This window comes from Ylistrum balloti, unplaced genomic scaffold (genome assembly GCF_031769215.1).
Source record: "Ylistrum balloti isolate Yb309-2 unplaced genomic scaffold, AGI_CSIRO_Ybal_v1 Utg370856, whole genome shotgun sequence".
In the NCBI taxonomy this organism is placed as follows: domain Eukaryota; kingdom Metazoa; phylum Mollusca; class Bivalvia; order Pectinida; family Pectinidae; genus Ylistrum; species Ylistrum balloti.
Window position 1 is genome coordinate 379,698 of NW_026782491.1, and position 72,089 is coordinate 451,786.

At 33.8% G+C, this 72,089-nt stretch overlaps 1 protein-coding gene and 2 pseudogenes across 1 annotated transcript; 1 reads left to right on the plus strand and 2 right to left on the minus strand.

Moving 5' to 3' along the window:
* Positions 1-20,225: 20,225 nt before the first annotated feature.
* LOC132559115 (organic cation transporter protein-like) lies at positions 20,226-36,303 on the plus strand. Its single transcript, XM_060223725.1, has 10 exons — positions 20,226-20,371; positions 21,054-21,279; positions 22,682-22,785; positions 23,652-23,806; positions 24,498-24,666; positions 29,717-29,926; positions 32,632-32,858; positions 33,622-33,803; positions 35,084-35,235; positions 36,083-36,303. The coding sequence occupies exons 1-10, from the start codon at positions 20,226-20,228 to the stop codon at positions 36,180-36,182; spliced, it is 1,671 nt and encodes a 556-aa protein (XP_060079708.1). The 3' UTR covers positions 36,183-36,303.
* An 8,522-nt stretch (positions 36,304-44,825) lies between these two features.
* On the minus strand, positions 44,826-57,398 carry LOC132559102 (uncharacterized; annotated as a pseudogene).
* Positions 57,399-60,975: 3,577 nt separating this feature from the next.
* Positions 60,976-72,089, minus strand: part of LOC132559116 (organic cation transporter protein-like) — a 15,518-nt pseudogene continuing 4,404 nt past the window's right edge.

Here is a 72,089-nt window from a genome sequence, read left to right on the forward strand (position 1 = left end):
TTTCTACAAGAATGATTCTGTTATCATGTTAATATTCATCTTGGATAATCCAACGAACAAAATATTTATTTTGAAGTATTACATTTATGTAAAGTATATGAACTTATTTCTTTTTTATTTGACGGTACTCTTTAATCCTTTGTTCTATAAAGACAGTGGGCATGGACACAAATGGTTTATTTTGCCATTTCTCAATTTGTTTATAGATGAAGAATGAAAATAATAAGCATACAAACTCATATTCTGGTTAATTGGAGTAAAATATTCTTATTTTTGTTTCCGAAAGATATAGAAAAAATAATAAAAGTACAATTGCTCTTTACAGCAGTTTTTCAACGTTTAACATTGAAGAAACATGTTATAATCATTACATTAGACGAAATTTCTACTTTCAGAAAACGAGTTCTGTCAAAGAAACGTTTTCTGTTCAATGGGAGTATCTTCATACTCCTCAGACTCGTCTGAGTAAGAAACGGCCTTCACAAGAACATTCGGGTCCTCCTTAGAGCTGTAAACAGATTACAACCACTATATAATGAAGCATTAACATAAATTAACTTTTTAATAACAAATTTATTTCATATTTGATACATTTACATACCTTTAATGATGATTTCGTGTAAATTTAATACCACCATGACATCATGACAAATTAAAAAAGCTTTTAATGTTGGAACTATAATCTTGGATTTGTCTATTTTTCAGACGTACATATGAGGATTCGTTCACATGATCATAAAAAATCCTATGTAGGCCCTACACGCATTTTCATGCTCAAATTTGCAACATCTAAGAATGTAAAGGCCGAAGATTTTGGAACATTTTCCATAATAGTCGACAGGGAAAACAACCTTTCAGACGGTTGGTTAAGGAAGCCATCTGGATACGCCGCAGCCGGCCAGTACTTAATAGGGACGAGGAGTTGGGGGAGGGGGTCACAGACTCTCGCACATCTATGACCCAGTGTTCAACAAAACGTAGCTGAATAGAGAATACATGGTCAGTATCGTACAATACAAGGTTTATTTTTGACGAGGGTTAGAAAAGACTGAGAAAGGCTCGCCATCTCAGTCTTTTCGTTCCGAGTCAAAAATAAACCTTGTATTGTACGATACTGACCATGTATTCTGTTTATCCTGCAACCATTTTTTTTACAATGTTTACATAAAACGAGTACAGCGCAATATTGTTTACCTTTGCTTGTACTGAAGCGGCGCCCTCACTTCGTCGCGTAAGAAGATTTCCATTCATAAAAATGCGCAATGAAATATAGTTCTGTTCGTTGTTATGACCTCAAATCATATTAAAACCCATTTGTGTATGAAAACATCACACAAATACAATTCATTTTCTGTAATTAACCGTTTAATACCATAACAGATATCATGAATCAATCAATAAAAAAGTTCAAATTTTTCAAAAATTACACACGTATGTAACAGTAAGATGTCACCGAAGACATGTGTAGCTTGACAGCCGTAGGAAATGTTAGATTCACGGGAACTGGATAATCGTCAGAGATTCTGAAATGTTTATTCACATTGGATTACTGTTGTTTGTGTAAATGTTCAATTGGTTTATGTGGAGAGTTGCACCGTAAAAGATGGAATTCAATTGCGAGTTTTCTTGTGTAACATTGTTACTGCACGTTAGTCAACTTGAAAATAGTCCGGTGAAAATCGGAACAACTTCACGTGAATCGTATTGACGGATAAAGCACTTTGTACTGACGGATAAAGGTACTGGTTTATCTGGCAGTAGTTATCGGCTGATACACGAAGCGGTTGCAGGATAAATTGACAGTGCATTGTCACTATCTGGTGTATTTTTTAGTCTATAATCTGTTTACCATCTCGTCACACTATTTTCGACCTTAGTGTACATAGGATTATAGTGCAGCCGAAAAATGGTCGATTCTGTACTATCTCGTACACTACGCATGTCAGTGCTAGTACGCTCGATAACATCTAAAATCTTACCGGCTTGTCTATTATAAAATAAATATAAGCCAGTGAAGCACGCGGGCCCTGCTAAGAATCGATATTTCTGATTGGTTATTGTGAAAACAGAAATCCATTGTTATTGTTGTTCCGCTTTCGCTTATATGTATTTTGATTTGTGCAAGAGATATCAGATACAGTTTTTAAAATACATACGTTCCAAATCTTGCCCCTTCATCTATTGTGTCTGGTAGTCGTTTGTTTACAGTCTCTGGTAGGAACAGTGTAAAAAAGGCCGGCTGTGACACTGATACAGCCAAAGATCACCAGAGGAAGTGCTTGACCGTAATGGCTGCCCACCAAAGTGCCCTGGGAGTGGAAGAAAAAACAGAACAAATAATCACATCTGTAGAATATAGGCTAAAGTATGTTAAATGGTTAACCGTCGCATTTCGCACATATCGTATGACGGAATATCGATATTTTCTGGAATAAATTGATATTATATCCATGAGGATACTATATGTTTCAATATTTATAATATTTTTTAGTAAAAAATTAGAAAAATTCTTTATTTGCCACCGTTAAAAGGAATATTTCAGTTCTTTTTATGTAGACGACATGTAAATACATTGGGGATCCATATTATTAAAACTGAAAGAATAATCTATTAAGCTCTTACCAGTGTGACATTTGTACATGGAAATCTTGCATGTTATCGACTACGATCTACGGGAGACAACTCCGTCGATCATGAGAAGGTCTTACGGATTTGCTACATACATATCTTTTCATGAAAAACATGACGAAAGGCAGTTTCCAGTTACCGGCTGGTATATAATTAATTGTCCTACTTTTTATTTGAGAAACATTTTTGCTATCTCTATTATCTCTAACTCTGTAAAATGTCTGACATTGTTAAATACTCATTAATCAATTTCTTCCTACTTACTAGCATATTAATCACTTCAAACAGACTGAATCAATGAGCACAAATAATATTCATATATACAGATGAAGCCATGCCCTTTCACTTTTAATTGAAGGAAAGAACCAATATCTGACTGGTGAAATCAAAATTCTCTTCTGTTTAATTTGAAGAGTTCTAATTAATTGTTAAACGAAAATAATCATTGTATGGTATATTTCATTGAATTTAATTGAATTGATGTGCATCAATTATGGCGTGAAAAATACTATTGCTATTGCTTTGACAAGCAATAGATATCATACGTCAAAAAACTTTTGTTTAATATTTAACCATCCTGTTTCTTTGGTTTGAAGGGGAACACAAGTAAACAAGAGGTGGGGGAGCAAGGGGAATCGGCAAAACTCATTCTCGGCCCACATCGGCTGTCAAGCTTATCACTATACCATGACACTGACAGAGTGAAAAGAAGGGAAGTAACTCTGGAAGATCAGAATGACAAAACCATTAATGCTTCAGACTAAATTGTGACAGAATCTTACCATTCCTACATTAGAATGATTTGAAGAATTTGTTATTTTCTATGTAATGGGTCCTCCCCGGAATGCCGACACAACACGTATCAGACATTACCAAAACCGAATAATTCCTACAGGAGGAGTAGTATTTTTTAAGGAATTGCACTATTTTCCCCATTGGGTCTTTTGGACCAGATGAGCTAACAAGGCTTAATTTGATTACGATCACATTACGGTTGTTACGCTATCAGTACGTTTTTATGCTTTGTGTTTGATAACTTACCAATTTCACAATATATGGTGCCGACATGCCACCGATACGTGCCACACACGAGCTAGCACCCATCCCGCCTGTGCGAACCACTGTCGGGAACAACTCATTAGAGAAAATGTATATAACTGCAAAGGCTCCCGTGGGTGCTAACTTCCCGATACAGTCTGCAGGTATATACACAGCATAGAAAAAATAGTGAATGGTTTAAAGTCTGCAGGTATATATACAGCATAGAGAAATGGTCAATGGTTTAAAGTCTGCAGTTATATATACAGCATAGAGAAATGGTCAATGATTCAAAGTCCTTAAGCAGATACAGCATAGAGCAACGATGAAGATATAGCATAGGACAATAGCTCGAAGACTACAGGCGTAAACAGCATCATGTATAACAGATGAATTTATATAGATCAGATAAGAAAAAATCCAGTGATTCTTCCTACAGGTGGCTTCGAGTTCTATCCCAGAGGTAATCTTCAGTGATTTTTTATTTTGTCCACAATGTATTGTATAGGATTTTTTTGTCGAGAGGTTCTATTTTAAGTATTTGCGAGGAGGAAATAAAATTGGGAAAAAATGTCAAAGGTACTGATCAATTCATGCCTTCTGTGAACATTTGATTAGCTTCTTTCAGTTTTCTGAAATGGATTCCTTCTCTAAGTAGCTTTTTATACACATAAGGTACTAAGTAAATATAGTTGTAATGAAAAAAGTCATTGTTGCACTTTGATGTTAAAGATTCAACTTGACCAATGTAAGAGATCCAGCCAGAACAAAATCCAACGTTCAAACACCATATATAATATCAAGATAGAAAATAAACCAAAATTTTAAAAAAAGAAAGAAAATAAGATATATTTAAAAACTGATTTTTCCCTTCTAATAGTACAGTGAATATGGTCAATAGGTTGGAAGCACCACTAAGTATCGTAAAGAAAGCATGCACATTTCTTCGTCCGAATTTCAATAGAAGTCCTATCGTTAATGCAATGGAGTAACTCGACAACCGCTAGTAGAAGAAATAACAGATAAAAGTTTCCTCCAAGGTTACTCATATGTATGGTCGTTCCAAAGAGTATCTGTGAGACTGAAAACCTGTGAAAATAAAGATAAATTTTATTAGCTAAAATTATTTTGAAACAAACTACATAAGAAAATGCCCCCCTTCCGGCAGAGGCAAAGAATTTATGCTTTAATGTTTTAGCTTTATTGTCAGTTGGTATGACATCGAATTCCCTTAGACATGTACCGTTTCTTGTCGTGTTCAATGTCCTTATCATAAAAAAACTATGAGTCATTACATCTACACATGATCCATCATTTTTCTGTACATTTTCATTGAAATTGATTCTCAACTTTAGGAAATGTCTAGACCAGATCCCTCTAAACAAAGGACTTATTTGGTTACCATGGAAACTAAGCGACATCTAATGTTTTGGAAGGTAGTACCATTATGATAACCATTCATATAATTATATATTGATTTTAGCAAATTCGAAGAGTATTTCTATTTCACTCAAAACCTTCATAAAAGACTTCATTATTTTTCCGTTAAAATGGTTCTGGAAACACAAATTATAGCCCGTGAGAAGTAAACATAATTTGACAAAGTTTCATTGAAATGATTCAATGACCGATGAGCTTTGTGCCATTACAAACAAAAAACCTGTGTATAGTGACCTGGTTACTTTGATGACAAGCTAAATCAAGTATTGTTTCATACAAAAATATATATACATGTGTGAAGGGTTTCGCTAATAGTCATAGTCATCTTCCCTACATGCTTGGAATGTGTCCTAACACCACTGGAGGTCCCAAAGTTGATGAGAGTTGGTGTGTACTACGATATTACTCCGGGAACCCTTCATACAAGATAACACAAACCATGTGCCTGTTTACACATATAGATAGGGACCATGCATTTGAATATGACATTCAAGAGTCATTAAGTAATTCTATGACTACATCGCAATGCTAACACACAAATTCTAACAAATTAATGAATAAGATTAGAGATCATACGAAGAAAAAAATAATCAGAATAGAACATAAAAACGTATAACGAAAGTTTAGCAGTACACTAATCTATCATTAGTATCATTTTAACCTTCCCCGTAGTCGTTTTTTAGTGTACGGTTAATTTTAATACAATTCGTTTGTTTGGAATTTTAAAAAAATGTGTGCATTGATATTCAATTAAGAAGTATTTGGCAGTATATTTTACGAGTTTGTGAAAATACTTTATCTTAACAGGCCTCTTAATTAAGTCCAACAACTTAAGATATGTCAGTTTATCGAGATCTATAGTAACGTTTCAGGTCCATGCTGGAACTTTTCTACGTTTCTGGTCCCAGGTGGAACTTTTCTATGTTTTCGATCCCTGAGAGAACTTTTCTACGTTTCGGGTACCCTTGCTCTGATACAGAATTTTATCAATAATTACATATATTTATATCTAAATAAGTATTGAAGCAAACTTTTCTATATAGTGTAGAATATAAAAAATAAGTGTAAACATAAACACAGATCTATACTTTTACATAATGTAAATTATTTGATGAGATCTTATTTCTGAACCTCATCAGTTGCTGGTATTACTGAAAGGACTTTGGACCTGTATCTGATGAGGTGAAGACATTTAACCTCAACATATATTTACAAATATATAGCCTAGTGATTAATGATATACATATGTAATTTTCATGTTTTTGAGTATAAATTTAGATTTAATCCAAGAAGTCCCTGAATCCAAGTGTTATCCTTAAAATAGTAACAAATTTAGGTAGGTAGGAGTTGCTTCCCTGGTATATAATTGCAGTATTATTATCTAATGATTATGTTGTATGTTAATGTTTTTGTCTTGTACCAATGTGATGTTAACAATATTTGTGGGAGAGAACTTACATAGGCTCTGTCCGATGTCCAATTCCTTTGTCAGATATGTATTTATATGTCAATAAAAAATCTGTGAAATTGAAATCAACGTTTACATCATATGTTAATACATTGATGAAACCCTTTCCCCTAAAGATAGTAAAATTTCATGTTGCTCATGCGTCTGATGTCTGACTTAGGAATCCATTCCAAGGAGGAATTAAGTTTGTTTGATACATTACGTCTTTCATGACATCCTGTAATGTTCCTTTTTGTCGGTCGGTAACTATAGAAGAGACAGAAAATTTCAGACTATTTGATTCTTGCTACTTGTTATTCGACAAAGAAAAAAAATTAGTTATTATCTTAAATTGAGCAGTTAATTTAGCAAACGGCAAAGAGCATATCAAGTGTTGATATAAGGTGGTCGCTGTGACAAAAATCGTTATGACCTTCAATATTCTATGAAAAACAAACACGAATATTCTACAAAGATTAAATTATTCAAAATGTAATACACTTTATTAGAAAATAGATAAGGAAGTATTGCTCTATCGTGCATTATGAATAAAGTACTGACGATAACAAGGAATATATGTGTTCCTTTTATGATATGAGGAAAAGAATTATTCATTTTATAGAGCCTCAATCGAGATTCATGAATACGTTCTATTCACTAGGAGATAGATTAAACTTTTTACAATATCATTGATATTTCTTATTGAAAGAGCAATACGGAAAAAAATCGGAAGAAAGGGGTCTGCATATGTTTTATTGCTGAAGATTTAAACGCCGATTATTTTTAAACATGTGTGTATGATCCACCTGGTAAAGTTTCTATCATTCGTAGGATAGAGAATCATAATCCCTATAAAACACTCCTCAGTGAAGTTAATAGCATACCGGTACGTTTATGGAGACACAAACACGAATAGCTACCAAAGGGAGACACTCTGTGGCATTGGTTTTAATAATGAATGAACAAATGTATGTGTAGTGCTCAAAATTTACAAATTTCTTCCAGACTATTGACTTATATATCCTGTCATGACTGACGGGTTAAGATTATCGTACGAGGCTAGATTGACAGAAGCGCTTATCAAAACAGGACAAAAGACTTCTCTTAGTCATTCAATTCCACTTTCAGATGTATCGATGCACTGTCTTTCAATAAAAGAACTTTATTGACCAAGTCTATCGTATAGTATCTAATGTTCGCAGGCTTCTCATCAAACTCAATGATAAGCGTTGGATTCGATTTTCTTATTTAGGATTTTCCTAAATAAAACTTTATATGTATCGCCAGTTGACAGACAAAATCACACCAGTATTCGAGAGAAGTAGGTTGATGAAGACTCGGAAAACCCTATGATTGTCACAATTGTCTCATTTGGAAAACATTTCCCAGTGAATTTGGATGTTTTCGATGCCTGTTAGTGGTTCCGTTGTTGTTAAACTTGTTTTCAATTTAGAGCGTGAAAATGTAATTACATGACGGATGTTGTGGATGAAGCAGAAACCCCTGGTCTTATACTTTTTAGTGCCCCCATGTGAATATTTGTCGTTAGTCCACATGGGTAATACAATCACAATCACATAGCTTTATAATATTAAAACTAGCCTATGAACGTGTTGTATAGAAACTCGTTGTTACTTTTAGGTAAAAGAATGGAATATCAATGTCAATGACCGAAAACTTCTAAATTTATTCCTGCTGAATTAGAAAAAAATGAAATGTTGTAACACTTAGCATAACACAAGTTCACCATTGTTCTATCGCCCTTTGAAGCAGTCCTTACTGAACCCTCTGCCTCGCCATTGTAAGCTCATGTTTCACACGTTTTTGCATCCTGATTAAAGATTTTCTTCTGTCTTTAAACCAATGTCTCTGAACACTCCTTCTCTATCCTTTGAGATACTGGTGATTTTTAAGCTGTCGATTTGTTTTCGGATTTATTTGATTCAGTATATTGATTTCACTGACATGTGTTGACATCATATCGTGTATTAATCCTGTGCTTTTTGATGGAGTGTTTGTACTACTGCTTTGAACAGTTTTCTATACAGCCAGATTTTTAAAAAGTTACGTATCACCTGTGAACATTTAAGATGTGCTTGTATACACATAAGCTGTAAAGCACAATGTACTTTAAGACTAGTTTGAAATTTATCAATGAATTACATGTTTTACTTCAACACCCTTTATTAACATTCCACATTGCCTTCATTCTATATTCATTTCAAACACGCTTACGTTCAACATTTTACGGAAGTCAGTAAGGGTCAAGGGGGAAATAATCAGTTGTTATAACGACATATCTTAATCATTATTGCGAGATATTAAGTCCTTAAAACAATATGATTTTTCTACTCGATGATCCTTGCCGGCTTCCGTACGTAACATTACTCGCTGTACATATGATATGACAAAAAGCAATATAAAGATGCCAGTTTTTTAAGGGTTGTGTTAAAGTCAGGACAATACTCGTGATTGACAAGGATACCTTGCCAAACTCAATCGTCGTCTATTCTCCTACTAATTGACATTTTTAAACAATATGATATCCAAAGACGGTAACCAATTTTCCATTTATGTTTAACATTTATCGATTCTTTCAGTCATTTTGTTGTTAATTTTCAGCTTGTAAATCACTAGTTCTTTTGGAATTTCCTTTGTTTTCATTTGCTTTGTTTTGATGGATTTTTTTCAGCGAGTTTTCAATAATTTTTTCTTAGCAAAATGTATGAAAAATCAATGATATTATGTAATGTACATCATTCATTCTGTTAATGTCTGACAAACAACTCCATACTAATGATTCGTCCATTCACTATACTGTTAAAAACAAAATCTAGACACATTATAATACTAGCAACTTATATACAAAAATACGACCACATGTATCTGTTGATTGACGGCGGTACTAGGAGTGCACGTAATACGACATCAGGTCACGCCAGTAATGGGTTTGTATATACTACTTGAGGATTTCATTCTATCTTCACTTTACGATATAACGATGTTTTATTTCCAGATGACAATTAGATATATCAGTTACATTATGATTCTAAACGATGAACAGCTGTGTTGTTATCCTTTTTTGCCTTTTGCGAGTTATAGAGAGAGACATGATATATAATGCTTAACCACAACAGGATGTAGTATTAAGCATTAGTAAAGTGCGGAACAATGGGAAGATGCATTTCTTGTGTAATGTCAATACAATGGATGCAATCTTTCAGCGTCAAAACACAGGATATATTTCTGTTCACTTCAACCATGCGTGATAGATTTTATGCATGACATGTGTTTCAGGAATGTTGTGATGTCTGATATAAGAAAATAACAAGATGTGTTTATAAAGCACTATACCCACGGTTGCAACTCAAAATTCTGAAGTGGGATATAAAAACTGCACTGTGAAATGCATGTTCTGATTGCATATACACTTTGTGAAACACTTATGTCTTTATTGTGATCTGAACTCACACTTATGCACAAAATGTGCATGTATACTTAGATAATGAACAAAACTTCAAATCGTTCAATGTGTGCATCCGTTGTATAGATAATGAACGAAAACTGTGAATTATTAGGAATTTTCTGAGTTCAAGGCACGTTCCTCTTATAGTGCAATAGTTATGGACAAGGTTCAAGGTTAAAACAGACAAAGAAGTATACAAACAGATAGCATAAAAATAATATACCCCCGACCTTTCGATCCGAAGGCATAAAAACATAGTGACTAATCTGTGCGCTGCATTGGTATTCTATCTGCATATTGAAGTTTTTCAGCAATTTAGGTATGCCGCAACATTTGCCTGCATGCCTGCTGATCAAATAAGATTAGAAAACATGGTACAACTTGTCACACTTTGAGTGATAAACATAAACAATGAATAATAATGAACACAAAGTAATGTGATTACACAAACACACTGCCATGTATACATACCCGCATTCACTTTCCTCACAACAACAGAGAGCAGGGATCATAAATCAGTAGATACCAGTGGTACAGAGCGTGCCGTTATCGTTATCTGTAGGCAAGTCACTATTTTGTGTTATAAATATGTCTTACTTGTTAATCAGCGGGTGATAATTTAAATTGCTACGATTTGCATGAATAAATGCTTAATATAAAATCATAGATCACACATATGTTTAGTAAATAAGATACTCATTTATTTTTCTTTCACTTAAAATGATTAAACTGATTAAAATAAAAGGATAGAAGACCCAAAATAGTTTGCAGAAAAGTGATTTTGTCTACAAATAAAAACTTTTTAGTTTAGACAGTGGATTAAATCGACTTCTTTGAAATTATACATTAGAGCTTACTACTTTTGAAAGACGTGTATTAAGAATACATTGTTATGTTATATCAGAAACATATGTAATGTAACTTGATGGTAATGTGTGTGGATTGTAGTACAAAATACTATATTTAACCTGTTCATTGTAGATACTAAGTATAATATAGGGACACTACTCAATATCAAATCTAGGTGAACGTTGTGGATTGTTGATTGTTTAAGTGTTTTGGATATAGAATGGAGTATGATACATTGTTATGCAATATATTCGTATAATTGTTTGAACTTCCAATTTCTTACATATCAAAATGCGTTCGCTAAATATCATCTGTCTAGTGTCAATCTTACTGATAATATTGATATATTGATTTGTGTATATATATCATGGAGTAAAACCTTGTTGGTAATTCGGTCTGCTGTGCTGTCTGACAGATAGAAGCAATACTGTAGCAAGGTGGTAGTGTTAAGGTAGGATTATATATCGATATAAATTTGTCATTTCAATATTTATAACATTATTATAATTATCGAAACCTAGGAGGACTAAACAACTGTATGATGCAATTAAGTTCATTGTTTGGCTTTAATATATTTTATCCAAATTTGTATCAAAACTGCACAGTAATGAAGAAGAAAAACTGTAAAATTAAGGTAATCTATAAACAACTACAACTAAACCCAGGTAGATAGATTAACTGGCAAAGATTTCCGAGTTAAATTTGCAATTATCTATCGATAACTAAACAAGACAGGAATTTGAGAATTTTTACATGACCGGTCACTTCAGTTCAATTGTAGTCACATTGGCATCCACCGATAACCACAGCAAAACGGTACATTTATAGTCAACTTAACACATGTACAGTGTGGCATATTTGCTTGAAAAAATGATATATACTACATCAAACCTTGATATACATCGTGGACAATATGTGAGGAGTGGCAGGGCAATATACTTAATTAAGCGTTAGTGTACAACTGGAGAAGGAAGACACGATGTTCTGCTAAGCCAATGTGTATATTGTAGATTACAAGTATAGAGAGGGAAGGCAACAAGCTACTTACATATTCAGTTGTATAGACTGTTTTTAATATAGATATACATTGTGGAAACGGTGTATTGAGAGGAAAGGCAACAAAGTACAGCAATACTAAGCGTAGATTGTGTTAATGGCACTACCTGTAACTCAGAACTACATTGTGAATAACCTATATTGAATATAAAAGTAAATTATACATTAGGTATATGACAAAAGAGATCACATTGTTATTGGGGAAGATAATACATAGTGTTGATCCGGTCTCTTTAGATGGAAGACGAAACATAACATTTCAATAAGATCAATTTGATGATTAAGTGTAGATGGAAAACAGGATGATACCAGCATTATAATTTTAGATAGTAAGGGCACATTGAAGTGTGGTGTGTTATATTAGGAAAATATAATTAATCGGTATTTCCGTTTATCAATTAATATGATCAGAACCTGTGCCTATCAGATATAAAATACAATACAATGGTCAATTGTAAGCCTAGATAGGGTATACGTACTAAGACACGAACTGGTCACAAAACAATTGCCTTTGTTATCTATATGGCCCAATTAAATGCGGAATGATTATACATTGAACATAGATCATAACGAATATTTAACGTAATGGCAATGCATGTAATCTACAGAGTCAACCAAGCATGTTGCAATATCATAATGGATAAAATGCGGGCAAACTATGAACAAAGCCAGCATATCAGTTTATAGTAGAAAACTGTTTAAACGCTTTCTAAATCGGCCTTCTGTACCTCCATTGTCCCCCAGTCTACTTGGACGTTAAACAGAGAAAAAATAAACCATGGCCTGACTTCAGTGGTGCATTAATACGTAGGGCTGTACGTTCAGGTTTTAGAACCAGACTAACGTCCACCGCTCAAACACTCACGTCAAAACGGTGTATTGGGAACTTATACCTCAATCTTCAAGGTAAGCACTATGTAATGTTATCCCGTTATCTGTTATCAGAACATCTTTTATACGATAATAGTATAAGTGGTAGGTGCTATTATTCTATGTAAATGCGGGAGTGGTTGGGTTTCTTTTTTTTTCTACACTTCTGTTCTTTGTTGTAGTATAGCAAAGGGGAAATATGTAGAAATGTTTCAAACAATTTTCTAAATAGAAAATTTAATTTCATTGATATAGCATACCATTTTGCGATCCTGTGATCGATGTTAAATATACATTTATATAACATTAGTCTCATATTATCTTGTATTATTGTATTATGTGCATTTTCTACTCGTTATTACTTATTTTTAAACAGAAAAATAATTTTAACGATATATATTTTTTAACGAAATAGCTTCTGAAAACGATTGTCTACTTAAAAATAAACATTCTAGAATACGGTATTATATTTCAAAAAGATGAGACGAAGTCAAGGATGCCGATTACGGGTTTGTAGTAAACTTTACAGGACCTAAAATTTAACTTACAAATAGTTAGCAGCTTCATGTTTCTATAAAAAGGCATAACGCTTTGTGTAAATAAGGTTCGAGAGTACGCGGGAAAACATACAAAGTCATAACTGGTTTTGTCGTATCCTTTTTTTCCCGCGGGTTCAACGCTCAGGTCACAGCTAGATAGGCACACCGCATGTCAATATGCTGGTCAATGAGATTTACAGGATGCCTTATGTGTCATGATATCATTACAAAATTCGAGTTTTTTTCATATATATATTAAAAGTATTGGTAACAGGTATGCTCAGTAGAGCTATTATTACGACTATAACGCCAGTACTAGAATTAAACGCAACAAAATATCGTATTGAAATTATGCATCACTGAATGGCAGTAAAATAGCACAATTAAAAAAATCGTGCAAACATAACGCTCATGCTGATTATATATTTTATATTAAGAGACACGTGTCTAATGCACATAAATGCCAGTATGACAGAAAAAAAGAAAGACAAATTAACAGGATGCATGCTGATATAGCATAATCTTATACAACAATGTTATTTCTATGATAGAGTATTTTAGAAATGGCAATATAAAAGTTTTACTAGCACAAAGAATAAACAAATAAAATAGACCGAAAAACAGCGGGAAAAACTAGAAATTGTTGGTCAACAATTTCACAGGCTTTTCATCCATACACAAGATCTTACATAAAGGTCAATCGTTTCCATAAACATCATAGCTAATCGATCAAGCAATTTCTATATTATATATCTAGATTGACAGCTTCATATTATTTGTTTGTGTTACCAGAAAGAGAACTTTGTACATGTGACCTCCTTCCTACAACCGGAAGTTGATATTTGACACAATATTTTCTTACTACTATCAATAGCTATCGAGCGCAATATGTAAATAACCAAACATCATCACCTTATACCTCTTAGCTACTATAAAGAAGCAAATTAAAGATTTTTAGATAATGACCCCTGTGACCTTAAGAGTGGGTCAATATCATTCATACTATCAAAGCTGATAACTAATAAGTGGGACATCTTACATGCAAAATATCAGGACTGTAGACCTTGTGGAACTTTAGAGGAAGTTTTTTTTAAAGTTTGTTACCCATAATAGGATTTTCCAGACCAGGTTTTATTTATATATTCAATAGCAATTGATGACAGTATGATACTGACACAATTTTATCATTATGTGCCTCCGAGTTATTAAGGAAATACCGTTAAAATATTTGACCTTATTGGATACTGTAACCTTGAAAGTCGATCAAGGTCATTTATATCATTGAACTTGATAAGCAATGACCACAGCCTCCTTAGTGTGAAATATCAAGGATCTAGACCTTCTGAAATTCGAGAAGTATTTGTTACACATAATATCGATTTTTAACTTTGACACCTATCGAAAACCAAAAATTGAATTTTCAGATACGATTTTATAAATACATTCAATAGCAGTTGATAACAGTAACCTACAAAATTTCATCATCGTGTCTCTGGGTTTTTGAGAAAATGCTATTGAAAGATTTTGAAATAATTGTATCCTGTAACCTTGAAAATAGGTCATGGTCATTAACATTAACACACTTGATAGCTAATGGCCAGATATTACAATGTATGAAACGTGATGCCATAGACCTTGTGGATCTTGAGAAGAATTTTTCAAACTTTGTAACCCAAAAAGAGTAATTTTCAACTTTGACCACTTTTTTAGACAAGGTTCTTATATAACATTCAATAACAATTGATCAAAGTACGCTCGAGACAAATTCCATTACCATGTTCCTCTATTATATTGAGAAAATGCTATTCAAAGATTTTGACAAAATTGACATCTGTGACCTAAAAATTGGTGATTTATATGATTAAACTTGAAAGGCAATATCCAGAGCATTTCATTTGCAAAATATCTTGCCTGTTGGTCTTGTATAATTTGGAGTTTTTAAAAGTCTGTTCCAGAAAATTTCAAATGTAAACTTTGACCCCTACCGTTCACCGGCAGTTAACATTTTATTTTTAAAAAAGTGTTTCTTGAGAAACATTATCTACAGATATTTTAACACGTTTACAGCCATACGTTTTAGGCATCTAACATGAAGGAAAAAACAATCTTTTTTCTTTTTAAAAGAATTGAGGAGTAGTAAAATCATTCTCTATAAATCTGGTTGCCCTTTGCTATAAATCTGGTTGCCCTTCTCTATAAATCTGGTTGTCCTTTCATATATCTTCTCTAGTTTTCCAGTATCGTATAATACAGCACCCTACTAAAGAGCTGTCGTATGTAGAGGAGTAGTTAAATCATTCTCTATAAATCTGGTTGTCCTTTCATATATCTTCGCTAGTTTTCCAGTATCGTATAATACAGCACCCTACTAGAGGGCTTTAGTATGTATTTAGAATTAGTGATTTTGTAGGTAACAGTCAGTTCGAAGGTTTTTTGCATGTGCTTTATATGTGTAAACAAAATTCAAATCAGAGTCGATGTCAACATCCAGAATTTTAATAGAACTTAAATTTCGTGAGTGGCAATGTTGAAGGAATAATTAGTTTTGTTTTCATGCAGAAACAGGTAGCCAATATATTATCGGGCTTCCGTTACAACTGATCCAATTTCCTGTGCTCTGACTCTCTTTTCCTGCTGTTGTTGACAGGCATACATGGTCATTACTGGTGAATGAGAGTGTACAGTCATTTGCATAATGGTACAGGTTATAAGTTTAATATAAATATCATAAGTTAAAATGTTAAAAATCAGTGGGACACCGATTGACCCGTGGTGTACCCCACTTTGTCAACAGATCCCAGTTCGCTTGAGCATGTCGCTAAATTCGCAGTGAAGTAGCCTGTATCAGAAATCTGATCACCTATCATGTATCACGTGTTTTCACACCGTTTAAATTTTCGTGACTTAAGAAATTGTATGATGATTATAATGATGCATTAACAGATTGAATAATACGGCTTCATTGTGTGTGGCCCAAGTTATCCACATTGATATTTCAAACTTTTTTCCGGCATGAACTGAGTTTTAGGATGTTGTATTGCGGAACGCACAAAATGTATCCCTTTCATCGACGGTAAAAGCAGCTGTTGCCTTTATCTAAATTTAAGTTACTTACACCATTCGACAAAAACATACAGAAAGTGCCAAAGACATTTTCACTTTATGGATATATTAGTAAAATGGGTTTTTTTATCACTCGAAATGAATTGATGTAGGTATTTGAATTGAATTATTAACATAAGCGTGTTTTATACCATTTTGTCAAGACCTGTCCCATTATGTCATATGTCGATCTGATGTCCAATGCAACAACTGAATATTAAGTCATTACTAGTCCACGTGGAGACCTTATCAGTTGCTTGGTTAAATGCAGTACACATGGCAGAATATGACCTACATGTAGTGCAATTGATAGTTATACACTTCAAACAACACCAGCATACAACAGCCTACCTACTTATCTACAGCTGACAGTTACTTCTAGCACTAGCTGAAGGCCATCCTCGCGATACATTGATGAAAACGTAGAAACTATAACACTATAGAAAATACCATACTATAGAAAGTGCGATACAAAAGGCAGAACTTTACTTTAGAAATATTCGATAATATACATAATGCAATACTATAGAAAGTACGATACAAAAGGCAGAACTTTACTATAGAAATATTCGATAATATACATAGTGCAATACTATAGAAAGTACGATACAAAAGGCAGAACTTTACTATAGAAATATTCGATAATATACATAGTGAAATACTATATAAAGTACTTAACTATAGAAACTATGATACTCCAGAAAGTACAATAGAATAGATAGTACGATACTATAGGATATGTGTAGTATGACAGACACTACAATTGGCCAAAAAACGACGATACCACATGACCACACAAAACCTACTGAAATAATAATACTAAATATTTTCCTCAAAACTCCAGGGATAAGGATCAATTTTATCACTGCACAGATCGTTAGTGATCGTAACCGATTGTGCTTGGAGGAGAAAGACACCACTACAAAATTACGAAAACAAACGACCACAAACATACAGACTCATGTTGTACCAAAGGAGCTAGTGTAACAAATATAACGCAAAGTACAGTATCACAGAAACCAATAATCCAATAAAACAAGACGTAGAAATCCTTAGATAACCTTTACCCAACAAAACCTTTCATAAAACTATAACTTTGTGATTATGATTATTAATTCTTCAATGAACGTATTTTAACTACTTATATATTCAATCTGCCCTGTGAGGTTAGCGAAGTGCTGTAGAAAAGGGCCAGTTTCGTAATATACCTGACACTTAATTATTTTGTTTTTGTCATATTAATGTCTCTGGAGTGATTTATTTCATGTCATTTATATCTTATATGTCACTTTTTGATCGTTTGATATCAGTTGAATGTCACATAAAATATATCTCATATGTAGATGAAGTGGTGAACTACTCACAACAAAATGGACAAACACATGATGACATTTATCTCTAAGATAAATATCTATTTACGTTTGTTTTATCTTCTGGCAAAATAAATCCGAAATATTATTTTATATCAACATTGCTAAGAAAAATATTACTTAATTTTTTAAACCTTAAACTGATTTATCCATTTATATATATATATACATATATATTTCTTCATCTTTAGCTGTTATAGATACATATTTATACTTATCAAATTATATCAATATGTACATGTTTAATATTTGAAGAGGCCGCCAGGGTTGATTAACCGTTTCGCACCGTTTTCCTCTCATGGGAAGGCTTGCATCATCAATTATCTACCATTCCATTTGCACAATTATGTATATAAATCACGATATAGATTGAAATATATGAATACACCAATCGATAGATAGATTTATGTTTAACCTAAACATACATAACATATAGCCTGACATGTTGCACACACAACCAGTATTACATGTTCTACTTGTGAGAGGAAGAGTGATTTCAGATGTAGGATCAAATTTTCATTGAAGTATTTGAGTTAAAAGATTCATTTCTTTGTTATACATGTGCCTGTTTTACAAACTGATATAAGAATTCTATACATTGTATTTAAAAGCAAAAGAAAAAAAAACCAACAAAAAATATATTGGTGTCGTTTTTATGTGGATAAAACATTTAAGTTTAAATTTGGCATTATATCTTTGTTTGCGTACACGAATAAGGTGTAACATTATCTGTTGTTTAGAACCTAGCACCCGAAATAAACAATACAATGTTTTCAAACCTGAGGCTTATTTTACATCGACAAAAATACATCTTAAAAACGTCTTCATGTTTGGTTACACATAATTAAGATAAGGACACTTAATATAGAAAAGGACTCAAAAATCGCACAAGGTATTTTTGGAAGTCCCTGTCAAACTCTGCATAGGGAACCAAAATAGTCAATTTATCTTTAAAATATCATTATGGTATACGAAGTGCAAGAATTATGAATATTCATAAAGTTTTCATTTGACAGTATCTGTCTTGGAATGGAAATCAACCACTCCTTGACGGAGAAGGAAAGTGAACATGTGTGGTTCACGTGAAGAACACGTGTCAAGGATGTGAACACTGTCGAGATATGTCGCTATTTAAAACATGAATTATCAATGGGAATGGCTAATTGTGACCTGGTTTACAAACACAGTAGTTTATGCCAACCTTCTGGTTGAAAAACGTTTTGTGTGTACTAAGCCATAAGACATTAGACCTAATCATGTTTTTATTATTTACAATATGCTCGCTTTTTCCAAATCTGTGTTACAATCATGTAAAGCCCGCGGTGTATCTTCTAAGACACAATTGACTTTCTTTTAATCTGTTGTCTGAACATCTTAAGTTGTTGAAGTTGAAAATCAAAAATGTTTTTTTTTTAAAAAAGTGTGAAATCTGAATAATTCCAAGTTTTTTCATACCATCGACATGTAAACGAGAGAATGCTGAGAGAATGTGAGCATACCAGATATACTAATATGATAAGCAAGTGGAAGGTTGTTACATTTTAAGGGCTAAATTAACGACCTGTACATTGACATGTTTTCTTTGTAATTTGATCAAATGAAGGTGGAAACCAAGTGTCCAGGTTTAACACAAAAGGTTTACAAATGGAAGAACCTATAAATGTTTACTGAGGAGTAGACCGAATGTAACAAAACCAGAAATGTTTATCTACTAAATTAGGTTCAAAGTAGCTTCACTGAAGCACTGTGTTGATACAGCTATCATTTCTTCGTCAATTGTACGTCTCGATGAGAATGAAGAGTGTCGTTCTAGCGTGAGTAGTTATTACGTCATAACCCTAAAGGATAAAATTGTGTTGTCCATTTCACCTTGCACCAACAATATAGTTACGTGGTGCTCTAAGATAACACTTTCTAATAGTTGCATGTCTGTCTTACAAATAGTTTTTCGTGTTTTATTATCATTAAATCATCATTCCGTTGAAATAACTTTCAAGAGAATAGTAACGCTTCTAGTATGAGCTGTCCTGTATGATATGTACTGGTAAAATTACAGTAAATATAGTTAAAACACTGGATGACCTAAGGGTGTTTTAGTGGACAAGCCAGGTGATTGTAGTAGAAGTATACACATGTCAAGAAACTCGCGATCATTAAAACTTGCTACTACAAAGTATACTGAAATCTACGTATTCAATTATTTCCCTTTGTTTTAAAATAGGTCTGCTGTTGAAAGTTGACATCGCTTTAATCTGATGTTATCGTGAGTGTTGATTAAGAACGCAACGTTTTCATCGGACAATTTTGTTATGATGTTTGCTTGAATATTCTGTTTTGTGTTTAATTGGACATCGTTTACACAAAGCAAAACACGTGAATTTCACGCAGAGAAAACTTGCATTTCAGTGTATTGGTGGACGATGTCTAACCTCGAGGATGTCCTAAAACGGATAGGGGAGTTCGGAAGGTATCAAGTCTTCTTGTTCATGCTGTTGTGCTTGCCTTCCATAAGCAATGGGTGTTACATGATGGCGATAGTTCTGCTAGCCTATACTCCGAAGCACAGGTACGTATCTATATTTTAGAATCAGTCACTACATAAGTCAATGACTAATATTCATTACAGCCTCTGTTTTATAATGCAATATAGCGCATTTTACCACTTTATTCAAGCTCCTTTCACAAGTGGAGTTCCCTTCAGGAAAGCAAAGTGATTGTTCAAATTGGCGCCCCAATCTGTAGAGCTCAGAGGCTCCACCAACTGATCAGGCATTGACGTCCTAATCAGATGGCATGCTGCTCATTCACTGTACACGTGATAGAGATAATAAGTTGCACGTGCTGGTCAGTCACTGGAGTATGAACCAAGAACTACATCTTCTACAAATATATCAGCCACGGGTTCCACACAAATAACAATTCATGTATAGTAGTTACCTTATGTTTCCATTTTTCTGAAATCAATATATGTCAGAAGCGTACACAATCACCATTTTAATATTTACTAAGTACATGTCTCATATTCCAGGTATTTACTTACTTCCGACTTCTTTTTTTTAATTTAGATGTAAATGTGCATTTCTTACCTGCTTCAGACGTTTTCTTAATATTGATACATGTATGAACTCAGTTTAGTAGAATTTTCTATCAATTGGAATAAAAAAATCAATTAACCCTAATAAGAAGTTTTTTATTGATCAAATGAAGCATTAATGAAACACTTATTAAATATTAACACTACGTTACAGGTGCAAAATACCGGGGTATGATAACGACACATGGGCTGTACAGAGCAGCTACCATTCCAGTCTCATTAACCGAACCATCCCCGCCCCGGACGACCCTTTTTACGATTACGATAGATGTCACGTGTATACTGAGACAGGAACCGGAAACTCGTCATCAGTCATGACAGCGAAGTGTTCTAAATGGGTGTATGAACAAGATACATTTGACGAGACTGTGGTTACACGGGTGATTATATTCAAAGGAACACTAATGCTATTGAAAAAAATATATTTACATAATAAAATTATTACCATGCAAGATACTTTCCATAAAGGTGACATATTCCAAATTCCAATCGGAAATCTAAGCTAGTAACAAGGCATATATCTCTTATGGCCTGAGTTTTCATTTATGATATCATGTTACCTAATTATCTTTATTTCGGATTTTTTATTTTCCTCAAACACCTTATTATCAGGTTATGTACTAATTTTGGGTGCTATTCGCATTTTGTTCTTGTGCCCGATCATTGGATCATTTCACCTTTGCTTAACGTGTGAAATGTCATATGCGATACATGGCCATAAAGGACATCATGTCCATTTAAATATTTTTATCGGAGTACAAAGCGACTCGAAAGTAATATTTGAAAGCGCCTTTGTGACGGAAAACCTTTATCACATAATCTTTAAATTTTACACATAGCGCAGGACCTTTAAATTTGTATTTATCTGTATTTTACTGAGGCTAGGCGCGTAAAAGTGTTCTTGTCAGAATATATCAGAAGTAAATACTACACGATTAGAATATCTATATATTGTGCTGCACTCTGTTAACTTTGTCATTACATTAACGTACTGGTATGTGTAAACATTATTTTGAGATAGGTTGACCGAGCTTTCATTCTTGTTTGAACAAAACCTAAGTGCAAGTATGTTAAAAAGAACGAAAGATGTGTAGGCCAAAATTTCATTCTTGTTTAGACAAAAACCACACTGTTGTAAGACATCCCGATTTTATCATAAGTGTTCTTGAAGTTCATATTCAACATATTGAAATCATTTGGATTGGATACAGTGAACAAAGTATGATAGCTTATTCTATATTAGTTGAATCTCAACAGGACATCGTTTTGTATATCTGTTACTTTAAACTGTCAAAAACAAGAAAATACCACTTGTACATAATTATAATTCATACTTCAAACTCAAATTCAATAAAACAAGGCATCATATACACAAAAGAAATATTTACACTAAGACTCCTGAAACAGCACATGGAGAATAAGATCATTTATTTTGGAAGAGTAATAATGTGTTTGTTTTAATTTTAATTTAAACATTAGAAATCATTTCCTAAACTAATCAATGTGCTTCGCTTTTCTCCAAATTGTTATTTATTAATTTACCTGAAAGTTTAAATATTTTATTTTTTATTTCCTATTAATGGCATCATATTACATCATATTATATCAAATTTATAATACAAGTATAGATATTATGAAATAATACATTATGTTTTATTATATTATAGCATTACATAAAATATTCCACTTTCGTCAGAACATGTTGAATTTAAAAAAATAGTGGAAAAGGTATAGGGCGCAGGTATTATTTGTGACTTATATGTTTATCAACATTTATTTCAGGAAAACCTAGTGTGTTCTGACGAGATGAAACCGGCGCATGCCCAGATGGTGTATTATTGTGGCGTCCTTGTAGGAGATTTGTTTTTTGGCATGCTATCAGACAGGTGTGTCTTATGATGATTCGAAAACATATTTTCAGTGTTTCGATAATTATTATGTTACCTGTATCTATTCACAAATATTAAAATATTATCAATACGGTAATTCAATCAAAGTTTTATGTATTTAGTAAAGGATATTGTATCAATGTTTCATAAAATATTTTTATAAATTATCTGTACGCCGTTATATCTATATTAGTAAATGTTGGTGTGATGATGATAGTACATATCAATACAATGTAATATTTCGTATTAGTAATATTACACATCAGCTTAATAAAATGATTTCGTAATTATGTAAATTAAAGAATTATGAACATCTTTGCAAACAGAGATACATTTACATATAGAACAATGAGACGATGTGACATCATATAGTATTTCGTTTATATAAGCACATACAAGATTTTATGAGTACGAGAATATATTTCCATAACAGATACATTGTATATTATCATAATATTACATAACAACATACACTATCTACCATAAAGATAAAGTACTAAATAAACAAATAGTTATAACATTTCTCCATGGGAGATACGGACCTAGGTATATTTACTACTCTTAAGTTAGTTCCGCGTTTTACTATATATCAAATTCTATATGTTACTAAAACAATGTTTACGCATATTTACATGATAAGGAATATGTGTTATTAAATCATTGATAATCAATCGCCCAATTAAACATTACCACATAACCGTTTCTCAAGTAAATTGTATATCTTGTTGTGTAATTTCTTTGAAATATCAGTTCTGATTCAGATAGCCGGCAGATCCAGTCTCATTAACTACCGTATTTAGTTTCCATTGTCAACACAAACTACCTTCATCATATCAGTACAAACTGTCGATTACTGATTTCAGTATCGGTAGACGAAAGACCATACTCTTGTGCTCGATCTGTCTTCTAATATCATCCGTATCGACTGCGTTTGCGCCGGAATTTTACAGCTTCACTGTTTTGGAGTTCCTGGTTGGGGCATCTAACCATGGTCTCTTCATCCTTGTCTGTGTCATGGGTATGTAACTGTTTTACAAATGCATTAGGAATGTTGTCACAAGATGTAGCAAACGAGACGCAAAAATGTAGTGCTGTAAGTGTCCAAGAATAGCAATTTTCGTGATATAAATTCATCAATTGCTCACAATAATTGCTGAAGGTAGAAAAGAAGTATCACTAAATTGAAAAGATGAGGACGATTAGATGCTACAAAAACACAAATGAACGTCCACACTGAAATCATGTCATTACGAAAACAATATCGAGAAGGTCGTCTGAAAGATGCACAAGTCAATAGTACGTTTTAGTACAAATTTAGAGTTAAACTCAGCAGAGACAAATAAGGAATTAAACTGCATCAAAACCGGTTTCGTCCATCTAGGACTCGTCATGGATGCTAAGTGACATTTTAAAGCGATTTTTTAAACGACTTTTGGCGACTGAGGAAAATACAAAGTGATCGGAAGAAAAGTCACTATCAACAGATGCAATAGCCCATGGATTTTTGTTAATTTTTAAACCGCTGCACAAATCGAATGTATTAAAACCTGGCAAGCAGGTTATGGCAAACTTTGGAAACAAAAAATATATATATAATTTGAATTATTTTGATATTGTTACAAATGTGTGATATTATCTACCGATGGTTTCTGTAGTACATTAGACTCGCATTTCGGCATTTATGAGAAATTCTGTTTCACTGTTTACAGGTATAGAACTTACAGGTCCCAGTAAGAGAATGTGGGCGGGGGTTTTGATCCATCTGTTCTTTCCTGTTGGTTTACTTTACCTGACTGGAGCTGGATTCATCTTACGTAATTGGAAGACTATTCAGTTGGTAGTGGCAGTGCCGTGTGTGGTGCACGTATGTCTGTATTGGTATGTATCTGCTGGTCATACTTCAACTTCAGGACATACATGTGTATACTTTATATATCAATTATATTAACACATTATTCCAGAGAATCGTCCATTGCAGCGATAATAAGACTACCACCTAATTACAGCCATGTTGCACAAATTATGACCCCCGTTTACTTTGTTTTTCGTTTTTCAGTGATTTTGGTATTTTTTTGTAACTTAACAGCGGTGTGAATGCTAAATATTTTGAGCTACACAGTAATTAAATTTTCCAGGTTTTTTCCAATAATATTACGGCGCATGACTTCGGAGATTATTTTTTCTTTGACATAAACCTGTAATTACTTATAATCACTGCAATGGCTGACACGCCTTTAAGTGAATTCAAAATAATTGACAATACTAAACAGAAAATTAATAAATCGATTAATCTAAAACTGGTATATGTAGCATATCTTATTTTTATAACAACTTCAGATCCGTTTTTATGAGGTGGTATTTGCAGTGCAACATAGACTGATTACAAAACGCTACTTTCATACATTTAAATTTTGGTTAGTCAATTATTAAAAGTCAGCAAAAAGGTATAAATCTACAGTATTTCCATAGAAGTTTAACGTGTATACACTTTCATCAAACATTTTATGGTATGTTGCTGATAAATAACCAGTTAAAAGTATTTCAAAGGGAAGTGTATCGCCGTTAAATGCTGATAATCAAAGGGCTAAAAATTATAAATAGCTTGGTTGATTACATCTCAACATACATATTAGTTCCTTATATACTGAAGATCTCATTTTTATGGAGAATTGTGGGATACTGGTCAACGACTAATAGATTGAGATAAAGTCGAACCTCTTTATATCGAACTCGAAGACTCAAAGAGGGGGGGAGGGGGGTAAGACACAATTCATTTATTCATATTGACCAACATTATGAGAAATAGATATATTAAGACCTTGCAAATAAGAGGCTGTAAATTATATTTAACTTACTCAGATTGACCAGCATTGATTTCCTGGAAGTGTCGTGACTTCACCTTACTCTCTATTTCAGGAGGCTCCTTGTAAATACATTTTTTATTATTTTGCCAAAGTTCCATCTAATTTATGTTTGAATCAAGATTCTGTTAACATGTCGGTATTTTCTTTTGGCGATTTAAGTGCAAGCATATACACACAAATATGGTTAAACATGTAGATATTGTCAATTGTTTCGAATAAAACTCGAAGATATCGAATAAGCAGAGGTGTTTGATTAATCTGAAAGTTGTTGATTATGCAATCTATGATCGATGAACTAAATGAAATGAAAATACAATTACAAAATATCAGTTAAATTGAATTGTAAGATCTCAAAAAGTCCATTCTTAGTGATCCTAATTTCAGGTTATGAATCAGATTTTGATCCAAATAATAAAATCGGTCCAATGACTTTCAGTTTTCAAATGACCTTGTTAAAATGTAAATTGTATAATTGATACATCTATCGTATAGAAATCCGTTGAAAAGAAATCTACATGACACGTTTCCTGTAAAGCAGTCAATTTATTCAAGACTCCTGTGGGAGTCAATGAAAGTTGATATCAATATCAAGACTTTTGTCTGATTGAAGTTTTATAGATTTTGCAGGAATTGCACAATAAGATGCCATGGAGAAAATGACGCCAGTATTATTGGTATGTGATTTCTAAAGCATTTGTCAGTCAACTTATACAAACTCAAGGGATAAAGAAACGCAGGGTGACATTATTTGCAATATCTTCCAAAACAATGAAAATCGGTCAAGCAACTCTCTAGGTTACAGTGCATGAGGTCCTGTAACGGATGTTGCATTATATCAATGCATGGCGATGTCTCCAAGGGAAAGCACGATACGAGAAAAGCTCTCGTGCACAGCAGTGTTGTGACATTGATTAACACTGCTCGACATACCATTAGGTAGTCTTCATAGAGACACAACATTTTCCGATATTTTGATTAATTTCTGATAACATTAAACAATAGAATGGCTACCGGAAGTTAAGACAGGTCAGACCACTGCGATGATTATGCATGTTCAAATGTAAATACAGGTTGTCAGACATTTCGGTGTCCATCTTTGCGCTATAGAACGTTTTGTTAGCCGTCTAAGGTAAACTGGTTACTGACTACCTATGCCTGGACGTCCGCGCGTGATGTCACAACGTCAGGACAGGTTAATTCATCTCGCGCATTTGCACAATCGGCACCTTACTGCCACTGAATCTGCCCTTCATACCATATGTACTCATAACCTCCTATCCATGTAAACATAAGGAAACGAAAGCGGGAAGTTGGTCTGCGGCACGTCATTCATTTGCAAGTCAGCCCCTTATCGCTGCTCGTCGTCAGTGTCGCATGGCTTGGGTGGCGGCACATGCCCCTTGTTTACCGATGTGATGGAGAAATTTCCCGGATAGGTTAACTGAGGCAGTGGCGCGCAGGATACCCCATGTCGGCAACCAAATAACTCCACATTCCAGCAGGATAATGCTCGGCCCCATGTAGCGAGGATCTGTCCCGACTTTCTCACTAACAACAATATCCATCCACTGCACTGGCGCCATACAGCCCCGACCTATCCCCTGTTGAGCACTTTTCGGAGCAGCTGGAGATACAGGTCCGACGACGCAAGCCATCCCCTGTCACTCTGGCCCAACTGACGGCAGCTCTCGCGGAACAATGGGCCAACATCCCAATGAGGAGGATAAACTCACTCATGAACTCCATGCCTAGACGAATCAGGGCTGTGAGGAGTGAGTGGAGGACATAACCGCTATTGAATAGCCAGCTCCCACAATCAGACCATTTCGATTTCAGGTTACAGAGTTCTCTTTCAATTCTTCAATTACTCCTAAATCACTTACCAGATACAAATCGTTGATTTTGCAGTGTGTTCTGTATGGATTAATTTTTATACTTACTTTAAATATTGAACATTATACTCGACGTCTTGCCTAGAATCGTATTCAAAGTTTACCCTGCGTTTCTTTATCCTGTGAGTATATATTTTTAACAGGTATCATACTGACACAAACTAAAAAGTACAACAAAATATAAATTTAGACTTTCCACGGATTTCTAGCACTTAGATGGATACTAAAGTCCTGATTTCGAGTATTTTGAGCTAATTTCATTTTCAAGAGATTGTTTTCAGACGGTGCTTAATTGAGGGTTATACTTTCATTATCTTCTTAAATCTTGGCGATGTGTGTCACTGAGTTTGAGCTGAAATTATTTCGGACGCTGGGCAAGTTCTCCAGGAGAGCTAGCCAAGCTCACGTGGATATATCTAAAAAATACAAGGTAATCGGTTCAACAGGTAAGATATGTCATGCTTCAACGATTGAATTTTCGTTTCAGATGATCTTTGTAAAACATTGCTAACTAACCAAATCACCCGATTGCCATTCTGGTAAGATAATTGTGAGTATGTAAAATATTTGTTTGCAGAAAATGAAAAGAACCAAATAAATACTCACAATGGAATTGAAGAAAAATCGAAAGATATATATTTGATAAATCATTGTAGTCAGAGTCAGTGGTAAAGGCTTGCGGGAATTGGTTATTTTGCAGCGTTATTAACATTTTTGTTATAATTACCATACACTCTGTATCATTATCGTTACTTAATGATATATTTTCAAATATATACTAATTCATCATTGTTTTTCAGTCGGATGGTTTAGTGCAACGAATACGTTACCAATAATGTAGTTTGTATGTAATTTGTTAAGTTTTACATTTCCTTAAATCAACAATTCATTTATTTTCAAACAGTAAGAGATGAATGGTGATTATTTTTTTTTTTTATAAAAATAGCTTTAATGTTCCTGAAAGACGATTTTAAAACATTGATTCGCTGTATCGGTATTTGATGATAAACACGAAAACCAATTAAAAAAATTATACAATGTTCTGCGTGTGTGCCTTCAAAGCACAGGGCATCAAATAAATTTTCCTTTTTGAAGAAAAAAACCCCCAACGAATTCCAGATGAAATACAGTGTATAACATAAATCATTATTATAATCAATATCATTTCTATTCACTTTAACGTTAGTGCAACCAGCAACACCTGTGTGTATATATATTGATACTGATTTTGATAGACAGCAGCTGTTTTGGCATTGCTTGAACCAATCAGTTCGTTAAGTTACGCGTATCCCTAAATATTAACATACTGAATATATGATGTAACTCAAACCACACATGACTTAAACACATTGTGAATATGCAAATATGGAGTCATTCGATTGATGATAATTATAAGCATCTTCTTTTTTCTTCTATTTTATTGTTTAGAAAACGATAACTGTTCATTATTTCATGACTTTGATTTTCAGAAGCCAATTAGGTTTTGTGCATATTTACTTTCATTTTCCTATAACACTAAGAACAAATGTGAAGACATGGTCACCGTAATACTAACATTCAATGAATTGACCACAATAATCAATAATCCTATTTCTTGACAGTTTTGTCTTTAAACAATTTTCGTCATTACATTGTGTAAAATTATAGTATGTTTCTCACATTAACTTTTAAATATATCTAGGTACTAGGGTATTAAATGATGTTCCTAATAGTTTCTTCTGACACCACTGATTTGAAAATGAAATAATACAATCAATGTCTTTTAATAGATTTATAATGTAAGAAATATATATGTATGAAACAAGAGCACATGTAAAGTAAAGACACTAAAGAATAAAAAAAAATGAATAAGACATATTGATTTTTTAATAATAAATAAATAAATGCTTACTTTTCCGTTGTTTGAAAAAATTAGGAAATTATATATTTGAAATAATTCCACAAAAAACGTAAATAAGTTCCCATTAACTGTCATTCGTGGAGGTGTTCCCGATGTGATTTCATTTCCATAACGATTGCAGTCAGATGATGTTTAGTTTGCGCTAGTATATATCATTAATATTCATTACATGTATAATTTGCTATCAATTATCTTATACATCAATACTTTATCCAAATATGGGGTTTCACAATGTAGAGGAAGGAATTGGATTTATTTTCTTTGCCTTGTAGGGTTATACCCGAATCACCACGGTGGCTCATCAGCCAAGGAAAATATAAAGATGCAGAGACTATTCTAAGGAAGGTTGCTACCAAAAACAGGAAACCCTATCCTGAAAAAATTGACCTCAGCAAAATAGAGAAAGTGAAGCCAGGTCGGGTCTGGCAGTTGTTTACCTCGAAATCATTGGCGTGGAGAACTTGTATCATATTTCTCAATTGGTAAGAATTCGATAGTCTTATACTGCTTCTCACATATAAAGTAAAAGGTTAAGATATAGAAAAGAATGTTAGTTAGGGAGGATAGTACCTTTCCTGTCGATGATGTATAATCCTTAAATAATGCAAACTGCAAACACTGCTATTTGGTCCCTAATGATTTGAATAATTTTCCTATTGGGCTCCGGCCTTGTGGTTAAACAAAAGTTAGATTCACCGTTGATGAAAATTGTATCAGACAAAACAATATCCCCTTAATGAAGAAGGATTCTAAACACTTGAATTTCCCCTATTTTGCCCCACATATCTTACATCAGTCTCTTGATTGATACAAATTTGGTACCTTTTAAGTGAAAGTGTTTCAGGTCTCTGGACAAAATCGGGTCATTCCCACATAAATGGATTTTATAAAATTTTGCTACATTTCCAAAAATTCTGCCAAATTTTATGGGATCGAGACTCATTGCTCATACAAAATTTATCCCCTTCACAGAATCATGAAAACACTATCCAGTCATTCCTACAGGATTAGTATGATTTTAAAGAATTTGCTCTATTTCCTCTGTTGGACCCTGCCCCTTCCGCCAAAGGTGACTGAGGCCACCATTTATATGAAATTGATTCCACTACACCCAGGGAAGCTTTAGACAAAGTAGGATTGTTTTGGGATCCTGCCACTTATGACTAGTAACAATTTCTCGGGAAGAGGTTGCTAGGTTCATCGGTCCTTCGGACCTGCTAAAACAGAACTTAATATATCTATTTATATAAGCATGTGTGTTTCTATTCTAGAATCAACATGACCATATTTACTTCTCAATGGTTTTCAAGCATGTTGACAATTCGATCTCTTTATTACGTAATAACATAATTGAGTTATTAACGCTTCCCCTATACATGTAATAACACTATTTAACTTAAGTTAGGTGCCGGTCCGAAAAGGTTTACAAATATGTCATTCTTACTTTGTCATTTCGTGTTACTTGAATCCAAAATGTGCTGAAATGGGACACCAAATATAATTTGCTCCAACTTTCAAATGAAAGAGAGGAAATGTATGTAAAATGTATGCATTAACTCTCTGTATATAGACAATTCGGATTCGATCAACTGGTCTCATATATTTTTATCCAGAACATGTAATTATATAACATTAAGTAATACTGGTCCCTCATTCTCAAATTTTCTTCGACACACAATCCTGTCAGTGACCTCAAACACGTGGTATATTAGCTGTTGTAGCAAATATACACAGCAATCGCATGTGTATAGTTGCCTGCGTGTGTTAATTATGTTCACATAATCGTGAAATTTCATCTCCAAGGCACAATCTGTGTTACATTCGCCAATATGTCAATAGGATGCTTAGTTGTAATGCATGGGACTATACTGGAATTTACAGTGATTCGACCTGTGCAGAAATACAGATAGACGTGACCCCAGTAAACAAAATGGCTGCTGGTTACAATAGGTCTCGATAAACTGACATATCTTAAGTTGTTGAACTTAAATAAGAGGCCTGTTAAGATAAAGTATTTTCACAAAGTCGTAAAATCTTTAAAAAACAAATACATTGCCAAATACTTCTTAATTGAATATCAATGCACACATTTTTTTTTAAATTCCAAACAAACGAATTGTATTAAAATTAACCGTACACTAAAAAACGACTACGGGGAAGGTTAAAATGATACTTATGATAGATTAGTGTAGTGATAAACTTTCGTTATACGTTTTTATGTTCTATTCTGATTATTGTTTTCCTCATATGATCTCTAAGCTTTTTCATTAATTTGTTAGAATTTGTGTGTTAGCATTGCGATGTAGTCATAGAATTACTTAATGACTCTTGAATGTCATATTCAAATGCATGGTCCCTATCTATATATGTAAACAGGCACATGGTTTGTGTTATCTTGTATGAAGGGTTCCCGGAGTAATATCGTAGTACACACCAACTCTCATCAACTTTGGGACCTCCAGTGGTGTTAGGACACATTCCAAGCATGTAGGGAAGATGACTATGACTATTAGCGAAACCCTCCTCACACATGTATATATATTTTTGTATGAAACAATACTTGATTTAGCTTGTCATCAAAGTAACCAGGTCACTATACACAGGGTTTTTGTTTGTAATGGCACAAAGCTCATCAGTCATTGAATCATTTCAATGAAACTTAATTTAATGAAATTCAAATTATGTTAACTTCTCACAGGCTATAATTTGTGTTTCCAGAACCATTTTTTATGGAAAAATAATGAAGTCTTTGATGAAGATTTTGAGTAAAAAAGAAATATTTTTCGAATTAGCTAAAATTAATAATATAATGATATGAATGGTTATCATAATGGTACTACCTTCCAAAACATAAGATGTCGCTTGGTTTCCATGGTAACCAAATAAGTCCTTTGTTTAGAGGGATCTGGTCTAGACATTTCTTAACGTTGAGAATCAGTTTCAATGAAAATGTACAGAAAAATGATGGATCATGTGTAGATGTAATGACTCATAGTTTTTTATGATAAGGACATTGAACACGACAAGGAAACGGTACATGTCTAAGGGAATTCGATGTCATACCAACAGACAATAAAGCTAAAACATTAAAGCATAAATTCTTTGCCTCTGCCCGAAGGGGGCCATTTTCTAATGTAGTTTGTTTCAAAATATTTATAGCTAATAAAATTCATCTTTATTTTCACAGGTTTTCAGTCTCACAGATATTCTTTGGAACGACCATACATATGAGTAATCTTGGAGGAAACTTTTATCTGAAATTTCTTCTGCTAGCGGTTGTCGAGTTACCTGCCATTGCATTAACGATAGGACTTCTATCGAAATTCGGACGAAGAAATGTACAAGCTTTCTTTATGATACTTAGTGGTGCTTCCAACCTTTTGACCATATTCACTGTACTTTTAGGAGGGAAAGGTCAGTTTTTGAATATATTCATATTTTTCTTGCTCTTTTAAAATTTCTCTAGCCTGATATTATATATGGCGTTTGAACGTTGGATTTTGTTCTGGCTGACCTCTTACATTGTTCAGGTTGAATCTTTAACATAAGTGTTGCATCAATTACTTTTTTCATTATAACTAAATTTACTTTACAAAGCTACTTAGAGAAGGAATCCATATCATACAACTGAAAACCACACCTGTATTGTACATAGAGCTAAATATATACATTACATTCGTTCGTGGATATTGCAGGCTCGGGTCATCCTAAAAGAAGCTAATCAAATTTTCACAGAAGGCATGAATTGATCAGTACCTTTTACATTTTTTCCCGATTTTATTTCCTCCTCGCAAATACTTAAAATAGAACCTCTCGACAAAAAAGACTATACAATACAAAGTGGAAAAATAAAATCACTGAAGATTACCTCTGGGATAGAACTCGAAGCCACCTGTAGGAAGGATAACTAGATTTTTTCTTATTTAATTTAGATACAGTTATCTGTCATAAATGATACTGTTTACGCATTAGCTATTGCCCTATGCTACATCTTCTTGTTGACATTGGTTCATTCATCGTTGCTCTATGCTGTATCTGCCTAAGGACTTTGAATCATTGACCATTTCTCTATGATGTAACTACCTGCAGACTTTGAACAATTCACCATTTCTCTATGCTGTAACTACCTGCAGACTTTAAACCATTCACCATTTCTCTATGCTGTATATACTTGCAGACTTTGAACCATTCACCATAGCTCTTTGTTGTATCGGGAAGTTAGGATCCAAAGGAGCCTTTGTAGCAATATACATTTTCTCTAGTGAGTTGTTCCCGACAGTGGTCCGCACAGGCGGGATGGGTGCTAGCTCGTGTGTGGCACGTATCGGAGGCATGTCGGCACCATATATTGCGAAATTGGTAAGTTATCAAACAAAGCATAAAAACGAACTGATTGCGTAACGACCGTAATGTGATCGTAATCAAATTCAGCCTTGTTGTCCGAAAGACCCAATGGGGAAAATACTGCAAATCCTTTAAAAAATGCTACTAATCCTGTGGGAATTATTCGTTTTTGTCAAAATTTGGTAATGTTTGATACGTGTTGTGTCGGCATTCCGGGGCAGGACCCATTACAGGGAAAATAACAAATTCTTTAAATCATTCTAATGTAGGAATGGTTAAATTCTGTCACAATTTAGTCTGAAGCATTCATGGTTTTGTCATTCTGATCTTCCAGAGTTACTTCCCTTTGTTTCACTCTATCAGTGCCATGGTATAGTGCTAAGCTTGACAGCCGATGTGGGCCGAGAATAGGTTTTGCCGATCCCCCTTGCTCCCACACCTCTTGTTTATTTGTGTTCCCCTTCAAACCAAAGAAACAGGATGGTGAAATATTAAACTAAAGTTTATTGACATATGATACGTATTTACTTGTCAAAACAATGGCAAAAGTATATTTTTCTCCATAATTGATGCACATCAATTCAATCAAATTCAATGAAATACACCATACAATGATTATTTTCGTTTAACAATTAATTAAAACTCTATAAATTAAACAGAAGAGAATTTTGATTTCACCAGTCAGGTCTTGGCTCTTTCCCCCGATTAAAAGTGAAAGGGCATGTCTTCATCTGTATATATGAACATTATTTGTGCTCATTAATTTAGTCTGTTTATAGTGATTAATATACTAGTAATTAGGAAGAAATTGATTAACGAGTATTTAACGATGTCAAACTTTTTACAGAGTATGATAGCAAAAATGTTTCTCAAATAAAAAGTAGGACAATATTAATTATATACCTTCCGGTAACTGGAAACTGCCTTTCGTCAAGTTTTTCATGAAAAAAATATGTATGCAGCAAATCCGTAGACCGTAGATCGTAGTCGATAACATGCAAGATTTCAATGTGAAAATGTCATACTGGTAAGAGGTTAATGAATTATTCTTTCAGTTTTAATAATATGGATCCCCAATGTATTTACATGTCGTCTATATACAAATGAAACTGAAATATTCCCTTTAACGGTAGCAAATAAAGAATTTTTCCCATTTTGTTTTTACTAAAAAATATGATAGATATTGAAACATATGATTTCTCCATGGATATTATATCAATTTTGAAACATATGATTTACTTTAGCCTATATTCTACAGATGTAATGATTTGTTCTGTTTTTTCTTCCGCTCTCAGGGCACTTTGGTGGGCAGCCATTACGGTCAAGCACTTCCGCTGGTGATCTTTGGCTGTATCAGTGTCACAGCCGGCCTTTTTACACTGTTCCTACCAGAGACTGTAAACAAACGACTACCAGACACAATAGATGAAGGGGCAAGATTTGGAACGTATGTATTTTAAAAACTGTGTCTGATATCTCTTGCACAAATCAAAATACATTTAAGCGATAGCGGAATAACAATCTCAATGTATTTCTGTCATCACAATAACCGATCAGAAATATCGATTCTTAGCAGGGCCCGCGTGGTTAACTGGCTTATATTTATTTCATGATAGACAAGCCGGTAAGATTTTAGATGTTATGGAGCGTTCTAGCACTGATGTGTGTAGTTTATGAGATGGTACAGAATCGACCATTGTTTTCGGCTGCACTATAATCCTATGTACACTAAGATCAAAAATAGTGTGACGAGATGGTAAACAGATTATAGAAAAAAATAAACCATATAGTGAACATGTACTGTCAATTCGGCTACGTTTTGTTTATCACTTGGTTATAGACGTGCGAGGGTATGTGCCCCCTCCCCCTACCCCAATCGTCCCTATTAAGTACTGGCCCGCTGCGGCGTATACAGACGGCTTCCTTAACCAACCGTCTAAAAGGTTGTTTTCCCTGTCGACTATTATGGAAAATGTTCCAAAATCTTCGGCTTTTACATTCTAAGATGATGAAAATTTGGGCATGAAAAATGCATGTGTGTAGGGCCTACATCTGATTTTTTATGATGATGAGAACAAATCCTCATATATATGTCTAAAAATTAGACAAATCCAAGATTATATTTCCAACTTTAAAAGCTTTTTGAATTTGTCATGATGTCATGGTGGTATTAAATTTACACGAAATCATCATTAAAGATATGTAAATGTTGTATCAAATTTGAAATAAATTTGTTATTAAAAAGTTCATATAGGTTAATGCTGCATTATATAGTTGTTTTAATTTGTTTACAGATGTAAAGAGGACCCGAATGTTCTTGTGAAGACCGTTTCTTACTCAGACGAGTCGGAGGAGTGTAAAAATACTCCCCTTGAACAGAAAACGTTTCTTTGACAGAACTCGTTTTCTGAAAGTAGAGATTTCGTCTATTGTAATGATTATAACATGTTTCTTCAATGTTAAACGTTGAAAAACTGCTGTAAAGAGCAATTGTACTTTTATTATTTTTTCTATATCTTTCTGAAACAAAAATAAGAATATTTTACTCCAATTAACCAGAATATGAGTTTGTATACTTATTATTGTCATTCTTCATTTATAAAGATCAATTAAATAATTTCGAAACAAATGAGAAATGGCAAAATAAACCATCTGTGTCCATGTCCACTATCTTTATAGACCAAACAACCAGCCCTAAGAGGAAATGATTATATATACATATTTATTATACTACAGGGGAATAAAAGCAAATATACAATTATCACTGTTTTATAGCTATGTCTGTAAATTGTAAATTGAAAATTGAAAAACAAAAATAACTCAAACGATAAAAATGTCTTCATTTGCAAAAGAATTTAGATATCACAATAGTTACTATCAAAGCCCAGGTAAAAACTGTAGATGTAGAACATAAAGACGTATACATGTTTAATCAATAATCAGACAGAATCCTCACAAACTTTATACAATTACAAAAAAGCATGGCGTCCTACTACTATACCCACTAGACGACAAGGCCACTTAGATTGATCCAGAAGCTGAGTGATTGACAGCAGCACATCATATTTCACCTGTTGCTACAGACATTCAAACAAAAATATTTTTAGATGCCGTAATTGTATTTCTAAATAAATGCCTTATTTGGTACGATTTCTTCGCTTTTGTTATTTGTAATAAAGTGACAAATCATTGGTGCAACCATATTTTACTTTCAGAAGAGAAGGTGAAAAGAGCAGGAGAAATATTTTTTATTAAGATACTTAAATTACGTTATGTAAAGTGATCGAGACTTTTCCTTTGTGTTCAATCTCCTAACCTTTTCCTTGTTTTGTTTATTTAGCTGTGTCGTTTTACATTATTTGTTTTTCAATACCGATATGTTAAATAAAGTGAAGCTTTATATAAAGTTGAATATAAAAATGAAAATAAATATGAACTTAAGCTATCGAAAAAAGTTCAGGAGTTGTTGTTTCGATGACTACATGGTCAGCTTCATCAGACGAATGACCAATGTTGAGCATACTAGCACTGTCTTACGTACCAGTGTACCAGATGGTAAGGATCGATCAACTTTTTCGGTTGTACAATAATGATGAAGGTGACCATATACTCATCGAAACGTCAATCTCTGATCTACTTGTTATGTTATATTGGCATTAGCAGCCTGAAGGAAATGTTCCGAAATAAAGAAAGGCAAACTTTCAAAACCAAGAATATAAAGAATGAATTAATCCGCACCATACAGTTGTTACGTCCTTTTAAGACTGATCAGTGTACAGAGAACCGACCGAGATTGCTTGACAGTTTACCCTTAAAATATAAAATTTAATTACAAAACGTCATAATTACAGTCTACACATTAACTTAACAAAACACACATGCGAGATGGTTCTCTCTTTCCCTTCTATCTCTCGATAAGTCACTGATACAATTAGGTAAATGAATTTGTAAACACTAAAAGTACGCAAAAAGTCACTGCAACTTCCAATGGGCTTAAGGCATCATCACGTATGGCATGGTACGCATATATAGAGCCTGGAACTCACAGATGCTCTCGTCCAACATCATCTCTTCCAATCATTAGATATTTCCTATTGGCCACACAGTCCAATAAAAGATATGAGTTGGTCACACAGGCCAGCGAAAGGTGTATGATGGTCACAAAGACTAGTCGCTCTCAGGCAAAAAGAAAACCAATTACGACGTTGGTCAGTCAGAGAAGGTGAGTATGTGGTTCTCTGATACGTTAACAAATACAGCAAGAGCCACACACACTCGAGTCCAATCTACACAGGTTCAGGTGAGTATATCATCGGACGATGACTGGTGGTAAGTGTAATTTTGGTATTGACATCTGTAAGACAACACGCATCTGATCTAAAGTCAACCATAAACGTTGTGAGCCCAAAGATGGAAAGCGACAATATACATACGCTTAAATTAATTGGTTGTCTATATCGGTAGCATAAATTATATAAATCTAAGCCAACTATGAATTTAATATGACATAAACCCAAACTTCTATACAGCACATTTAAGTGTCTTTGCCTAACACCTTACACAGCAAATCTAACAATATATTTTTTTTACATTCTTCCCGGCCACATACACTCATATATACACGTCGAACATGTATAAATAAACAAAACACAAACACTACGTTCATAAATAATATTATCATGTAACTTATCATAGGTCTTAACTTACGCAATCACCTGTTTGCGCTTCCAAATGACTATCACTCCAGCCTGTTCCCGCATGCGTAACTTACCTATCAAAGTTATCTTGAAGAAAAAGAGGTGTTTCAAACCGCTTATTTATCACTTGACCATGGTATGTGACAAGTGGTGATGCTAAGGATCATAATTATTGAAAAGATTGTATAAAAGGTTGGTAATATCACCGTTACCACCTCTTAGTTATATATTTCCCGTAAGATCCAAATCTGCTGTTGGTTAATTAGTTTCACTATTATGAATGAGTTTTGTTTTTTTCGGTATGCCCGCCTGTGAAATACTTTACCTGCAATTTAATTGGTGCCCATTCCATTAGAAATGATTTGAAATGTTCTCTTGATAGCGATATAAAAATCTGCTTAAATAGGGAAAATTATATGGTAAACAATTACAACTCCACAGGAGAAGACATGAAGGGTTAGTGAAAACTAAAAGTAAGTGGTCAAATGACCACAAAAATGTCATGGATGAAGGATTTCAACAGCTCCAAATAAAAAGGAAGCATTTATGCACCGTTAGAGGATATTTTTGCTTCTATTAAAAATATTGATTTTCAATACAATCGTAAAAATGAAAGAAACAACAATAAGAAACACTCAATTATGAGCATAAAGCGAGGGTACCAAGGATTAGGCATTTGATTATAATGAAAACAAGTCGTAATTGTCAGTGATTAAACATTACTTACCTAAATGTAATATCAGAAAGCCGATTTACATATGTAAATGAGGTTATTCTTCTAGATTACAGGTGGAAGACACAACTAACGGAGCACACCGTTAATATACCACCAATTACTCTCGATTACAAATCGATAAACATGTTCAAGCGTATAATTAGGTCTTCCTGCTATACATAATACATAAGTACATATATAAATATATACATATATATCTTTTATCAGTAAACAGTAGACGCCGAACAAGTCAGATTTATCGTTGCACTGTGTTACTAACTGAGGAAAACTGTTCATCATACTGGTCATCACTGGACATTGATCATCGTGAGCGGTATCCATGGAACTAACAAGTAATTAACAACAACATTATAACTGAAAAGTAATAATTAACCGTGTTGTATCATTTAAGGAAATCCTACTTTTCCAAATCTTATTTGCATTTTGATATCTAAGGAGACTTACAAAGAGAACAAGGAAAATACCAACATATTAACAGAATGTCAATTGAAACATATTTATTTTTCTTTAATATCGCAAAATATGGAAAAAAAATCAACAAGAATAAGACCAGGTATTCTAATAATTTTCTGGTCGAAGATATATTCAACTTTCTGTGTTATAATTGTTCTTGTGTTTATGTATCTGGCTTCTGTACTGCGTGTTGTGTTATTGCAATTAGCCTTATATGCTTCACAATTTAGGCCATTACCGTCTAAAGGGACGAAGCAGCTGTATGATGTAGTTAAACTCACTGTTGATCTCAACTGTATCTATGAAACTGAATACGTTGAACCATCAGGATCGGACATATTCTCATATTTTTGGGGTTTTGTTACTATTAATGTCGGTATTTTCTTTTTAATTATGAATTCAGCGTTCTAAAAATATTGCATGAGCAGACCGTATAATAACATCATGGTGATGGTAATGTTCTATGTACTGTTATCACAATTTTATGTATTCGATATAAGACTTAGAGACTTCACTACGCTTATGATACTGCTTGATGGGAAGCTGTACTTGTCATTTTCGATGTAGGAAATTATCGTATAACGTAACTGATTTAGAGGAGTCTGTTGTGTCCTTGATTTCTTTTTCTGTTGGTTATACACGATAAACATAGTCATTTAACTGCTTGTTATTTAAAGGCAAGACATCATCAATATATAAAATATGTTGTAATGTTTATGGCTATTATTCATGTATTTCAATAATTTCGCCTTTATATGTCTGTAGCTGTCAAAATGTCGAGGCCAACATTCTCTCGTTTAAGTTCAGAGCGATGTGAGATATATTGGGCTTTTTAATCATATACATGCCAGTGAAGGATGGTAGTAATTAACTTTTTGAAAACAGAACTAGGAAAATTATAACTGGAAATTTTGTTTGTAGATAACGTTGTTGTCCAGTCCAGTTTCAACGTGTTTCCCGGGTATTCCGGAAGGATCCCATCTCCTGGAAGTTTCCATGGCAACGCAAGTAACTTCTATACGTGTTTGGGTTTGTGTCTGCTCCATTTTGGTTGCAATGTTGTCTTCTATGACAGCATGGTTCAGTATTGTTCGGGAGACAACGATACAGATGTGGTTCGGTTCCTCGATACTCTGACTGATCGGACCGGAGCGAAAGCCTATCGCCTGGCATCAAGTACTGTACCATAAAATGTTAATTTCATATCTCTAAAAGATGCAAGTTACAATAATCTGCTGTTTTCAGCAAATCGGGGATATTTTTTTCAATGTTAGATTTTGTAAATTCGCACAATCAATAACAAAATGTACGTTACAAACATTAATACTTATGTAGCCTTAAAACCCTCATTTCCCACCTCAGCGAACTTCATGCAGCAGGGATGCAACCGATGAATGGGTATTTGAAGTTTAAGAATTAGTTTGCAATCACTATATCTTGAACAATTTTACATGAAAACTTACGTTATCCAAACTAGACGTAGTAAAGTAGTTCCTTACCTCCATAACGACTTGTTCATCGGTGTATATAATGTAACGAATTATCGACCGTAAATAGGGTCTACATATAAGAATTTTCATTTGGTTGCGTTTTGATATGACTGATTCAAAGATTTACTCATATTAAAGTATCGCCTTAGAAGGAACCAGTGTCGATAGCTGTTTTAGTGAGGCTGATGTATCGACCGCAATTTTAATCTGTGATATATTATCATAAAAAGCACGCGTGATTTCTTTTAATTCAGGTAATTCTGATACTTTTTTTAGAAACCAAGTTTTCGCACAGCTGGTCGATATTCTTCTAACGGGAAATTACATGACGTACTTTAAGCCAACCATAACAACGATAGTAATAATTAGACATAATTTCTGTGAAGATGGTAACAGATGAATGCCGTTCACTGGAAAAGATACTGATCGATTGGATTACTCTTCTGTTTCAATTTTTGTCTTGTGTTAAATTGTGAAAGCATATACTATTACACAGCTTCTAGTGATTATAATCATAATACTGTTGAGTTACTGTTCCCGTATTTTCAGAATGTGACAGCGCCGGCTATACTTTGAATAGGATGACAGGCCAATGTCTGAAAGTTGTGTTAACGAGAAAAAGTTTTGTAGACGCCAAGCAATACTGTGAAGATGAGGGAGGTGTCTTAGCGAAGCTAGAGAGTACAGAGAGGATGATAGGAGCAATCAACATCACACTGATGTGTAATCATTATATTACTTATCGTATGAAGTGAGATGATATAGGAATTTTATATATTTTCACATGTATATCTGTATCGTTTTCAGTCATTTTCATATTTTGAAAGAAATGAAAGAGACAAATAAAGCAAATACAATAAATAAAAGAAAACAATAGCTCATTAAATTATTGGATATTGAGAGTAGACTTGAGATTTTCCTTCTTTCTTTGTTCTGTTTCTGTTCAAAGCCAATTCAATACAGGACTGTTTATTCTGAATTTGTCACTCACCTACATGCATATTCTTCAGTTGATTAGTACATTTGAACATTTATTTTGTTATCTATTTTTGGCTTCGCCACATCTATACTTTGACATTGATTTAGGATGATTTTGATATTTATTAAAAGTTAATTATATAGAGTCAAGCAAAATGATAAAGTGAACTTCATCATATAGTTGTGCCATCTTTCTAAAACGGGCTCGTCATCAAAGCTAAGGACATATATCGGGAAGCATTGGTTGAAGAAAATCAATTTAGTCAAATGTACACCAAATCCATATCTCAATTAATTTCATCAGATGAATCCAAAGAATATTTGGGAACCAGAGTAGGGAATTCCGTTTTCCTATAGTTAACTATGTTTTCACTTTAAAATCTGGAGCAAGTATGGAGTTGGGAAATACATTCAGAGATTATCAGGGGTCAATTGAAACGGGTTTATGTAAAGGAAGAAACGAATTTACGTTGCAGTAAGTGCGTTTTGTTGTAGTTTACATTATTTTAGTTACTTGAAATGGTTGTTATTCAGACATTGAACTTTTAAAAGTGAAACGTGGAATGTAAATTAATATGTTGATGAAATTGGAATATTATGTTCTCATACCAGATTCCGATAAAAATGGATATCTGGTTGGGGCGACAGACATAGCGTCAGAAGGTGTTTGGACCTGGCAAGATGGCACACCTGTAGAAGGAATCGACGTTCTCTTCAACAACTATGATGCCAAGTATGAACCAGGACGTCCAGCTGACTGTGGCTCCTTATATAAAAGTGTTAGGATAGGAGACAACATGTGTTTTGAGAAGAGACAATTCATTTGTGAACGAAGAGACTTGGAACCGCTTTGACTAGTTTTTGTTCTCCAGCACAGACAAACCATTTTGGTGAAGTTCACAATTGACGCATTCGTTCGCTTGATATCAGAATTCATTATACTGTTTCGTGTAAGGTGTTCATTTCTGAATTACTTGATTGTTACAATGATCTTATCAGTTTCTTCCTTATTATGGTTTACTGGTGTTGGATTAAAGTGTTGACATCTAGAAAACGATGATAATCCCATGAAAGTGTGAATATCATTAGGAAACATAAAGGACACAAGGAAATTGTTGGTATTGAACAAGAGAATTTAAGTGCTGAATTATTTATCGACACCAACGCATGATTGGTTTCTCGCCTTGTATCTTAGTTTGATCTATTAGAATTGGTTGTGGGGGAGTTTCAGAATTCTTCATACAGAAAATGAGAAATTTATTTATTAATTATGGTAATAGCCTTTCAATATTATCAACAATCTTGACACGTGTATCTACAAGATAAGTACATTTAATGACGGGTGCTGTTTAATTCAAAACTGCCATGGCATTCTGCATTTGCCTCGCAAACCGTAAGCTATGGCTACATTATGTCAATTGAAACATGCTACCGTGCTTATCTCTGAAATCACGGAGAAAAATGTCATTTCTATCGTAAACTATTTTATGTCAAATTAAACAATTTAGATCACTCAATTCATTTGATGTGTGTTGTGTTTATTGTAGTCAAAATACATGTATAAGATACACTTTCAGTATGTGTTTCCAGATTATTTTCTTAGTTAATTGTATCCTCTCCATCATTCCTTGTGCTCTATCATCGTCTGGTACTTAAATATCAGTTAAGCTATACATCAATACCGTTATTAACATTTTTTAAACATTAATTTAATACATATATAGGCATGTTTAATCATCCATTGAGAGGGAAATGAATGCGTTCAAGGTTGTAATTTTTACATATATCAATCGATTGTAAGCATGGTTAACCATTCAATCAAATCAATTTCAAATTATTACATATTTACACATGACCTTCGGTGAGAAGAGCCGTAAGAACTTGTTTTGGAAACATTTGTCTTTTTTTGACAGAAGATTTGTTTAAATAAATAAATATCCATATGATTTGCTTAATGTAGAATTCTTCTCTGTGCCGTGAATGTTTCGTCAACTTTCGTGGATTATTAATTATTAGTTATGATATCATTTATTGCAGCCTTGAAATATATCACAAATTTAACATAAAAAACATATAACAACGTCGCAACCGATGGCTTCAAAGCAAAAAAAAAATATTATGGACTTTCAAAAGAATTAGGAAGCTTCCACATTCGTACAAGCCAAGAGGAAGGGTTATTAAAATTATTAACTGTGATCAATGATCAAGGACGTTTGGAACCGCTTCCAAGGACAGGACAGGTGTAAATGATTTGTTATTAGCTATTGCCGGAGTGTGATTAAGACAAGAACAGAAATAAAATATAAGTATAAAGTTATGTGTTTTGTATTAGCAATGCCCAGGTACATATATAATCACATATTACTATCAACATTCCAATTTAAAAAAACGGAACAAATTATAGAATTATTGACAATATTGTCAAAGTATCGTTATCAGAAGATGGCGAAAAACACATTAAGAAGTTACCAAGTAATACATATCATTGTTAACTCAATATAAACGACATATTTTGGTTGCTTAAAACAATCGTGCGAAAATGTATGCAATATTGTTTAAATCTTAGCTTTTCTTGTCAGTTAAATTTTATTTAATAAATATAGATGTATGTAATTTCCTGATATAAAATATCAAAATTGTTTCATACAAAAACAATTAAACAACACAAAACATATACATACGTTTAGAGGTTGACAGTGACAGTGAGTCCGCCTTTGTCGAGTGTAAGATGCTGTGTCTTTACAGTTTGGCCGTTGTGTTTGATTCGGATTGTGTAATCTCCCATAAACCCTGATGCGTGTACTGTATTTCCGGTCAAAGATTTAGTCACGTGAGTCCGCCATGTTTGGTGGAAGAGCGTTTGATACCTTCGTCCTGCAGCATTGGGCTAAAAAGCAAAATCGATCCTCATGATGGTTAATAATTCAATATAAAGAAAAATCTTTTAGCAAAACATACATTAAAATACTTATGTACATGTATATCTATACGTAAAAGGTTAATGTGTGATATCTGTTTTTTTTTTCTTTGATTTGATTTGGCCTTGTTTCTTAAAAAAAATTGCATCCCTACATTAAGTATAGCTCGGTTACATATTGTAAATTTTGTGCCTTCCTTTCGCCTGCACCTTTAGAACACATTAAATGCGTTACCTGTACATTAGATCCTGTTGCTAAAGCAGAGTTAGGTAGCCACAGTTGTCCATCCCAAAATCCCCACAGCAAAACCCCTTCAACTGCAGGGTGACTCATGAATAATGTCATCATATTTTCTAAAGCATTAGCCTTCAGTGCTTCGTTAGCTTCATTTACCGTGAACTCGGTTATCCATATTGGGAGTCTTCTGCTATCTTGTCCAGTCGGTACTGGACGTAACAGAGATAGCATAAAACAATAATTAAAATACATGATCAAACATTATGGTATATTAATATTATTAGATTATGACAACTTAGTAACGCGGGTCCAAGGTTTCTTAACAATCGATTCTAGTGAAATGAGAACTGCATTTTAAGTGAAATAAATCAAAACGTTTTAAACAGTTAAACTGATATCACGTATCAATAACGTCTTACCACTGTAAACGTACGAATGCTTATTGCTGCTAATTTGTGTGTGGCTTTAATTGTGTGGCAAGTATGTCATTTTGCTGTGTATTATTTTCTTCCTTTCTGTCACATTTTTATTATGGGCTATCATGTTTTGCCGAGGTCGTCAAGCTCCGCCAATTACTTTTAAAGAGTTTTCTTTAACGATATTACCTTTCATCACAAATCAGTTTAACCAGGAAATGTATCCTTCAAAAATGTAAAGATGTTGCGTTCTTTGTCTATATATTCTGAACTCAATATCAAGTGATTTCTTGTTAAACTAGGGTAAGTCAGCTGTACTCTACCATCCTTCAATGACGAAGGGACAGTACAACTTTCTTTCTTTAATGATGTAAGGGACAAGAAAATGTACACGACAAACCTTTTATGACGTAAGGGCAAATAAACGTACAATACTAACCTTTTATGACGTAATATCCATGTGACTGTTTGTATGGCACTGAATGCCAATGCCATATAACGGGATTCCAGCGTTCTTCAGTTCCATAGCTTGTTGCTTGTATGCCTAGTTATAAAGCAATCAGACTTATGATTCTATAAAAGTATGAAGACTGTTGAAATCTAAGATCGCTAAGGGATAATGTAGAAAAGATCCTTAGCAATCAAAATAAACCAATTGGTACTCGCATCAAAATATAATGTCGGTTTTTTTTACAGATGTTTTTCAGTCAGTAAGAGGCATTACTTTGTTGATGAAGTCAACTGTACAAGAAAAAACAAGTGCATAGTATCGTTCAATGAAAATTTAGCATTAAATACTGTCACGCACACCTGTATGTTTACCTGTGCATTGTTATTGAGTTGGTCACGTGAGCGGGTATGCGAGTGTGAGCGGGACAGTGGACATTGACTGTCCAGGTGACCAGCACGCCTTTGTTCTGTTTTCGTTACCTGTTTGCCTACTTTATGGCGTGAGTGACTTTGTTTAGTCGTAGAAATGAAGCCCAGACATCTGACTGGGCTTCACATGATGGGTAAATCACCATAGAGCCTACAGAAGGTCAGCACCGCTGGAGCGCCAGGTCTTCGCCGTGCAGTAACGGGACCGACCAACATTACATCTCAGTTACTCAGGGTCTAGGTCAACTGCAAAGAGGGATTGTCTCCAGGGACAGGCTGTCATGTAGCGACTCGGCTGTAATATGTAAGCTAGTCACCGCCCTATCAGTGAGGGAGTTTTCATGATACGGTTGCTTTGTCAGCAATTCGTCTTTGTGTTGGGAACTGAGCGAGTCGTTCCTTTACAACTCGGACTTTGTCAGTCCACGGAAGCTGTTTTGCGTGCACCCTCCGTGTGCACTATTCGACACATTGGAGATGTTGATTGTGAGACCACCTTGTACCTTGTCTGTGAAGAGACTGTAGCCATCTTTACTGTTAAAGTGTATGAATGGAGAGTGATTGTGAGTGTGACTGGGTGTCTGTAGTTTTCATGTTCTTTATGTTAATAAATTTGTGTATATGTTCATTTGTTGTATACTTGTGTTGATTTCCTGATATACTGCACAGAGGCCCGTCCCACGTTACAAATACAGCGAAACGAAATAATGAGTCAAAATGCACTTTACGTATGTTTCGTTCCCAAAGACTCATTAATGATGCTATAAGCCAGAAAGGTTGTAGTTACTGGGGTAAAATCAAAATGTGTTAAACCAATTTTCAACAGAGATGCAGAGTCCCCATATTTCAGATTGCATATTTTCAAATATGAAGTGATTTCAAAACAAGGTCAAGTACAAATGCTTATTATGTACCCTGCCCTAATTCAAATGAAGAAAACGTGAAATCGATGTTGATAATTATTTCTTATGTGGAAAAATGCTTGATGGCTTTTAATGCAAATCTCCTTCAGAATAACCATAGTAGTAAAAACTGTTACAACCTAAATGATAAGAAATATAGATGATAAAAATACAAAGATTGCAGCGGCTTAAGAGATGAAATATGTTCAATCACATTACATATTACAGTATTTCTTACTGTGGTCATCTGACTTGAAGAGGCCACTGCGTATTCATTCAGAAACAGTTTCACTCCCGGCTCCGCCTGATGGATCCAGTTGAACATCTCCATACTTATGTTTGGGTGACCCGTATGCTGCTCAAAGTACATTCAGTGTAAATTTTCGTTGTATACATCCCAGTGCTCGAGACTAACCGTGTGATATATACATCATGTAGATAAGTATTGTATCCGAAAGTATATCAATTTGATGGTAAAGACATATAATTTCAAATTTGAATCAATTATTTGATTCTGAAACCATTATTTACTTTCGAAGTAACAAGATAGTATACCCTTAATGTAATACGCTTTCTGCAATAAAAAAATACAAAAAAGTCGCTTTAATAAGCATTGACAAGTATGAATAATGTTTGTAATTCACTATATCACGTTGCAAAAAAGACGTAAAAATCACATTGTTTACATAAAATAAATACCTTCCTCTAGTGCGTGATATGACATCATTAATATGTGTGTGCATAGCTTGTATCAGTGTTGATTGTCCCATTCCGTCAATTCAATCAGGATGTGTCCCGTGTGTCCTCCAAAACATGATGTGTCCTCGGACCTTTACACTACAAATAAGTCGCTTAAGAAAATGATTTAAAATGTCTTTATTATATCACTTAAATGTCAGCATGTCACAGCAGATTTCATATGCAAACCATGAAAGTATTTCGGTAATATTACATATAATTTATGATGTGTTTTGGACCACTCTGCTGCAATCATGTTTAATGCAGAATAACCTTCGCGATCATTTTCTTTGGAAATCTCCAGTCGAGTAAACCATTTATTCTTTTAATCATTAATTTGTGCCAACTAGAATCTTATGAATGTGAATTATCAGTGGTAAATTACAATTTATCATTGCAAGTATCTTCAGCTGCTTTAGCTTAAAGTGATCACTGATGCCAGTAATATTATCGAAATTGTGTTTCGTTCAAAGATAATAAAAAGAAATAAACCTCGCTTATTTCCAATAAGTAATAGTGATTGCATTTTGAATTGAAATGGCATATCGTCATTGTTTATTGTTCAAATTCTTTTCACGATTGAGATATTCAATAAAACTACAAATATTACCCTTTGGCACGGAGGGCATTCACAGCTCTCATTGGTTTATCCAGATTTGGTTGACCCTGAAATGAAATATTTATTTGTAAATTAACAATATATATCTACCATATAGCCTATCGTTATGTTTTCTATGCCATTTATATCTAAAAGTAAAAACATTTCTAAGCAGCGGTTTTGAATGACAATGGAATAAGATATCATAACCTGTTGATGAACGCAAGATCGAGAAGTTGTATATTTGTATGTATTACTTGCCTGGCTCCATTCCATCTGTCGCCATTTAAGAGCGTTCTCCAGTACTGACCACTCAAAATTGTAGAAAAATTGTTGGTATGTATGATACGACGAATCGACGATCTTGTTCGCTTCTACTACAGACCCAAATGCAAATTTGCTCTTCGTCTGTTGGATCTAAAAGCGCCAAAACGGAAAACGTTATGGACAAGTCAGTCTGACCGGTTAGTGGGTGTATGTGGGAGAATGAGGTTTTAAACATATGGAAATTTAACTTTGGTTTCATATCAAATTGAACAACAGTGTTGCAATAAAGGTTGAGCAAGTGTTATTCTAATAAAGTTACCTCAACTTGGTAGCCGGACCCATGCATGTTGTGCAAACTGAAATATAATCATATGAGTTTGGAGTATGATTGTGTTGACATGTTGGTATTTCCTTGTTTTTATTTTACGCCAAATGTTTTTCTGTGATAAAGCATGAGGTTATTTTCAAATCTTTTTCATATTATTCGTTATGAAAAAAAAAACTGAAAAAAACAAACAAAAAACAAAACAAAACAAAAAACAAATCCTGGCCCAAAAAAAGTTATCGTTATAAGTAAAATTTTATAATGAATTTTCCAAAACATACGTTTCAAATCAAATGCAAGAATACTTCCTTTATGTCATGTATGTATCGTTTCTCTCTGATTTTGTAATGCAATATTATTCAACCATCATTTGAACTTTGCAAATGAAACCTATTTTATTTCTTTTATCTCAATGTCATCAAGACACGACGTCATATTATTTATCCCTCAATGCTAAAAATGTGTCCTTTATCAGCTCATCAATTCATAGACAAACATTCAAGAAAAAGTCGTGAACAATCTCTATGAATAAGATAATATTCTCGTGCCCAGGTAAACATGGATCTATATCACATATCTCTGATATGGCTGCCTTGCTGGTGGCAGATTTTGCATCTGTTATTACCAGACGTGTTATCATCGAGAATATTAGTGTTCTGATATATGTAAAAGATAGATATGTACAAAAAAATACCTGTTATAACAATTGTAAAATGATGAAATTAGAAACATAGTGATTCCGCGAGACTCTTATAACAGAATATTGTTACGGATATATTCTAGCACTATCGCATAGACATACTTGATTGTGATTGGAGCTTTTCTTATATTGTTTATTCTAGCGTTGGCCTCAGATTTCCAGTTTGCATCATATGGTAGAAGTTTGAAACTTGCAGAATCGACGAGATAGTTCACTTCCGGTTCAGCGATTTGAATATATAAGTAAATCTGATGAAGATCTGAAAACAAGGTAAGGAAAATATATACAATAAGTAGAAACTAGTTCTATCAGTCTTTACGTTAATTAGAGAAATGAAATGAAATCTGTATCCAAAAGACAAAAATATTCACATACATTACATTCATTTTGAAATGATGTTTTAGAAATACACAATATAATCACTTACTGTTTGGAATTTTCAAGTCAAAACCAACGTTTACCCAGCCGTTATCTGTCCGCACCTTAGGGCTATCACCAAAGTCGTGGTACAGGTCATGGCCTGCAACATTAAAGTAAGAAAATCATCAGTATTTCAGGTGAAAGATCTCCATGTGGATAAGTACTGAAAACAAAGAGATAAGAAATAACACAAGTTTACTGATGACCGACGCATTTCAGTAAAAAGATTAGTTCTAGTTAAAGATAAGATATGAGACTGATATAAGTGAAAGTGTAGAAACATGACCTATCAGTTACTTGCAAGGTAATTTTGAGACTGAATTTTTAAATTGTCGGCTCTAAAACAAAGTTGTATCCAGTTGCAATTAATAAGTGAATTATAGAGGATAATTCATCTTGTCATTGATACGCATTGCTTCTATCAAACGATTAACAAATATTGCTAGTTATAGTTACCATTGATCGTCTCCTTTACCTTGACCTCGACCTGATGGAACATGTGACCTTGTGCCAAGTTAAGCAGTTTGACATGTGCACTAAAGACATAACTTTGACACGTTAATGGTCTGGGCTATTCCAGACCAGCTGTGTTGTCTGGAACATATACCAGCAAATTTGACAGCAATTAAAAAAAAAACAGCAATTAGGTTACGTGGTCACGCGGTGAACTGGTCAGTCGACATTTCTGGACCTCATACATAATTGTGTCAAATACGTCTTTTCTAGTGAAAATTACATCCATTTTTTTGCGATGGAATAGTTATACGTATTATAATACCTTTGGTTTAAAAACCTGTGATTATTTGCGTACGGAAAGTGAACTTTTGGACATTTCCACTTGTAACAATGGACTGAGTCAGACCACAGTGACTACTATTAACCGCGCTTCGTATATACGTTTATAGATATACACATTGTACACGGACAGTTGGGTTTTTTCATACGAAGTAACACGATATACATATAATGAACTCTTTTGAATATGAAGATCGGTAGTGGACTTTTGGCATCTGTATGGTGCCGTTTACCGGTCGGTGTTACATTCACTTATTACAGTGTTTTTTGGTGTTTTTCTCTTTCTTTTTTTGTTTGTCTTCCATTCTTAAAAGTGAGGATATGTTTACGTATGGATGTGGATATATGAGTGCAGGATTTATTTTCGTAAAGTAAGGTAATGATGATATATATTTTTTGGGGTTGGATGTGTTTTGTGATCACAGAGAGACGGTTTCTGCCCAGAGTAGCGTCCCTTCCGTTAATAAGCAAGGAACGATAACTCAGGATAGCTATCGTGCTAAAATTTCGGCTAGACTTTTGTTGAATTAGTTTTCTACTCTCACAGAAGTAATTATTTCTAGGTAATATGTCGTATTAAAGCTAATGAAAATAGTATCATTTTTAAAAATATATTATACAATGCATTTTGTTTGAATGGGGAAAATGGGCTTATCTCGAGATGAACCCCCGGTAAAATATGCTCCGTGCTTTAACGATTGATCTTTTTTCTTCCCCAAGTTATTCTATGCTTATATAAAAATGGATATTTGCAAGTTTTCCTCTTCAGTATCGGTATGTTTCAAGTTTATTCCATGATTCCGGAATATGATCATACGTGCATAACTTTATTAGTGTATAATTAGAACTTCCGGTTTCACGCCTCTTGTTTGTGGTGCTTCCTGTCTGGTGGAAAAGATGTGTGTATCTCAAGAAAGAATGTTTTGTTATGCGTGAGTTAATAGCAGTCAACACTTTTTGACCTTGTTATATATGTTTTTAATTTATTTTCTTCCTTGTTTCAATCGTTCGTTTCTAGAACTTTTCTCATCTCCAATCTCACTTCTATTCCTCTTCATGCTCCTGTTCCATTGCTATCACCTGCATTGCACAGCAATTAACAATTTTCGGTATGTCTGAAAATATAACGATTCTGTGGGCAAACTGTCAAGGTCTGGGTAACAATTTTAAAAGACAGGATGTTTTCAAATATCTTCGAGATAAATCTTGTAACCTTTACTGTCTTCAGGACACACATTTCACACCGGAGAAGGAAGATTACATAAGAAATGAGTGGGGTTTGCAGTGTTTTTTAGCTCGTATAGGTCAAATTCTAGAGGCATTGCTATCTTATTCAACAAAAATTTCGAACATAAAGTATTTAAAGAGAAAAAAGATCTAACAGGGAATTTTTGGGCCTCAATTTAGATATAGAAGGATCAAGAGTTTCTCTCATTGTACTATATGGTCCGAATTCAGACTCCCCTGATTTTTTTGAGAAAATATCTGAAACCTTATTAGAGTTTAATAATGATTTAGTAATAGTATGTGGTGATTTTAATTTGGTATTAGACCCCAATCTAGACTATGATCAGACTTATAGTCAGGTAAACAATCCTAGATCTAGAGATAAAGTTTTGGAACTGATGAACACTTTTAATTTAATAGACATTTACAGAGAACAACATCAGAATACTAGAAGATATACATGGCGAAAGAACAATCCTATAAAACAGGCAAGACTAGATTTTTTTCTTGTGTCTGAGGCTTTAATAGATAGTATATGTCATGCAAGTATAGAAGCAGGGTATAGGTCGGATCATTCTTGTCCAAAAATTTCTTTAAAGTTTAGTGAATTCAAAAAAGGAAAGGGGCTATGAAAATTTAACAACTCTCTTTTATCTGAAAAAGACTATCTTGATGTTATAAATGAAACTATTTTAAGAGTGAAAACACAATATTGTTTACCTGTTTATAATCCTGATAATTTGCATATGATCACTGACGAGTCTATTCAGTTTTTAATCAATGATCAGTTATTTTTAGAAACACTTTTGTTGGAAATTAGGGGCAAAACCATCTCTTATACATCTTTTGGGAAAAAACAACAAGACCGTAGAGAAAAAATACTCAGGGATGTTATTCAAGATTTAGAGGATAGGGAAACTGTAGATATAGAGGAAATTAGTCAGAAAAGAAAAGAGTTAGAAACAATAAGGTTACATAAGATTAAGGGTAATAATGTCAGATCAAGGGCAAAATGGCTGGAAGAAGGAGAAAAACCTACAAATTATTTTTTTAATTTAGAAAATAGAAATTTTACTTCAAAAATAATCAAGAAATTAGAAAGAGATAATGGGGAGGTTATTACAAATCAGGATGAAATTCTTAATGAAGTCAAGTTATTCTATGAAAAGCTTTATACTTCAGACAGTAACATAGAAGATATTGAATTAGAAGATTTCTTACAGGGTTTTGAGATTCCAAAATTGAATATTACAGAATCAGAGAGTTTAGAAGGGTTTATTTCACTTAAAGAGGCATCATCAACTTTGAAATCTATGAAGAACAATAAAAGCCCTGGGTCAGATGATTATACTGCAGAATTTTTAAATTTTTTTTGGAAACAACTAGGTATTTTTGTAGTTAGATCAATAAATTATGGCTATGAAGTAGGTAGATTTTCAATTACTCAAAGACAAGGTATTATTACATGCATACCAAAAGACAATAAACCCAGACATTTTATAAAAAATTGGCGTCCTATTTCCCTTTTGAATATAGTGTACAAGATAGCCTCAGGAACAATAGCAAGTGGGATTAAAACAGTTTTACAAAAACTTATTAACACAGATCAAACTGGATTTTTAGCGGGGCTTTATATGGGGGAGAATGCAAGGCTAATTTATGATATAATGCAATATTTAGAAGAAAATGATATACCGGGTATGCTGCTAATGATCGATTTTGAAAAAGCTTTCGACTCCGTGTCATGGAAATTCATAGGTAAGGTTCTTAATTTTTTCAATTTTGGTAATAATATAAGAAACTGGATTAAACTTTTACATAACAATACAATGTCAGCTATAAATCAAGGGGGGAATCTTTCTTCATTCTTCGGTATTAAAAGAGGCTGTCGACAAGGGGACCCTATCGCACCCTATATATTTATTCTCTGCGCTGAAATACTAGCAATTCGAATAAGGAATAATAGGAAAATTAAAGGAATAAATGTTAATGAACGTCCAATTATAGTTTCTCAGTATGCTGATGATAGTTCTCTTACATTATATGGTACAGAAGAGTCTCTTAAAAAATCATTAAATGAATTAAATACTTATGCTAAAATATCTGGATTAAAAATGAATTTAACTAAAACACAAGTAATATGGATAGGTAGCAAAAAGCATAGTAATGACATCTTATTACCAGAGATAGATCTTCGCTGGGGGGAGGAACGTTTTGTACTTCTTGGAATAGAATTTCATGTGGACCTACATCGAATCCCAAAGTTAAACTTTGACAAAAAGCTAGTTAAATTAAAGTCTATTCTCAATTCTTGGAAAAGAAGAATTTTGACACCTATTGGTAGAATACACATTATTAAATCATTATTGATATCTCAGTTAAATCATCTGTTCATTTCCTTACCCAATCGAAGTGGAAAGTTTCTAAGTAAACTAAACGTTATCTTATTTGAGTTTCTTTGGATGAGTAAAACTGATAAAATAAAGAGGGATGTGGTTGTGAAAAATTATATAGATGGAGGGCTCAAGATGGTACATCTTTCATCATTCATAGATTCACTCAAACTAGGCTGGATCAGGAGGTTACTACAAAAACAGGGAAAATGGCAGGAAATACTTAAAACCTATATAAATATTGATTATCTCATCAACTGTGGTAATAACTATATAAGAATGTGTCAAAACAAAAGTAAAAATCTATTTTGGAAAGATGTTTTTAAAGCTTGGTGCAGATTGAATATTAAAGAAGAACTTAAAAGGGACAAGAAACAAACTTGGTTAAAATTACCACTGTGGTACAACTCAAATCTGAAAATAGGCCAAACACATATTTTCTATCAGGATTGGTACAACTGTGATATACTATTGTAAGCGATCTGATAAAGGATGGAGACACACAATTGTTTTATACTCAAAATGAATTCAATGAAAAACACAATATAGAGACAGATTTTTTACAGTATTATGGTATCTTGTCAACAATAAGGCAAAACAATATCCCCCACAATACAGGTACTGACTTTCTGCGTCCTTTCTTAACTTTAAGCCTTGAGATCTTTTCCAGACATAAAAAAGGAACTAATGATTTTTACAGTGTACTTACACAAAATGAGAGTTTGCCAACTGGTACAAGAAAATGGGGAGAATTGTTTGATTTTAATGATGAAAAATGGAGAAAAATATCTTTAATTCCTTTTAATGTTACTAATAGTACAAAATTCCAATGGTTTCAGGTAAGAATTATACACTATATCTTAACTACGAATGCTTACTTATATAAGGTTTATCTCTCTGATACCTCTTTATGTGTTTTTTGCAATTTAGAGAGAGAGACAATTATACATATTCTCTGGGAGAGTGACAAAGTACAGATCTTTTTGCAATCTTTAGCAAGTCTATTGGAGGCATTGATAATTCCTTTCTCTTTTAATAAAGAATCATTCATTTTTGGATTTTTTAACACCGTCAGGGGCAACTTGTTGACTTGATAATGAAATCCTACTTATAATTAAGCACTATATTTACAAAACAAGATGTCCTAACAATACACTTTCAGTAAATGCTCTACTAAATAATATTAAGGATCACTATCATGTGCAAAAATATGCTTCATTTAGAAAAGGTGAATCTTCATTCAGAAAATTCCGAAATGAATGGGGAAAGTGGACTAACCTTCAGTTATGATTTCACTTCTTACATATTTTTAACACAGCTTGAAGAGTTATGACCCCTTGATTTTTTTTTTTTTTTTTTTTTTAACAAGACATTACTCTGAGACTATTTGTTATTTTGTTTTTACTTTCATAGTTTTGTAATCGGATACCTTTATAGTATGTATTCATGTCAATCGTAACTTTCTGCTGAAGGTTACTCTTTCTTTACTTGCATGACAGTGCTAAGCAGATACTGTCCTCATAATATAGAATGATTATTATTTCTTTTAAGTAAAAATGTGTAGGATAACTTTTTTCTTGTTGCTTCTGCAATGCAGACAAATAAAATGGAACATCTTCCTAATTTCTTTTTCTTCCTTAATCCTTTTTTTTTTTTTTTTTTTTCTCACTCTCCCAACCATCTGTCGTATGCTCTTCTTCCTTCTTCTTCAACTCTCCTTCCTTATGCCTTTCTTCTTCTTCTTCCAATTTCTTCTATCATGAAATACATATGTACAACTTTAAAATTTAGGATATTACGATGTGTAGCGTGAAAGTGTGTGTAAATGCTGATGAAGAATATTAATGATCTTGTGTATTGTACTATGTATGGACGAAAACATGAATAAAAAAATTATAAATTAAAAAAAAAATTGACAGCAATTAACACTCCAACATTTAAATAGTATACATGATCAAATCTCTAGAATTTCCGTATCTAAATATAAATGCATATGAGTACATTATCCTAGCCTCACAATGAGGATATTGTCGCTTAAAGCATATATATGTATGTTGCTGTGAATTATAATATAACCTTAGCAGGAACGTAACATACTTTTTAACGATTGACTTAACATCTGTGGCTGTTTTTGAACAGATGTGCCCATTTACACATTAATTATATAGTTAGAAAATATGAAATTATGAAGAAACTACTAAAATAATTTGAAATTTGACTAAAATGGTAAAATATCAATGAATAAAAATAAAATAGTTATACCTGTTTGTTATTTTAGCACTATGGTGCCCATGATAGCTGGAAGTGCTTCTTGACAAAGTGCATGCTTGGCAAACCCAGTTTCCGGGAAATGATATGCTCTCAAAATCCGGATTTTTCAGAAGCTCTGTATCACCATAGATCAAAACGACAAACGAAAGCAGAAGGAAGAGGACGTCCATGCTTGCTTGTTGTCCTGATAACACTAGTGGACGCAGAATGTGTCCGGATCACAAAACTATTGAATCAAATAGGAGGAATCATATCAGCTATCTTATCTTAGAGTTCATACAATGTTTCACATATCCATGTACATAGAGCCATGGCTGACATAAAAGTAGATTCTTTCCCGTTTTTATCTTGCTCGTATCCTTCTCTTGAACTGAGATGGTTGTCTTTATAGATCGTCAAAGAGATGAACTCGGTATACGTGTACTGAGAACGTAAAACATGTAATAAACCAAACAACCACCATGGACTCGACTTCCTTTCAAAACGGAAGTTATTAATATATCTGAAAGTGATATTAAACAACTTTGCAAGGTCTTTGTAACCTATTTTGATAAGCAAGATAAAACAAATCAGTCAACAAGAGTGGGGCAGATATATCCCTTGTGTATGCCAGTGGTATCGTGGGAGATCATACCACCTAATTAGAAATACATACTTATTGTTGACAAAACTTTAAAAAACAAACACTCGTTATGGGATTTGTTGGTTTATATAAGGTATTTTTGTGCAAGGTATTAACGTAGGATGTGGCTACCGCACAGAACAACATGCAGAAACCGATCTACACTATTCTATACCGATCGTGTTTCGAGAAACACAAACCGACCATGGCTAGGATCAAATCACACCTCACATCTTCAACGGAAGTGTAAAAATCCAACGATGTAGACCTCTCGGGGCTTCGACATACTGTTGATAGCTTTACAGAATACTGTCTTGGAGCGCAAAATGCCAAATATTTCTGTAAAGTCTAATCATTTCTGAAGGGCGAATTCGCATAATAGGATTTACAGTTGTAGTCATGACTTTTAAAATGATTAGTCATTTGAAATATAATTGGCTCGGTCTGTTAATCACATTGCAATTTTCCACTTAAGCTGATTAACAGAGAATAACTGCTCGCTACATGATATAGTTTAATTCAGTATTTGTATCTTCTGTGTCTAATTCTTAATTTGAATATAAATGGTGATATTTACTTTTTTGTCTTTTCTACAATCGTTTCAATAACTATGATCCTTAGCATTATCGCTTGTCACATACCATGGTCAAGTGATAAATAAGCGGTTTGAAACACCTCTTTTTCTACAAGATAGCTTTGATAGGTAAGTTACGCATGCGGGAACAGGCAGGAGTGATAGTCATTTGGAAGCGCAAACAGGTGATTGCGTAAGTTAAGACCTATGATAAGTTACATAATAATATTATTTATGAACGTAGTGTTTGTGTTTTGTTTATTTATACATGTTCGACGTGTATATATGAGTGTATGCGGCCGGAAAGAATGTAAAAAAAATATATTGTTAGATTTGCAGTGTAAGGTGTTAGGCAAAGACATTTAAATGTGCTGTATAGAAGTTTGGGTTTATGTCATATTAAATTCATAGTTGGCATAGATTTATATGATTTATGGTACCGATATAGACAACCAATTAATTTAAGCGTATGTATATTGTCGCTTTCCATCCTTGGGCTCACAACGTTTATGGTTGACTTTAGATCAGATGCGTGTTGTCTTACAGATGTCGATACCAAAATTACACTTACCACCAGTCATCGTCCGATGATATACTCACCTGAACCTGTGTGGATTGGACTCGAGTGTGTGTGACTCTTGCTGTATTTGTTAACGTATCAGAGAACCACATACTCACCTTCTCTGACTGACCAACGTCGTAATTGGTTTTCTTTTTGCCTAAAAGCGACTAGTCTTTGTAACCATCATACACCTTTCGCTGGTCTGTGTGACCGACTCATATCTTTTATTGGACTGTGTGGCCAATAGGAAATGTCTAATGATTGGAAGAGATGATGTTTGACGAGAGCATCTGTGAGTTCCAGGTTCTATATATGCGTACCATGCCATACGTGATGATGCCTTAAGCCCATCGGAAGTTGCAGTGACTTTTTGCGTACTTTTAGTGTTTACAAATTCATTTACCTAATTGTATCATTAGTCACTTATCGAGAGATAGAAGGGAAAGAGAGAACCATCTCGCATGTGTGTTTTGTTAAGTTAATGTGTAGACTGTAATTATGACGTTTTGTAATTAAATTTTATATTTTAAGGGTAAACTGCCAAGCAATCTCGGTCGGTTCTCTGTACACTGATCAGTCTTAAAAGGACGTAACAACTGTATGGTGCGGATTAATTCATTCTTTATATTCTTGGTTTTGAAAGTTTGCCTTTCTTTATTTCGGAACATTTCCTTCAGGCTGCTAATGCCAATATAACATAACAAGTAGATCAGAGATTGACGTTTCGATGAGTATATGGTCACCTTCATCATTATTGTACAACCGAAAAAGTTGATCGATCCTTACCATCTGGTACACTGGTACGTAAGACAGTGCTAGTATGCTCAACATTGGTCATTCGTCTGATGAAGCTGACCATGTAGTCATCGAAACAACAACTCCTGAACTTTTTTCGATAGCTTAAGTTCATATTTATTTTCATTTTTATATTCAACTTTATATAAAGCTTCACTTTATTTAACATATCGGTATTGAAAAACAAATAATGTAAAACGACACAGCTAAATAAACAAAACAAGGAAAAGGTTAGGAGATTGAACACAAAGGAAAAGTCTCCATCACTTTACATAACGTAATTTAAGTATCTTAATAAAAAACATTTCTCCTGCTCTTTTCACCTTCTCTTCTGAAAGTAAAATATGGTTGCACCAATGATTTGTCACTTTATTACAAATAACAAAAGCGAAGAAATCGTACCAAATAAGGCATTTATTTAGAAATACAATTACAGCATCTAAAAATATTTTTGTTTGAATGTCTGTAGCAACAGGTGAAATATGATGTGCTGCTGTCAATCACTCAGCTTCTGGATCAATCTAAGTGGCCTTGTCGTCTAGTGGGTATAGTAGTAGGACGCAATGCTTTTTTGTAATTGTATAAAGTTTGTGAGGATTCTGTCTGATTATTGATTAAACATGTATACGTTCTTTATGTTCTACATCTACAGTTTTTACCTGGGCTTTGATAGTAACTATTGTGATATCTAAATTCTTTTGCAAATGAAGACATTTTTATCGTTTGAGTTATTTTTGTTTTTCAATTTTCAATTTACAATTTACAGACATAGCTATAAAACAGTGATAATTGTATATGATTAATTATAATAATTAATAATATTTGCTTTTATTCCCCTGTAGTATATTAAATATGTATATATATTCATTTCCTCTTAGGGCTGATCCAGTGATAGACTGGTTGTTTGGTCTATAAAGACAGTGGACATGGACACAGATGGTTTATTTTGCCATTTGTCATTTGTTTCGAAATTATTTAATTGATCTTTATAAATGAAGAATGACAATAATAAGTATACAAACTCATATTCTGGTTAATTGGAGTAAAATATTCTTATTTTTGTTTCAGAAAGATATAGAAAAAATAATAAAAGTAGAATTGCTCTTTACAGCAGTTTTTCAACGTTTAACATTGAAGAAACATGTTATAATCATTACAATAGACGAAATCTCTACTTTCAGAAAACGAGTTCTCTCAAAGAAACGTTTTCTGTTCAAGGGGAGTATTTTTACACTCCTCCGACTCGTCTGAGTAAGAAACGGTCTTCACAAGAACATTCGGGTCCTCTTTACATCTGTAAACAAATTAAAACAACTATATAATGCAGCATTAACCTATATTAACTTTTTAATAACAAATTTATTTCAAATTTGATACAACATTTACATATCTTTAATGATGATTTCGTGTAAATTTAATACCACCATGACATCATGACAAATTCAAAAAGCTTTTAAAGTTGGAAATATAATCTTGGATTTGTCTAATTTTTAGACATATATATGAGAATTTGTTCTCATCATCATAAAAAATCAGATGTAGGCCCTACACACATGCATTTTTCATGCCCAAATTTTCATCATCTTAGAATGTAAAAGCCGAAGATTTTGGAACATTTTCCATAATAGTCGACAGGGAAAACAACCTTTTAGACGGTTGGTTAAGGAAGCCGTCTGGATACGCCGCAGCGGGCCAGTACTTAATAAGGACGATTGGGGTAGGGGGAGGGGGCACATACTCTCGCACGTCTATAACCAAGTGATAAACAAAACGTAGCCGAATTGACAGTACATTTTCACTATATGGTTTATTTTTTTTTCTATAATCTGTTTACCATCTCGTCACACTATTTTTTATCTTAGTGTACATAGGATTATAGTGCAGCCGAAAACAATGGTCGATTCTGTACCATCTCATAAACTACACACATCAGTGCTAGAACGCTCCATAACATCTAAAATCTTACCGGCTTGTCTATCATGAAATAAATATAAGCCAGTTAACCACGCGGGCCCTGCTAAGAATCGATATTTCTGATCGGTTATTGTGATGACAGAAATACATTGAGATTGTTATTCCGCTATCGCTTAAATGTATTTTGATTTGTGCAAGAGATATCAGACACAGTTTTTAAAATACATACGTTCCAAATCTTGCCCCTTCATCTATTGTGTCTGGTAGTCGTTTGTTTACAGTCTCTGGTAGGAACAGTGTAAAAAGGCCGGCTGTGACACTGATACAGCCAAAGATCACCAGCGGAAGTGCTTGACCGTAATGGCTGCCCACCAAAGTGCCCTGAGAGCGGAAGAAAAAACAGAACAAATCATCACATCTGTAGAATATAGGCTAAAGTATGTTAAATGGTTAAATCATATATGTATTTTCAAAATTGATATAATATCCATGGAGAAATCATCAAAATTGTTTCAATATCTATCATATTTTTTAGTAAAAACAAAATGGGAAAAATTCTTTATTTGCTACCGTTAAAGGGAATATTTCAGTTTCATTTGTATATAGACGACATGTAAATACATTGGGGATCCATATTATTAAAACTGAAAGAATAATTCATTAACCTCTTACCAGTATGACATTTTCACATTGAAATCTTGCATGTTATCGACTACGATCTACGGTCTACGGATTTGCTGCATACATATTTTTTTCATGAAAAACTTGACGAAAGGCAGTTTCCAGTTACCGGCAGGTATATGATTAATATTGTCCTACTTTTTATTTGAGGAACATTTTTGCTATCTGTATTATCTCGAACTCTTTAAAGGTTTAACATCGTTAAATACTCGTTAATCAATTTCTTCCTAATTACTAGTATATTAATCACTATAAACAGACTAAATTAATGAGCACAAATAATATTCATATATACAGATGAAGACATGCCCTTTCACTTTTAATCGGGGGAAAGAGCCAAGACCTGACTGGTGAAATCAAAATTCTCTTCTGTTTAATTTGAAGAGTTTTAATTAATTGTTAAACGAAAATAATCATTGTATGGTGTATTTCATTGAATTTGATTGAATTGATGTGCATCAATTATGGAGAAAAATATACTTTTGCCATTGTTTTGACAAGCAATACGTATCATATGTCAATAAACTTTAATTTAATATTTCACCATCCTGTTTCTTTGGTTTGAAGGCAAACACAAATAAACAAGAGATGTGGGAGCAAGGGGGATCGGCAAAACCTATTCTCGGCCCACATCGGCTGTCAAGCTTAGCACTATACCATGGCACTGACAGAGTGAAACAAAGGGAAGTAACTCTGGAAGATCAGAATGACAAAACCATTCATGCTTCAGACTAAATTGTGACAGAATTTAACCATTCCTACATTAGAATGATTTAAAGAATTTGTTATTTTCCCTGTAATGGGTCCTGCCCCGGAATGCCGACACAACACGTATCAAACATTACCAAATTTAGACAAAAACGAATAATTCCCACAGGATTAGTAGTATTTTTTTAAGGATTTGCAGTATTTTCCCCATTGGGTCTTTCGGACAACAAGGCTGAATTTGATTACGATCACATTACGGTCGTTACGCAATCAGTTCGTTTTTATGCTTTGTGTTTGATAACTTACCAATTTTGCAATATATGGTGCCGACATGCCTCCGATACGTGCCACACACGAGCTAGCACCCATCCCGCCTGTGCGGACCACTGTCGGGAACAACTCACTAGAGAAAATGTATATTACTGCAAAGGCTCCTGTGGATCCTAACTTCCCGATACAACAAAGAGCTATGGTGAATGGTTCAAAGTCTGCAAGTATATACAGCATAGAGAAATGGTGAATGGTTTAAAGTCTGCAGGTAGTTACATCATAGAGAAATGGTGAATTGTTCAAAGTCTGCAGGTAGTTACATCATAGAGAAATGGTCAATGATTCTAAGTCCTTAGGCAGATACAGCATAGAGCAACGATGAATGAACCAATGTCAACAAGAAGATGTAGCATAGGGCAATAGCTAATGCGTAAACAGTATCATTTATGACAGATAACTGTATCTAAATAAAATAAGAACAAATCCAGTTATTCTTCCTACAGGTGGCTTCGAGTTCTATCCCAGAGGTAATCTTCAGTGATTTTATTTTTTCCACTTTGTATTGTATAGTCTTTTTTTGTCGAGAGGTTCTATTTTAAGTATTTGCGAGGAGGAAATAAAATCGGGGAAAAAATGTGAAAGGTACTGATCAATTCATGCCTTCTGTGAAAATTTGATTAGCTTCTTTTAGGATGAGCCGAGCCTGCAATATCCACGAACGAATGTAATGTATATATTTAGCCCTATGTACAATACAGGTGTGGTTTTCAGTTGTATGATATGGATTCCTTCTCTAAGTAGCTTTGTAAAGTAAATTTAGTTTTAATAAAAAAAAGTAATTGATGCAACACGTATGTTAAAGATTCAGCCTGAACAATGTAAGAGGTCAACCAGAACAAAATCCAACTTTCAAACGCCATATATAATATCAGGCTAGAGAAATTTTAAAAGTGCAAGAAAAATATGAATATATTCAAAAACTGACCTTTCCCTCCTAAAAGTACAGTGAATATGGTCAAAAGGTTGGAAGCACCACTAAGTATCATAAAGAAAGCATGCACATTTCTTCGTCCGAATTTCGATAGAAGTCCTATCGTTAATGCAATGGCAGGTAACTCGACAACCGCTAGCAGAAGAAATTTCAGATAAAAGTTTCCTCCAAGATTACTCATATGTATGGTCGTTCCAAAGAATATCTGTGAGACTGAAAACCTGTGAAAATAAAGATGAATTTTATTAGCTATAAATATTTTGAAACAAACTACATTAGAAAATGGCCCCCTTACGGCAGCGGCAAAGAATTTATGCTTTAATGTTTTAGCTTTATTGTCAGTTGGTATGACATCGAATTCCCTTAGACATGTACCGTTTCCTTGTCGTGTTCAATGTCCTTATCATAAAAAAATATGAGTCATTACATCTACACATGATCCATCATTTTTCTGTACATTTTCATTGAAATTGATTCTCAACGTTAAGAAATGTCTAGACCAGATCCCTCTGAACAAAGGACTTATTTGGTTACCATGGAAACCAAGCGACATCTAATGTTTTGGAAGGTAGTACCATTATGATAACCATTCATATAATTATATTATTAATTTTAGCTTATTCGAAAAATATTTCTTTATTACTCAAAATCTTCATCAAAGCCTTCATAAATTATAGCCTGTGAGAAGTTAACATAATTTGAATTTCATTAAATTAAGTTTCATTGAAATGATTCAATGACTGATGAGCTTTGTGCCATTACAAATAAAAAACCTGTGTATAGTGACCTGGTTACTTTGATGACAAGCTAAATCAAGTATTGTTTCATACAAACATATATAAACATGTGTGAGGAGGGTTTCGCTAATAGTCATAGTCATCTTCCCTACATGCTTGGGATGTGTCCTAACACCATTGGAGGTCCCAAAGTTGATGAGAGTTGGTGTGTACTACGATATTACTCCGGGAACCCTTCATACAAGATAACACAAACCATGTGCCTGTTTACACATATAGATAGGGACCATGCATTTGAATATGACATTCAAGAGTCATTAAGTAATTCTATGACTACATCGCAATGCTAACACACAAATTCTAACAAATTAATGAATAAGATTAGAGATCATACGAAGAAAAAAATAATCAGAATAGAACATAAAAACGTATAACGAAAGTTTAGCAGTACACTAATCTATCATAAGTATCATTTTAACCTTCCCCGTAGTCGTTTTTTAGTGTACGGTTAAGTTTAACACAACTCGTTAAGATATGTCAGTTTATCGAGACCTATAGTAACCAGCAGCCATTTTGTTTACTGGGGTCACGTCTATCTGTATTTCTGCACAGGTCGAATCACTGTAAATTCCAGTATAGTCCCATGCATTACAACTAAGCATCCTATTGACATATTGGCGAATGTAACACAGAATGTGCCTTGGAGATGAAATGTCACGACCATGTGAACATAATTAACGCACGCAGGCAACTATACACATGCGATTGCTGTGTATATTTGCTACAACAGCTAATATACCACGTGTTTGAGGTCACTGACAGGATTGTGTAGAAAACAAACAATTCTGACGATGTTGAAGAAAATTTGAGAATGAGGGACCAGTATTGCTTAATGTTATATAATTACAAGTTCTGGATAAAAATATATGAGAACAGTTGATCAAATCCAAATTGTCTATTTACAGAGAGTTAATGCATACATTTTACATACATTTCCTCTCTTTCATTTGAAAGTTGAAGCAAATTATATTTGGTGTCCCATTTCAGCACATTTTGGATTCAAGTAACACGAAATGACAAAGTAAGAATGACATATTTGTAAACCTTTTCGGACCGGCACCTAACTTAAGTTAAATAGTGAGTGTTATTACATGTATAGCGGAAGCGTTAATAACTCAATTATGTTATTACGTAATAAAGAGATCGAATTGTCAACATGCTTGAAAACCATTGAGAAGTAAATATGGTCATGTTGATTCTAGAATAGAAACACACACGCTTATAAAATATATATATTAAGTTCTGTTTTAGCTGGTCCGAAGGACCGATGAACTTAGCAACCTCTTCCCGAGAAATTGTTACTAGTCATAAGTGGCAGGATCCCAAAACAATCCTACTTTGTCTAAAGCTTCCCTGGGTGTAGTGGAATCAATTTCATATAAATGGTGGCATCAGTCACCTTTGGCGGAAGGGGAAGAGTCCAACAGAGGAAATAGAGCAAATTCTTTAAAATCATACTAATCCTGTAGGAATGACTGGATAGTGTTTTCATGATTCTGTGAAGGGGATAAATTTTGTATGAGCAATGAGTCTCGATCCCATAAAATTTGGCAGAATTTTTGGAAATGTAGCAAAATTCTATAAAATCCTTTTATGTGGGAATGACCCGATTTTGTCCAGAGACCTGAAACACTTTTACTTAAAAGGTACCAAATTTGTATCAATCAAGAGATTGATATAAGATATGTGGGGCAAAATAGGGGAAATTCAAGTGTTTAGAATCCTTCTTCATTAAGAGGATATTGTTTTGTCTGATACAATTTTCATCAACGGTGAATCTAACTTTTGTTTAACCACAAGGCCGGAGCCCAATAGGAAAATTATTTAAATCATTAGGGACCAAATAGCAGCGTTTGCAGTTTGCATTATTTAAGGATTATACATCATCGACAGGAAAGGTACTATCCTCCCTAACTAACATTCCTTTCTATATCTTAACCTTTTACTTTATATGTGAGAAGCAGTATAAGACTATCGAATTCTTACCAATTGAGAAATATGATACAAGTTCTCCACGCCAATGTTTTTGAGGTAAACAACTGCCAGACCCGACCTGGCTTCACTTTCTCTATTTTGCTGAGGTCAATTTTTTCAGGATAGGGTTTCCTGTTTTTGGTGGCAACCTTCCTTAGAATAGTCTCTGCATCTTTATATTTTCCTTGGCTGATGAGCCACCGTGGTGATTCGGGTATAACCCTACAAGGCAAAGAAATTAAATCCAATTCCTTCCTCTACATTGTGAAACCCCATATTTGGATAAAGTATTGATGTATAAGATAATTGATAGCAAATTATACATGTAATGAATATTAATGATATATACTAGCGCAAACTAAACATCATCTGACTGCAATCGCTATGGAAATGAAATCACATCGGGAACACCTCCACGAATGACAGTTAATGCGAACTTATTTACTTTTTTTTGTGGAATTATTTCAAATATATAATTTCCTAATTTTTTCAAACAACGGAAAAGTAAGCATTTATTTATTTATTATTAAAAAAATAAATATGTCTTATTCATCGTTTTATATTCTTTAGTGTCTCTACTTTACATGTGCTCTTGTTTCATACATTTATATTGCTTACATTATAAGTTAATTAAAAGATATTGATTGTATTATTTCATTTTCAAATCAGTGGTGTCTGAAGAAACTATTAAGAACATCATTTAATACCCTAGTACCTAGATATATTTAAAAGTTAATGTGAGAAACATACTATACTTTTACACAATGTAATGACGAAAATTGTTTAAAGACAAAACTGTCAAGAAATAGGATTATTGATTATTGTGGTCAATTCATTGAATGTTAGTATTACGGTGACCATGTCTTCACATTTGTTCTTAGTGTTATAGGAAAATGAAAGTAAATATGCACAAAACCTAATTGGCTTCTGAAAATCAAAGTCATGAAATAATGAACAGTTATCGTTTTCTAAACAATAAAATAGAAGAAAAAAGAAGATGCTTATAATTATCATCAATCGAATGACTCCATATTTGCACAATGTGTTTAAGTCATGTGTGGTTTGAGTTACATCATATATTCAGTATGTTAATATTTAGGGATACGCGTAACTTAACGAACTGATTGGTTCAAGCAATGCCAAAACAGCTGCTGTCTATCAAAATCAGTATCAATATATATACACAGGCGTTGCTGGTTGCATTAACGTTAAAGTGAATAGAAATGATATTGATTATAATAATAATTTATGTTATATACTGTATTTCATCTGGAATTCGTTGGGGGTTTTTTTCTTCAAAAAGGAAAATTTATTTGATGCCCTGTGCTTTGAAGGCACACACGCAGAACATTGATAATTTTTTAAATTGGTTTTCGTGTTTATCTTCAAATACCGATACAGCGAATCAATGTTTTAAAATCGTCTTTCAGGAGCATTAAAGCTATTTTTTTTAAATTCATCACCATTCATCTCCGGTATTTTTGATATGCATTTTGTTTTACATATGTCTCTTACTGTTTGAAAATAAATGTATTGTTGATTTAAGGAAATGTAAAACTTAACAAATTACATACAAACTACATTATTGGTAACGTATTCGTTGCACTAAACCATCCGACTGAAAAACAATGATGAATTAGAATATATTTGAAAATATATCATTAAGTAACGATAATGATACAGAGTGTATGGTAATTATAAAAAAAATGTTAATAACGCTGCAAAATAACCAATTCCCACAAGCCTTTTCCACTGACTCTGACTACAATGATTTATCAAATATATATCTTTCGATTTTTCTTCAATTCCATTGTGAGTATTTATTTGGCTCTTTTCATTTTCTGCAAACAAATATTTTACATGCTCACAATTATCTTACCAGAATGGAAGTCGGGTGATTTGGTTAGTTAGCAATGTTTTACAAAGATCATCTGAAACGAAAATTCAATCGTTGAAGCATGACATATCTTACCTGTTGAACCGATTACCTTGCATTTTTTAGATATATCCACGTGAGCTTGGCTAGCTCTCCTGGAGAACTTGCCCAGCGTCCGGAATAATTTCAGCTCAAACTCAATGACACACATCGCCAAGATTTAAGAAGATAATGAAAGTATAACCCTCAATTAAGCACCGTCTGAAAACAATCTCTTGAAAATGAAATTAGCTCAAAATACTCGAAATCAAGACTTTAGTATCCATCTAAGTGCTAGAAATCCGTGGAAATTCTAAATTTATATTTTGTTGTACTTTTTAGTTTGTGTCAGTATGATACCTGTTAAAAATATATACTCACAGGATAAAGAAACGCAGGGTAAACTTTAAATATGATTCTAGGCAAGACGTCGAGTATAATGTTCAATATTTAAAGTAAGTATAAAGATTAATCCATAGAGAACACACTGCAAAATCAACGATTTGTATCTGGTAAGTGATTTAGGAGTAATTGAAGAATTGAAAGAGAACTCTGTAATCTGAAATCGAAATGGTCTGATTGTGGGAGCTGGCTATTCAATAGCGGTTATGTCCTCCACTCACTCCTCACAGCCCTGATTCGTCTAGGCATGGAGTTCATGAGTGAGTTTATCCTCCTCATTGGGATGTTGGCCCATTGTTCCGCGAGAGCTGCCGTCAGTTGGGCCAGAGTGACAGGGGATGGCTTGCGTCGTCGGACCTGTATCTCCAGCTGCTCCGACAAGTGCTCAACAGGTGATAGGTCGGGGCTGTATGGCGCCAGTGCAGTGGATGGATATTGTTGTTAGTGAGAAAGTCGGGACAGATCCTCGCTACATGGGGCCGAGCATTATCCTGCTGGAATGTGGAGTTATTTGGTTGCAATAATGGGACGACATGGGGTCTGAGGATCTCATCTCTATACCTAGCGCCAGTGAAAGTAACCGCTTCCACAACCAGTGGTGATTTAACTCCATGTGAGATTCCTCCCTACACCATAACCGATCCACCCATTAACCTATCCGTCTCTACTACGCAGAAATCGGCAAAAACGTTCTCCATCACATCGGTAAACAAGGTAAACCGGGACTCATTAGATTACAAGAGCCACCACTGCCTCAGTGGGATTATTCTGGGGGCATGTGCCGCCACCCAAGCCATACGACACTGACGACGAGCAGCGATAAGGGGCTGACTTGCAAATGGATGACGTGCCGCAGACCAACTTCCCGCTTTCGTTTCCTTACATGTTTACATGGATAGGACGGTTATGAGTACATATGGTATGAAGGGCAGATTCAGTGGCAGTAAGGTGCCGATTGTACAAATGCGCGAGATGAATTAACCTGTCCTGACGTTGTGACATCACGCGCGGACGTCCAGGCATAGGTAGTCAGTAACCAATTTCCCTTAGATGTCTAACAAGCCGTTCTTTAGCGCAAAGATGGACACCGAAATGTCTGACAACCTGTATTTACATTTGAACATTCATAATCATCGCAGTGGTCTGACCTGTCTGAACTTCCGGTAGCCATTCTATTGTTTAATGTTATCAGAAATTAATCAAAATATCGGAAAATGTTGTGTCTCTATGAAGACTACCTAATGGTATGTCGGGCAGTGTTAATCAATGTCACAACACTGCTGTGCACGAGAGCTTTTCTCGTATCGTGCTTTCCCTTGGAGACATCGCCATGCATTGATATAATGCAACATCCGTTACAGGACCTCATGCACTGTAACCTAGAGAGTTGCTTGACCGATTTTCATTGTTTTGGAAGATATTGCAAATGATGTCACCCTGCGTTTCTTTATCCCTTGAGTTTGTATATGTTGACTGACAAATGCTTTAGAAATCACATACCAATAATACTGGTGTCATTTTCTCCATGGCATCTTATTGTGCAATTCCTGCAAAATCTATAAAGCTTCAATAAGACAAAAGTCTTGATATTGATATCAACTTTCATTGACTCCCCTGGAGTCTTGAATAAATTGACTGCTTTACAGGAAACGTATCATGTAGATTATATTTCTTTTCAACGGATTTCTATACGATAGATGTATCAATTATACAATTTACATTTTAACAAGGTCACTTGAAAACTGAAAGTCATTGGACCGATTTTATTATTTGGGTCAAAATCTGATTCATAACCTGAAATTATGATCAATAAGAATGAATTTTTTGAGATCTTACAATTCAATTTAACTGATATTTTGTAATTGTGTTTTAATTTCATTTTGTTCATCGGTAATAGATTGCATAATCAACAACTTTCAGATTAATCAAACACCTCTGCTTATTCGATATCTTCGAGCTTTATTCGAAACAATTGACAATATCTATATGTTTAACCATATTTGCGTGTATATACTTGCACTTAAATCGCCAAAAGAAAATACCGACATGTTAACAGAATCTTGATTCAAACATAAATTAGATGGAACTTTGGCAAAATAATAAAAAATGTATTTACAAGGAGCCTCCTGAAATAGAGAGTAAGGTGAAGTCACGACACTTCCAGGAAATCTGAGTAAGTTATATATAATTTACAGCCTCTTATTTGCAAGGTCTTAATATATTTACCTCTCATAATGTTGGTCAATATGAATAAATGAATTGTGTCTTACCCCCACCCCACCCCCCTCCCCCCTCTTCAAGTCTTCGAGTTCGATATGAAAAGGTTCGACTTTAGCTCAATCTATTAATGGTTGACCAGTATCACAATTCTCCATAAAAACGACATCTTCAGTATATAAGGAACTAATATGTATGTTGAGATGTAATCAACCAAGCTATTTATAATTTTTAACCCTTTGATTATCAGCATTTAACGACGATACACTTCCCTTTGAAATACTTTTAACTGGTTATTTATCAGCAACAGAACATAAAGTGTTTGATGAAAGTGTATACACGTTAAACTTTTATGGAAATACTGTAGATTTATACCTTTTTGCTTGCTATATTGACTGACTTTTAATACTTGACTAACCAAAATTTAAATGTATGTAAG

What these genes read in the sequence shown, in the direction of transcription:
- LOC132559115 (XM_060223725.1), top strand. Translation starts at nt 20,226, where the DNA reads ATGTCTAACCTCGAGGATGTCCTAAAACGGATAGGGGAGTTCGGAAGG. An exon ending in GCCTATACTCCGAAGCACAG is followed by an intron (nt 20,372 to 21,053) that starts GTACGTATCTAT and finishes ACTACGTTACAG; the next exon opens with GTGCAAAATACCGGGGTATG. An exon ending in TGTATCATATTTCTCAATTG is followed by an intron (nt 29,927 to 32,631) that starts GTAAGAATTCGA and finishes TTATTTTCACAG; the next exon opens with GTTTTCAGTCTCACAGATAT.